Consider the following 70,694-nt stretch of genomic DNA (forward strand, 5'->3'; position numbering starts at 1 on the left):
AAGGATGCGGGGAAGGGAAGGGAGACAAGAAAGTGGGGAGGTAAACACGAGGCAATGCGAGAGAAGTGCCTTGGAGAGCCATACACCCAGCCAAAGCACCCCCACGAGAAAGGAGCCGATTTCAAAGTCACTTGATAGATCTGAAGAAGCACGTGAACCACGCACGGCACCACAGACAATCCAGCTCGGTAGGGGGTTTCTAGGGAGGGCAAGGAAGTCATCAGCCAGCCAGTCCGCTCCTGTCTCCCAGGGTTAAATGTACCTTCATGGCTTTTGACTCTTTCCCAGTTCTGGGTCACATCATTGAGCCCTAAGGCCCACCACCGGGGAAACCACAACTCAGCTCCTTCTGAGCCCAGGGGTGGTAGGGGGAGTTAGGTAGGTGTGGCTGGGGCCACAGTGGGCTCAGGCAGTGACTGGAATATAGGTCAAGTCCGGACGGTACGGTATAGGGCTGGCGTCCTGTGGCCATGCCCGTGGTCTCCCTGGGGGAGGTGTGGCTGAGACGGGACGATGGTGGGGAGTGGGGCCCGACTGCAGCCCCACAGTTGGCCTGGAACTGGAGGCTAGGCCAATCTCGAGGGACAGATCTGGACTGACTCAGTCTCTAAATGTCTTGACTAGTTTGAAAAGCCTTCTGCAGGTGGTTAACATCTCGCAGTTATTAATCTGTGGATATTTTGCAAGTGGGAAGTCCATCCCAGGGGTTATGGGAAACACGAACTGCCCCGTGAGGGCTCAGACCAGCCACGCCCCCTGCTTTGCCTCCCGATGAGCGCGCAGGTGCACGGAAGCCACCCGCTCTTTGAAGCACCCCCCACTCCCTGAGGCCTGTACCCAGTGTCCCAGGGGACAGACAGTCTCTGCCAAGTGCGTGCTTGCCTTTCCTGGAGACCGAAGCACAGACCTGTAGTTTTAAAGCCCTAGAGGACAGAGCCGTGATGCCGTTGCCCTTATTTGGCTCAAAAGCTGGGTGAAATTAATCTTCCTTAAAAAGATCAGGGACCTGGCAATTCCTCAGCTCCACGGAGGCCCGGGAGCTGCGCCACTCTGGTCCCCTGCCAGTAAGGGCTGTGGCTGCAGCTGTCCACTCTTTCCCGGGCCTGCTGCTGCTATGGAGAACCTCTTCAGCCCAGGGCGTCCCCTTCCCAGGACTGTCCACTTATAGTGACTGATCAAGGAGGTGCTTCAGAGTCTGACCATCCTGCCCCCTTCTGCAGGCCGAATAGACCCCAGGGCTCCCCACAGGGCTGGGCAGCTTGGCCTCTCCCTGTGCCCTCTCTAGAGGGTCCTTGGGTGTCCCTCTCTACCTGACCTCTGGCACAGTGAGCCCTGTAGGGCAGCCACCTCCAGAGAACACGATGGGCACCATGCTGTCACAGGTCCTCATCCTGGGACATGCCAGACATGGAAGGGGCGATGACCCTGGCCAGCCCTTGTCAAAGGAGCGAGTTAGTGATGATTAGCAGTTGCTCGGGTGGGGAGGAGGGGCTGTCTGCCGGGAATAGTACTGTCTGAAGTGAATGCTGGTCCATCGTGCTGCTGACCGCACGGAGGTCCAGCCAGAGATGACAGGGCATCCCTGTGGATCGGGCTGTCACAGGCCAGGGAGGCACGACAACAGGTGGGCAGCCACCGGGAAGGCTGTGGAGGCAGAGCTTCAGGTTCTGGACCTGGGACTTAAGTGGTCCTCTGCAGCAATGAATTTGAAATTTAAGAGTAGTCTCTGGCACCACGAGTCCAGAGAGACTTTATGCCAATTAGGAGAAGGCACCGCACGATGGACCCACCCCAGCAGGCACACAGCTTGGAAGGGAGGAAAATGGCACCCCAACCTATAGGCAGAAGCAGCCCTGGCCCAGGGAGCGTGGCTTTGCCAGGGGAACCTGCCTGCCCTGGATTTCAGCTCCCACGCAGCAACTCGGCCAGGAGCCTTGGTTGTGGGCCTGGGATGCAGCCCTGATTCCAGACTTTGCTTGGAATGTTAGCGCACATTTGGCCTTGGAGAGTGTTGGAGCAAACAGACATGGGGCACGTCAGGTGGCAACCTTGGGCCGCCCAGCCCTCAGGGTCCTTCCTTTGCCAACTGTAAACTGGGGCCACACATGCCCACAGCCCTTTCAGAGTGATCTCCCATCCCTGTAGGACGCTCTGAGGTGGGACGTGAGGCCTAGAAAGCTCAGAGACAATGGGCAATTCCTTTAGTTACACGGCAGGTGACAGTGGTCAGTGACAGTGACAGACAGTGACAGACAGCTCTCTGTCTTCCAGAAACCCTATGCCAGTGTGACGGATTTCACAATCAGCATTCCAGAGCAAAGAAGACCAGGCTGGGTCATCCAGTCCAACGATGCCCGTGAGAAATCTCTGCTGTGGGGAGTTTTGTGACTTGCCTGAGATCACATGGCTGCTTAACGAAAGAGGCACATTCAGAACCAGGTTTCTGCCTGCCCGGGCTACTGCCCTCCTGTTCATTTCCCATGCTGCGGTCATGGTGATTCCCTTGCCAGGGACTGTGGAGAAGAGCCTCATGCTGTTTTTCATTGTGGGACGTCTTCTGCATGCCATGCAAGGAAGAATTCTCTATGTACTTTCCACTTCCCTATCTGCATAGTCCCTTAAAATCAGACTCTTTGGCATTGCTCCACCCATCAAACATCCTCTACCTACATAACCATCCATCCATCCATCCATCCATCCATCCATCCATTCCTTCACTCCTCAAACATTCTCCAGATCTTATTCTGGGTGCTGAGGACACAAAGACAAAATGGAGGGCATCTGCCCTCAAATAGCTTACTGTCTAGAGAAGGAGACAGACACATGTATAACCAATGATTGCCCCAGATCAAAGAGGCCCAGGGAATCAGGGAGAGATACCATATGTCTTGGGAATCAGACAAAGGTCCATGGAGATGAGGTTCAGGTTTGCAGGTTGAGGGGCAATCAGACGGGCATCTAACAAAGCGGTCAGGAAGGCTATGCAGCAAAGACGTGGGGGCCAGAAACTGTACCCAGTTTGGGAGCCAAGGTTTGGTGTGGCCTTGAGAGCAACACTGAGGGTCTTGAACTTGGCTCAGAGTACAGCAGAGAGCCACGGAAGGCTTCAGAGTAGGGGTGCCACCAAAGTCTTGAATTTTGGGGCACCTGGGTGGTTCAGTCAGTTAATCGTTGGCCTTGGGCTCAGGTTATGATCCTGGGGATTGAGTCCTGCATCAGGCTTTCTGCTCAGCGGGGAGCCTTGTTTCTCCCTCTGCCTGGTGCTCCCCCTGCTTGTGCTCTCCCTCTCTTTCTCTCTCTGACAAATAAATAAAATAAATAAAATCTTAGAAAACACACACACACACACACACACAGACTTGAATTTTCAAAGATTGGTTTGGTAAGTGGAGGATGAACCAGAGTGCCTGGCCTGGGTGACTGGGAGATAGGGACTCAGGAAGTGGGGTGAGGATGAATTTGACTTTGGACATATGGAATCTATGACCGGAGGCCACTCCACAGAGGACAGCACCATCTGAGTCTCAGCCTTTCTTTCTTCCTGAACCAAAATAATGTCCCTTCTCACTGCTTCTCCAAACTGTGTTTCCATGGGAGAGTAGGGTGGGAGTCTGATGGCGGGAGTTTGATGGCTGTATGAAGCCTGGAGGCTTTTCATAGGTGTAAATATGCAGATATTTGTAGGCACATCCATAGGAATATACATATACATATATATATATATATATGTGTGTGTGTGTGTTTGTGTGTGTGTGTGTATATATATATATGTATATATATATATATATGATGGGTTTTTTTGAGCCTTCTCTTCATCTGCTCTGTCTGCCGTTTCCCTGCATACATGACTGGAAATATTTGGTGTAATTTATAGACAGGCATGAATGCTTTTGTGGATTTTAGATCTGTATACTTTTTGCCCGAAAGTGGTTTTCCTTAAGATTCCTAATTGGGTGGGGACCAGGGAGAAAGACCAGCAGACACAGCAGTTAATGGGACAAGGCTCCAAGGGAAAAGACTCTGCCCTCATTCTCCCAGGCTGCACTCCCTTGGGGGTCAACGTCTTGGGCTCTGGGCACTGCAGCCCTCATGGTCATGTTGCCTGGGACCAGGAGCTTTGCATGGGTAGTAATTCCTCTAGCCACCCCCTCCCCACCAGGTCCACATCAAAGGGACAGTTGTGTCCTCTTGCTGGGCTTTCTTCGTCTAGATCCCTTGCCTACCCCACTTCTTGCTGCCCATGCTGTCCTTCCCTTGACCTTCCAGCCGCCACATGCTTGTTTGCTTTTCCCACTTGCAACCACACCCCTTCCTTCCCAGTTAGCGCGCACCTTGCTCCTGGCCCCTCCCACCAGGTCTAAGCATTCCATCCTGCTTTGGCCTTTGGGGCCCTCAGCGAGTACCCTGAGCCCACATTTTCAGCTTGATCAGCGAGAGCTGTGCTCTTGACCACTAGCAGCCCTGGGCTGGATTGTAGGCAAATTGGTCAGAGATTTTTCCTGGCTACTGGGTTTTACTCTTTGAAGTCTTTCTTGTCTTTCTGGATCCTTCTAGTGGGCTTTCTCTGTTTTCTTCCTGTCCAGGCTCAGGCTCATTCCCATTTAGTCCTCTCCACCTCCCATCACATCCCACCCAGCAAAACCTGATCTAAGATCTGTGGACAATTAGGATGGCTGCCTGGCTCCAAGATATACCAGTGGCCACGTCCATGACATCTCTTTTGTCCCCAGCCCTGTCCAATGGGTCCAAGAAGTAGAAACAGCAGCACAGGACCCAAACAGATCCTCTCTTCTGCTCTGCTTCCTGCCCTCAGTTAAGAAGCATTTTTAAGACACTCTGACTTCTCCAGCTCTGAAAAGCTCCAGATTCCTGGGTCTTCAGCTCTTTGGATAGCAGTCTAGTTTTGCTAAAAGAGCAGAGAAGTCCTCCCTTAGCAAAGTTACATTTTCTCTCTTGCTTTCTGCTTCCAGATGGGTTCCCCTCAGCCCTAGGCTTGTCTCCTTGAAGGACCCCATGGAAGGCTGTAAGAAGCTACTGACCGCCTCAATGTCTATGCTACGGCCTTGGTAAAACATGGTCTGTATCCCAAGGAACGACAGGTCACTGCTAAACACCCGTTTTGCATGTGCAAACCACAAATACCAACATACCAACCCCAAATCCTTTCTACTTGTTAGCTTCCATTCAACCAACTGCAGATCGTAAGTCTCATGTAATGATTACATGATTGTACAAATTGTACATGATTGTACATGAATGTACAAATGATTGTACAAAATTTGGCAATTGTGATGTTGAAATTTGCAACCTTTTAAGCACTAAAAGAGCCTATTGACTCCCTCGACTAAAATGTTAAAAAAAAAATCAAGACCAGTTCTGGCTTCAGGATCAGTTTGATCTAGTGTTTCAATGCTGCAAGGACATTCATGTCTGTCTCTCCATTCCATCTTTGACCGTGTGCACTTCATCTGAAGTCCAGCAGTTCCCAAGGTTGCACGATGAATGCCATCAGATTTCAGAAAACTATTCTTGTAGGTTCAGATCCAGAAGGAAAGGGAGCTCCTCTTGCCTCAGCCATCCAACAAACATCTTTTGCTCTACTTTGATGGGAGCAACTTTGATCCTGTCCACTCCTCATCCCCATGGCCAAGGAAATACTGTGAGAGATTTGAAGCTGGGCCACTCACCTTTCTCTAGAGCATTCATGGGAGTAAGGGAGATATATTTGTCAAGGGGGTGATTTTATTGGATCAGACTGATGGGGATCCCGTTGAAGCTGGAGTGGGAGTCATCCTACCTGGACTCCAAGGCTACTCCATGCTGCAGGGCAGTGGAACAAAACCTGGCGAGGTGAACCCAGTGGGCAACGTTGTGTTAGTGCACTAACAACACACCAGAACAAAATATGGGTGTGAGCATCTTGCCAATACCCAACCTCCTTCTGTTTCCTTTTCCATCTGACTGTTAGCATGTTTTTACAGACAAGGACTTTAGAGCTTATGTATATGTTGCCCTGGAAAGCACAGAAGTTTGAGTCTGATTACTTAGGTCTCATTTCAACTCCAATATTGTAAAAAATGTTTGCAATGATAGCAACTCTTCGCATCAATAGTTCACAATGTGCTTCCTTTATTGTTCAAAATAACCATCTGATGTGAGTCTAGTCAGTATTATTTCTATACTGTAGAAGAGGCAACAGAGACTCAAGGAGGCAAAGTGACTTGTCCAAGTTCACACAGCTAGTCCATGGCAGAGGTGGGACTCAAAGCTTAGTTTATGACTAGAGATCCAACCTGTCTAGAAAGATATGGCCTTCGTGACCTTAGAATGTGGAATGGGTTCACCATCAGGAAGTAGACCAAGGCTTCTTTTCTTCTTCAGAGTTTTGTGTTGTATCACTCCCTATTCCCTTCATGGGATGAGCTCCCCATCTCTAGAGGCATCCAATTGAGACTGAGTGCCTGCTAGCAGGGATACGGTGGGTGAAAAATTGACCTAAATGGTCTGTTTCCTTCCAGTTCTGAAGTACTGGGGCTCCAAGTTTTCTGGAAACTTGGCATCTCCCAGGATCTGACTGTACACCTGGGAAGTCCTATTTGATTGCTAATTATATGAGGAAGTGACTTCTGCTCCCTGCAGGGTTCTGCTTGTGCAGCCCATGGCGTGACTAATGAACAGGAGGCTCCCAAAGACACTGACACCATATACATCGATGACTGGATGCTGACTTGGGGGAAAGGCACTGAGCTCATGACATCATAATTATTTGGTTCTCTTGCACTGAAACATCCCACAAATGACAGTAATTATCAAGTCCTGCCTGACATGACATTTTCTTCAAAACATGAGAAGACATTCCTGAATTTTCTCTTTTTATTCCCATCCACCTTCCCTCCCTTTATCCGTCCCCCCTCCCACTCTGCTTCTCTGTTCCCAGTTCAACCTACGCCACTTTCCTCTTTCCACACCATGACCTTTCTCTCCTCCTCTGACCCATCATGGCCCCTGCCTTCCCATTTTCTGGCCAGGAACAGATCCAGAGCTGGGGACACAGAGAAAAAAGCATCTGTCGAATGCTACACAGGGTGGGACCTTGAGGGGCTCTGAAGGTACATTAACATCAGGGGCTGAGCCCACATGTGTGGTGAGCCCTTTGCCAAATCCATGGGGTATCAGGGGGTGCTGGCTGTCTCCATATCTCAAGTTTCCTTTCCCCTGTGCTGAGCTGGGGTTGGGGTTTCCTATGTGGCAGCTAATCTTCAGGGAAGCCACTGGACTTGGACATACATACCCTCATAGATTTGTTTTAAAATCATTACTTCCTTAAAAAAATTTATAAACTTAATTTTTTAAGGCAGTTGTAGATTTGTAACAAAATTGAGTAGAAAGTATATAATTCTCATTTACCCCCTTTTTAAAAATTTTTTTAAAGATTTTATTTATTTATTTGACAGATAGAGATGACAAGTAGGCAGAGAGGCAGGCAGAGAGAGAGAGGAGGAAGCAGGCTCCCTGCTGAGCAGAGAGCCAGATGTGGGGCTCAATCCCAGGACCCTGGAACCATGACCTGAGCCGAAGGCAGAGGCTTTAACCCACTGAGCCACCCAGGCGCCCCTACCCCATTTTTAAATCAGGTTATTCATTTTCTTATAATTGAGTTTTAAAGAGTTCTTGGTATATTTTGGATAATAGTCCTTTATCAGACGTGTTTTTTGCAAATATATTTCTCTCAATCTGTGGCTTCTCTTCTAATTCTTTTGACATTGTCTTTTTCAGAGCAGAAGTTCTTAGTTTTAGTTAAGTTCAGTTTATTGGTTATTTCTTTCATGGATTGTGTCTTTGGTGTTCTATCTTTTTTTTTTTTTTTAAAGATTTTATTTATTTATTTGACAAAGAGAGATCACAAGTAGATGGAGAGGCAGGCACAGAGAGAGGGGGGGGAAGCAGAATCTCCGCCGAGCAGAGAACCCGATGCGGGACTCGATCCCAGGACCCTGAGATCATGACCTGAGCCGAAGGCAGCGGCTTAACCCACTGAGCCACCCAGGCACCCTTTGGTGTTCTATCTTTAAAGGCACCACTATACCCAAGGCCATCTAGGTTTTCTACTGCGTTATCTTCCAGGAGTTTTATTTTGTGTTTTACAGTTAAATCTGTGATCAATTTTGAGTTAATTTTTGTGAGCAGTGTAAAATCTGTGTCTAGATTCATTTTTTCGCATGTGGATGTCCAGTTGTTCCAGCACTATTTGTTGAAAAGACTAATCTTTGATTTGTATTGCCTTTGTTCTTTGGTCAAACAACAGTTGCCTGTGGTTATGTGAGTGTGTCGCTGGGTTCTCTAATCTATTCCGCTGATATATTTGTTGATGCTTTTTCTACTGCCACACTGTCTTGATTACTGTAACTTTATAGTAAGTCTTAAAGTCAGGTAGTGTCAGTCCTCTGACTTTGTTCTTCTCCTCCAATATTGAGTTGGCTATTGTGAACCTTTTGCCTCTCTATATAAACTCCAGAATGATTTTGCCAATATCTACAAAATAACTTGCTGGGATTTTGATTGGGATTGCATCAGATTTATAGATCAAGTTGGGAAGAACTGATATCTTGACAAAAATGAATCTTCCTATCCATGAACATGGGATAACTTTCCATATATTTAATTCATCAGAGTTTTGTAGTTCTCCTCATACAAAACTTGTTTAAATTTTGTCAGATTTATACCTAAGTATTTCTTTTGGGTAGGGGGCTAAAGTAAATAATAATGTAATATTGTATGTTTGAGTTACTTAAATGACGATTCTTCTGGGTGGGCCTGGTCTAATTAGGTAAGCCTCTTAAAAGAGGAGTTAGATCTTCACTGAGGTCAAAGAGGTTCTGCTGCTGGCCTTAAAGAAGATTAAGCCTCTATGAGTCCTATAGTTGCAAGGAAATTTTACCACATGAGCAGGAAAGAGTAGCTTTAACTTCAGATGAGATCCCAGCTCCAGACAACACTTTGCAGCCTTGTGAGACCTTGATCAGGGGACCCAGCTAAGCCTCCACAACGCTTATGGAAACTATAAGATAATAAAAGTTTGTCATTTTAAATTGCCAAGTTTGTCATAATTCATTACACAGGAACAGAAAACTAATAGGCTATGTACAACACTGACCCCTGGGGAATAGGCAGTTGGGGAAGGCAAATATGGCATTTCCCATTTTCCAAATTTTTACAATGAGTATATATTAAATTTTCAATTAAAAGGAAGATGCTGAAGGACTTGTTTATAAAAGAGTTTTCAGGGAGCCTGGGTGGCTCAGTTGGTTAAGCATCTGACTGGTGATTTCACCTCAGGTCTTGATCTCCTGGGCTCGAGACCACCCCCCCGCTGGCCGTGCCCCTGTGTTGGGCTTTGCACTCAGTGGGAAATCTGTTTGCAATTCTCTCTCTCTCTCTCTCTCCATCATCCTCTCTCCTTCCCCCCACACATGTTCTCTCTCTCAAATAAATAAATCTTTTAAAAAAAGTTTTCTTTTATACTCCCAGTGTGCTTTAAAAGCAAGTTCAAAAGCAAACAGCATCCATCCCTCTCCTGGGGACTGCTCTACTCTGAATTGGTGGTGGCTGAAGCATGAGAGTCCCCCCATTGTCTGTTTTCTAAATGTGCTTTTCTTTTAAGAAAGTCAGAGCAACTGAATCTCAGGCCCAGAGGAGTTACTACCTGCCAGCCTCTAGGGCAGCTGTCCTCGCCCAGCATCGCTGACATCTTTGTACATATCTGGGATGTGCGGTGGCCCTGTCATGTGCACAGTCCTCCCACTCACGACCTGAGCTGGATGAGTCACAGTGAATGGAGCCAGCAAGGCAGAGGTGTGTGGGTGTAAAGGCACATGCCCACAGCGGGACTGGCATCCACGAAGTTCAAGTCCCTACCTCCTTCCCCCCTTTGCCTTCACATGTTCAGCATCTTATAGCTCATGAAGCCCAGGCACACCCATTATTTTACTTGTTCCTTAAAAAATCTTGCACTCAGGAAAGAAAGCTCACTAGTTCCATTTTGCAGATGAAAAGACTGAGGCATAGAAAAGAAAAAAGCAGCTCAGGAGTCTGGACAAAACTGACATTTCCTGATGATTCAGTTCTACATCATTCTCTCCTCCACCCCTGTTCTCGATCCAACACCCCTCCCACCCAACCATCCTCCTGCACTGGACCCTCAAGGACAGCTTATTCAGACAGAAGTCAGTGGATTTCTGGTCAATCAATTCTTTGGGGCCCCAGGGGCAGCTCACTGCATGGAGAGTTGCACAGCCAATAATGAAATGTAAATTTCCAGTGGAGCACAGAAGTGAATCCTAATGAAAGGTATTATTAAATTCAGAAAAACACGAAGAATTTTCAACTGAACAGAACTGATTATTCCATAAAAAGGGAATAGATTACAGCTTGCATCATTTGTTGTCTAGACAAATCACTTAGATACACATGTGCTGGTTTTAATTAGTGCCATGGAAATTGAGCATTCCGTAGCCTAAAATGTTATTGTTCAACAAATAAAAAAATGCATATTTAATAAAGAAAACTATAGCTCAAACAATCATTCCCCATAATGCTTAAATAGACTGTGGGGTTTTTTTCCTGTCCCTATTTAAATGAAAAGCCTACGTGAGTCAAAATTGCTGTTGCTTCTTGTGCCTAATGGAAGGTTTTGTGTTCCCCACCCCCCTTGATATCACAAAATGTACAATTCTAATAGAAGTCATATGCAGGTCTGAATATACCACAGCACGATCCTTTCTAATTTTAGTTATAAAGTCCAGACTTTTTTCCCCTGGTTTGATCCTTCAGCAAATTCTTGATGGATCTAGCCTCCTGCTCAAGTTTCTACACATCAGTGACCCTTGATGAGAAGACAGCCAATGAGTTTTTCTTTTTAACCTATGACATTTCAATCAAACCCTCCACACAATATCCAGAAGGGTCTAGGGGTTGAATGAGGAAGCACCCGTGTCTGCAGCTGTGGAGATGGGGAAGGTCTAGAGCAGACGTGACAGGTGTGAGGGAGCAGGAGGCACATCTCGGTCAGCTTGCACTGCTGTAACAAAACCCTTCTGGCAGCAGGAAGGCCAAGATCAAGGTCCTGTTACTGTTTCTGGTGAGGACTCCCTTCCTGGCTTGTAGGTGGCCGCCTTCTTGCTGTGTCTTCACATAGATTTCCTCTGTGTGTGAAGAGGGAGGAGACCTCTGGTGTCTTTTCTTAAAGGACAGTAATCCTATTAGACTAGGGCCTCACTCTCTTGACCTGCATTCTGTCCTGAAAGGCCCCATCTCCAAATACAGTCACACTGGAGGTTAAGGTTTCAACGCATGAATTTGGGGGGTGGAGGGCACAATTCAGCTCCTGGTAGAGGAGGTGGTACAGGCCTGGGGAGAGCACCTGGTGGGGAGGAATCCAGAAACTTCACCTGCAATTGCCTCTCAGGCCAGGTGTGTGGACAGGGCCCTGGTGGGTGCGGGGGCAGAGAGGGGTTCAGGGTGCGTGAGGCTTGGTTGGGGGAGAAGGGAGGGCAGTCTGTGATCGGGCCTGTCGACAGCCAAGGCTTTGAAGTTTGTTAGGCTTCAGGAAGATTAAGATTAAGGTGCGTTGGGACCTGCAGGTTTGGACAGGTGAGAGCAGGCAGCCTCTGCTCCCCTCTCTGAGATGCTGAGGCTGCCCCCACACAGGCAGGGTTTAGGTGCCTGCCTCACCTCTCCCCTCTTCTAAGTTCTGGCTTCTGGCCAGAGGGAACACCTGTGCTCTGCTAGCATCTTGGACCTAGAGACCCCACCGAGAAGATGGCTCTGGTGGGGGGACTCTACCTGCCTGAGGCTCACCATCCCACACCCCACATGCACTCCTAAGCCTAGCAAACACCCTGAGCAAACGCAACTTCTTCCTACCTCTTCCCAGGATTTCCAAGGGTGAGTTGGGGGATGTGCACCCCTCTGCGCCCCCTGTAGGAAAATTCAGGAACCACCATTCCTTGCACAAACTTCTCAGCTACACTGATGACTGCAAACTAATTATTAGTTACAAAAAAACATATTCTCTACTAGAGTATGAACCCAGCTCCCACACCCGGGGTGGGGTGTGTGTGTGTATGCTTTCCACTGGAGCTCAATAAATATGTGAATAAATGAATGGGGGTTTTAAGGCCCATTAAGCTTACACTAACATGCAATTTGAACGTAATGCTGCCGGTTAACCATGGAACCACTGAGAAGGGCAGTCATGTGAGTGGGGATCAGAACACCCACATGGGGTGTGGAGGAGGGAGCGCGCTCTACTGCGTGGGACAGTGATTTGGCCTGAGCTCCTGGCAAGCCTCAGTTCAAAGCTCAGCCCTGCGGTTACTAGTTGTGTGACCAGAATATGCGACGTGAAGGATGTGGGCTGGGACAGCAGGCTATGGGGGTTCAGACCCCCAACTTTGCCACCTGCCGGCTGAGCGATCTTGGTGCGTTACCTGACGTCTTATTTCCTCCGAGAGTCGCATATGAGAATTTCGCGTGCCAAGTGCAAAGCGCTCAGAAAGCACTTGGCTCATGATGCACTTAAAATAAATATTATTATTACTCAACCTTTCTGAATCTCCCCTCCTTACACTGTAGTAACAGGCTGCAGGCTGATTTTTCCTTATTTTTTCAGAGCGGTTTTAGGTCATAGCAAAATTGAGCAGGAAGTACAGAGACTTTCTGCATACCCCGAGCTCTGCTCCGGCTCAGCTTCCCCCACTGTCAATATCCCGCACCAGAATGGCGCATTTGTTATCTTCGATGAACCTACAGTGACACAGCATTACCGCCCAAAGTCCGTAGTTTACTCTGGAGTTCACGCTGTTGTACCTTCTGTGGGTTTGACAAATGTAAAATGAAACATATCCTCCATTACGATATATCATCAGAATAGTCTCACTGCCCTAAACATCCGCTGGGCTATCCTAGTTACCTCTCCCTCTAGAATATATTTTTTAAAGACTTATGTATTTGTTTGACAGAGAGAGAGCGTGCGCACAGACAGGGGGAGCAGCAGACAGAGGGAGAAGCTGGTTCCCCACTGAGCAGGCAGCTGGAGATATGAGGCTCCATTCCAGGACCCTGGGATCATGACCTGAGCCAAAGGCAGGTGATTAACAGACTGAGCCACCCAGGTGTCCCTAGATTTTTTTTTTTTTTTTTTTTTTAGATTTTACTTATTCATTTGAGAGAGACAGAGAGAGAGAGAGATAGAGAGTACAAGCAAGGGAGAGGCAGAGGGAGAAACAAACTCCCCGCTGAGCTGGGAGCCCCAGGTGGGGCTCCATCTGAGGACCTGGAGATTGTGACCTGAGTCAAAGGCAGACGCTTCACCATCAGAACCACCCAGGCATCCCTAGAATATTTTTTTAAACACAGTCTCCGGGTCACAGATGATGCTCAATAATTTGTAGTATAGATCACGCTGCAAGTAGTGCAAAGGTTCAGGCATATGAGCGGCTGAAAGACAGCTGTGGCCAGGGGCCCGGTAGAGAGGGGAGGGTGTGGGAAGGGCATGCAGGCCTTGGAGGACGCAGGAGCTTGGGACTTCAAGGGCTCTGGAAGCTAGTGGCAGCAGTGGGCTGCAGAGAAATAGGAAGCCGTGGACAGCAAGGATTTTGAGGCAGAATTTCAACCTGCTAGCCCAGCATGGATCCATCCCCCAGGACCGCAGGAACCTCTCTGGATGAAGTGGTGGCCCATCTGGACTCTACTTCCATTGCACTGTGTGACCTTGGGCAAGTCCCTTCTCTCCTACAGGGGCTGGACTGGATGTCCTACCCTGTGAAGGCGAAAAGGTGCCGCGAAAAGGGGATGTAGGGAACCTTCAAGGACAAGGACAGATGAGGGGGGCGGGGGTGGTCTGAGACAAGGAGGGACCAGGGACGCAGGCTGGAGCGGTCTCGGAAGGGGCCTTCTTGGGCCCTTATTCCCGCCAGGCAACAGGCAGCCGTGCTCCTTCCCCATCGGTCTTCTCTAACTTTCCACCCTGAGCCGCCAGCCACTTTAAAGCCTGGGCTCCTGGGCCCCCTGTGACCCTTAGCGTCCCGGGGTGGGTGGGGGCGGTCGCGCGCTGCTGGCGGCGGCGGCGGCGGCAGCTGGGCCGGTCCGCCCAAGGGTTAACCCGTTCCCCGCAGCTGCCGCGCGTGCCTTGCAGAATTTCACCAGAAGAGGGTACAGTTGGAAAAGCTCTTGACGTCAGGCTGGAATTCCTATTGTGTTTAGAAACGGCTTGGGCAAAGCAAGCCCAAGTTCGCTCTCCGCACACCTCGGCGGACTGCGTGGGTCCGGCCGCGCCGCGACTCGGCTCGCGCGGGAGGCGCCCGCAGGGACCCGCGCGGCTCCGGGACCTTCCCGCCGCTGGCCGCGCGCCCCGGGGCGGAGGACCGCCGCCCGCGAGGGGACCCCGGTCCCGTAGGAAGCCGAGCCGAAGCGGCGGGTCGCGCAGCCGCCGGGAGCGGGGTGAGTGCCCGGGGCGAGGCCGGCGGCAGCCAGAGCCCTCCCCCCGCCCGCGCGCCCCGGCGCCCGCATGCCCCGGAGCCCCGCCGCCGCCGCCGGGTGCATGCCTCCCCCGCGGCGCGCCCCTGCCGCCTGCCGCCCGCTCTGAGCGCCGCTCCAGGCAGGCGGGCGCCGGCGGGCTTCCCCGAGGGCGGCGCGCGGCTGGGACCCGCCGGACCCCCGGCTGGCGGCGGCGGCGGCGGCGGGGCGCGGAGCCGAGGAGGCTGAGCCGGCGCTCTCCGGGAGGATGGAGGCGGCCGTGGAGTGCAGCCTCCCGGAGCCGGGCAGCCAGGACTCCCGGGCCGGCGACGACATCGAGATCGTCGTCAACGTGGGGGGCGTGCGGCAGGTGCTGTACGGGGACCTCCTGAGCCAGTACCCGGAGACCCGGCTGGCCGAGCTCATGGGCTGCTTGGCGGGGGGCTACGACACCATCTTCTCCCTGTGCGACGACTACGACCCCGGGAAGCGCGAGTTCTACTTCGACAGGGACCCGGACGCCTTCAAGTGTGTCATCGAGGTGTACTACTTCGGCGAGGTCCACATGAAGAAGGGCATCTGCCCCATCTGCTTTAAGAACGAGATGGACTTCTGGAAGGTGGACCTTAAGTTTCTGGACGACTGCTGCAAGAGCCACCTGAGCGAGAAGCGCGAGGAGCTGGAGGAGATCGCGCGCCGCGTGCAGCTCATCCTGGACGACCTGGGCGTGGACTCGGCCGAGGGCCGCTGGCGGCGCTGCCAGAAGTGCGTGTGGAAGTTTCTGGAGAAGCCCGAGTCGTCGTGCCCGGCGCGCGTGGTGGCCGTGCTGTCCTTCCTGCTCATCCTCATCTCGTCAGTGGTCATGTGCATGGGCACCATCCCCGAGCTGCAGGTGCTGGACGCCGACGGCAACCGCGTGGAGCACCCGACGCTGGAGAACGTGGAGACGGCGTGCATCGGCTGGTTCACGCTGGAGTACCTGCTGCGCCTCTTCTCCTCGCCCAACAAGTTGCACTTCGCGCTGTCCTTCATGAACATCGTGGACGTGCTGGCCATCCTGCCCTTCTACGTGAGCCTCACACTCACACACCTGGGCGCGCGCATGATGGAGCTGACCAATGTGCAGCAGGCGGTCCAGGCCCTGCGGATCATGCGCATCGCGCGCATCTTCAAGCTGGCACGCCACTCGTCCGGCCTGCAGACCCTCACCTACGCGCTCAAGCGCAGCTTCAAGGAGCTGGGGCTGCTGCTCATGTATCTGGCCGTGGGCATCTTTGTCTTCTCCGCCCTGGGCTACACCATGGAGCAGAGCCACCCCGAGACCCTGTTCAAGAGCATCCCCCAGTCCTTCTGGTGGGCCATCATCACCATGACCACCGTGGGCTACGGTGACATCTACCCCAAGACCACTCTGGGCAAGCTCAATGCAGCCATCAGCTTCTTGTGTGGGGTCATAGCCATCGCCCTGCCCATCCACCCCATCATCAACAACTTCGTCAGGTACTACAACAAGCAGCGGGTCCTGGAGACAGCCGCCAAGCACGAGCTGGAGCTGATGGAGCTCAACTCCAGCGGTGCGGGCGAGGGCAAAGTGGGGTGCTCCCGCAGCGACCTGGACAGCCTGCCGCCGGAGCCCGCCGGGGAGGAGGGGCCGAGCTGGAGCAGCCGGCTGAAGATCTCCCACAGCGACACCTTCATCCCTCTCCTGACCGAGGAGAAGCACCATAGGACCCGGCTGCAGAGTTGCAAGTGACCAGGGTCCTCCGGGCACAGACTTGGCCAGTGGACGGAGGGACGGGTGTGACGGGCCTGCCAGTGACTTCCTGGGAGGGGCTGTCCTTTGTCCCCTCAATCGTCTCCTGAACAGAACTCTGAAGGCCCCCTCGGGCACCTCTGGTGAGGCTGGGTAAGACCCCCTTTAAGTTGCCGGCTCTCAGGAGCCTGTTGGGGAAAGAGGGGTGTCCAGGAGTCACGGGCAGTATGGGGTGATGGAGGCCATGGTCTGGCTGATGGCTGGTTCTGTATCTCCTTCAATAAAGCCTCCTGCTCTGTGCACCCCCCTGCGTTGGAGGTTCTGTCCCAGGCTGGCTGTCCCCCACCCTGACCCCAGCTCTCAGTTGTGGTGCAGGCGCACCCAGCACCCAACGAGAAGTAGGTGTGCAGCCCCGGGGGCGGGGGCTATTTTTAGTTGACAGCTTATTACAGAAGGGTTCACACACAGGGTCAGCGCCAAGGAGCCTCGCCACGTTCCAGGCGACTCCTTCATTCTGTTTCCTTCTGAGGAAAGGCTTGCTCCTGGGAGGGGAAGAGTTCACCGAGCTAGAAGCAGCAAGTGGCGGGCACACCACTTCTAAGTCACCTGTGGGAGGCCCTTCTCACAGTTTGTTTCCATTCCTTCCAGCAACCCTCCCAGATAGGTATTCCCATTTGACAGATGAAGAAACTGAGGCCGGGACCACACAGAGCAGGGATTCAGTCCCAGGTGTGAAGATCCCGAAGCCCGTCCTTTCTCTTTGTTTTGAGGTGGCCTTGGGACAGAAGTGTGCTTGGGCCTGCAAGGGAGGGAGGATCTCTAGACAGGAGAAGAGCTGAGCTTCCTCGGGGTGGAAGTGCCTGTCCTCCAGCCCATCCTTTTTTCTAGAACCAGGACCTCTGCTGTATCAGCTGAAAGGACAAACCTGAGTGTGTTCGGGTGGCCCACTTCCAGGCTTGTCTGGGAACCCCCGAGGAAGAGAGACAATTCCCTGGGTTTGAAGCCCAGGGAATGAGGAAGATATCTCTGAGATGTCCTCTGGCTCAAATACTTTTCTCTGGCATTTTTCTCTCTAGCACTTCTCTCTCCCCCACCACTCCCTTCATAGATGTGTGGCCTCAGGCCTGTTGATTAACCTCTCTGATCCTCATTGTGGTCACATTGAAGGGGGTTATTAGAATTATCCCGGATAACCATGGTGCTTAACACAGTGCCTGGCACATAGTAGCTGCTCAGTAAATGGCCGCCATCTCTGTCTGTGTGCTGAGAGGGAGGCGAGACCCACAGCTGTCCACTCTGGCCTCTAGTGTGTGGGCTGGGCTTGTGCAGCGGCAAGGGGAGGGGACAGGGCCCCTGCCGTGCTGTTTGTAGTCAAAGGCTGTCCCCTTGGCACAGAGATGGTCCCGGCAGGCCCTTCTCCCCGACTATCTATCTATCTTCTAGGAGCCCTGGCCCTCTGTTCTTCCTTCCCCGGCTGAGGCAGCTGATGCCCAAGGAAGAGCCATGGTGGGGAAGTAGGGTGGGGACACTCCCCAGTCTCTCCTCTTCCCTGGGTCCTGGTTTTCCTACATGCATCCAGGGGGATGGTTTCTCTGGGATTTCAAAGCCTAAGGTGTGTTGTGTTGAGGACTCTAGGGGGTGGGAGGCTGCCCTGTGCTAAGGGGACTTGGAAGGGAGGTCTGGAGAGTCGGGGCCACCCCCATGGGGAGCAAGGCCCTGAGGCAATATTGTGTGCCTCTCCCCCGAGTTTCATCAGGGAAATACTGGGTCAGGTGACAAAGGGAGGTGGAGGAAGGAGGTGGGGCTGGGGCTGTGGTACTCAGTGGAGGTGGAGGGGCGGAGAGGAGGGGTCTGTTGCTTGGTCTATGTGGGCCTTGGTTCAGTGAGGGGCTCTGAAGCCTAAGTGGTGGGGGGGAAGTTCCTGGTTGGGGAGAAGCTAGGAGGACCCCAGATCAGGAGGCGCCTTCCCTTTGGTTCACCTGGGGGTTAGGGGAGAGTGTCTTTAGAGCTGCAGAAGCATCTTGGAGTCCAGCTCATCTACTGGAAGGAGGAGACCGTGTGCAGAGAGGATGAGTGATTTGTCTGAGAACCTTCATGAATTAGGGTTAGACGGTGTCACAGTGTCAGAGGAGCTCCGAGCGGGACAGGCTGGCTGTGGAGGGGTGACCAGGCGGCTGTGGGAGCCAGGCCGGGGGGCAGCCCTCTCTCCCTGGGGAGTCTTTCCAGGGCACTGTAGAACCGCTGGGAACTGTGCAAAATCCTGGTGGGCAGCTGGCACCTGCAGCCGTTACATGAGAATCCTAGGGTGACACTCAGGCATCAGAATTTTTAAAAACTTTCAAGTGCACACGAGTCATCTGGTGCTCTTGCTAAAATGCTAATATTTTAATCAGTAGATCTGCCTTGGACCCTGAAATGCTGCATTTCCAACAAACTTCCAGGTACAGCCACTACCTTCCAGGAACGTTGGGGCTGGTCCAGAAGCCACACTTGGGAGAGGATCAAGAGGCCAGAACGGGAGCTGGCAGCTGTGGCCGGGGGCCCAAATGTAGTCTGCCATTTGTGCTGTCCATGAGCTAAGAAGGCTTTTTACGCTTTAAAATGGTTAAGAAAACAATCAGAGAAATCATAACGTTTTGTGACATGTGAAAAGAATCTGCAATTCACATCAAGTCTTAGTGGGACAGAGCCACGCCCATTTCTCAGATGGTCTCTGGCTGTTCTCTGCTGCAAGGGCAGGGGTGAGTGGTTGTGAAGCAGATCACATGGTCCTCAGAGCCCAAAATATTTCTTATCTGGCCCTTTACAGTGACAGTGCGCCAACCCGGGTGTGGGAAATGAGATCTCTTAGGCCTTGAAGAATGAGTAGGAGCTCTCCTGGAAGCAGAAAGGGCTGTGCATACCCCAGGAACATCATGAGCAAAGACCCAGCAGCAGGGTAGGGGGGGCCCACTTTCGAAGGGGTGGGACTTGGGTCCCTCTCAGTGTCCCTGGTTGGGTGGGTGGGGTCACAGCAGCCCTCCTTTCTTTCCTTCTGAGAATCCCCAAGTTCTGGCTTCCTGTATCGGGCTCTCGGCAAACCTGGGTTCCTCCTTTGGAAGCCAGTCCCTCCCTCCCTTCCTGACCTCCCCTCTGTGGTATCACCAAATTTCCCGTCTCCTGGGACCAGAGCCTAAACAGCCTTTTCTCTGACTTTGGTGATTCTGGCAAACTTCTTGGGACTCGTTAGATTCTGAGAGAGGAGGAAAGAAAGATAGGTTTCACGGAATCGCAGCACATCCGAGTTAAAAGGAAAATAGGCATCATCTGGTCCAGCTCTCCTCCAATGAACTGATAGGAAAATGTGTTGCCAAATCCCGTGCAGTCGAGCGAGGTGGCGGCGGGGGGAGGGGGGGCGTGCTCATTTAAGGCCTGCAGTCCACAGCTGGATTGAGGGGACCTCTTATTCTCAAAACGTTGGGAGCCCTGTGCCATTTTTGAAAGCAGAATTGTGAGTGCAAGTCCGTGTGTGTGCGTGTGTAAAACCAAATCATGCAGTGAATTAATTATGCTTAGTTTTACAGATAAGGGAACAGGCTGGTGGCTGTGTGCCACTCCTCGGTGGCGAGGGAGAAGCCGTGCCCATGGCCTGCAGCCCGCCGTTACCCACGCCTGGCCACGGTGCTGCTCTCGCAGTCTCCATCAGAACCCAGGCCATCCTCCGCCCCCGCCCCAGTGTGTGCCCTGAACTTCCTAATGGTGCAAGATGCTGTCATCAGATCTCTTGGAAAGCCCTCATTCCAGATGGACTGGGTCTGGTGGTGGTGTTTTTTTAAGGGAAGATTGAGAAGGAAAACACATTTCCTTGAGCAAGCCGCTTTGGACCAGATGCTCGGGCCGTGCACAGTTCAGGATCTGTGCTGGCGAGGGTAGGAGGTGTCTGGAGTATAAAACTTGCCATCTGGGGCTGGGAGGTCCCGCGAGGTACCGTGGAAAACAATGAAACAAAATACCCAGGAAATGGGGGGGGGGGGTCTGTGAAAATGGGACGACCTGAAATTCTTTCACACGCGCTTCCTGAGAACCCGGACAGGCGGGTGAGACAGTCGCCTGGGGTTTCGGGAATGGGTGCAGATTGCTGGATTGAAAGGGGTCCCGCTAACCAGGGAGTTCCGGCGGGGGGTGGGCCAGGGCAGGGAATGCCTGGGATGCAGGGGGGCCCTTGCCTGTCCTTGGCCCAGGCAGGGAAGGGGCTGCCCTCAGCCGGGCCCCCCCGGCCCCCGCCACCCAGCAGGAGGAGGATGAGAGGTCTCCCCGATTGCTTCCCAACATCTCCTGGGAAACAAGGGGCAGGTGTTTGCAGAGACGCCTCCCACCTTCCCACCAGAGACCAGACATCTCCATGCACGGCGTTCATGGGGACATATTCGTCGGCAGATCTGTAAGTGGGTTTCTGCTGTACCCCTGGTCTGAGCTGGAAGCAACCCCCCCAAAGGCTTTTCTCCACTGTCACAGCCTGTGGGCTTCCAAAAGGGAAAGAAAGAGAAACAAAGATTAGGGGGCTGTGCTCCATCATTTCCCTGTTCCTGACGCTGCCACCGTCAGCCAGCCGGACTCAGAGCCAGGGCGGCCGTCGTCGTGATTTTGTTTCTCTCTGTTGACAACCGGCCAGGAAGGAGTGGCCAGTCCTGTTGTGGATGACACCCGTGTGGTCACGCCGCTGAGGGGAGGTTCCTGTGGGAGTCCCTCCCAGGCGCGGCACCCTCCACCCTGCAAAGCGGCATCTCTCCCCACCACCGCCTGCCCTTCTCTCGGGCTCACGGGGAGGGAAAGAGCAGCCTTCAGTGGGCTCCTGGCAGCGGCCAAGAGGCTTCTCCCCAAACACAAGCTTGATGCCTGTTGACAAGAGCTTGGCTGGGAGGACGGGAGCTGTGCTTGCTGCCGTGACAGCCCAGCTCCCGGGGAAGGTGCAGATGGGAATGCACAGGCCAGTTTCTGCGGGCGCACCTGTTGGCTAAGTGGCCAGGAACCGGGCTTTGAAGCCAGGGCCTTGTCCCTGCCATCCTGGACTTGTCTGGCTCCCGCTGGATTTGGAGGAGTGCGGCTGACCTGGCCTTGGAGTGGAGGCCTTTGGGGAGGCCCGGCTGGCTCACAGGTGGGCCAGGGCCTCCAGGAGCACGGGCCGCCTCTAGCACCTGAGTGGGTATGGGAGGTGGGAGCAGAGCCCTCCCTCTCTCTCCCCTACCCCAGAGTAGTCGCAGCACTCAAGGCCCTTCAGGGCAGGCTCCAGAGTATCTCTCCAGCGTCATCTCCCACTGCCCCCACCACCTGCCTCCCCCCACCATTGCAGCAGAGCCGGAGGCTTTTCCAATCCCAAACACTGGCGCTTCTGTACTCTGTCCTTTGAGCAGGGGGATTCCTCTGTCCCTGTGGCCTTTGCAGCTTTCCACTGTCAAGAGCTCTATCCCTACGTCCAGACCAGGCTGAAAGACCCTCTTCCCTGCTCCCAGCTGACGCCACTGCCTACGTGGCCCAGAGAGGGGCAGCAACCGTGCTGGAGAGGCTCCTGAGTCAACCGGGGTGGGGGGCGGCTCACGTGGCTGCCTAACGTCACCAGAGACAGACCCCCTATTCCCGTCTCCATGCACACCTCCCCTCTCTGTCCGCTCCCCATCCACTCCTGGCTACGGGTTTGGGCCAAGCATCAAAAGTGAGGTTTTACTCATTTATCTATTTAAAAAGATTTTATTTATTTATTTGAGAGAGAGAGAGCGAGTAAGAGGGAGAGGTAGAGAGAATCTGAAGCAGACTCCGTACCAAGCACAGAGCCCGATGTGAGGCTCGGATCCCATAACCGAGGGATCATGACATTAGCTGAAACCAAGAGTCAGACATTTCACTGACTGAGCCACCCAGGTGCCCCAAAACTGAGGTTTTAGAAATTCAACTGAGAAGTGGCCCCAATCTGCCCATCACGTACACATGGCATGGCTCTGGGCACTTGGGCAGAGCCCAGGGCTTACCGTCTAAAGACACTGGGCAGACAGTTAATTTCAAACTTTTGTTGACACATCTTCACGTTTTATTTTTAATTTTATTATTATTTTTAAGATTTTATTTATTTATTTGACAGAGAGTGAAAGAGCACAAGCAGGGGGAGCGGTGGAGGGAGAGGGAGAAACAGATTCTCCACTAAGCAGGAATCCTGACTCAGGGCTCGATCCCAGGACCCTGAGATCACAACCTGAGCCCAGGGCCAATGTTTAATTGACTGAGCCACTCAGGTGCCCCCATCTTTACCTTTGAATGTTTACAGCCAGAATGAGGGGTCCACCTGCTTCTCCTTCTCATAGACCTTCAGAGCACGTGATGGAAGTGCCAGGCAGTGTGTGTATGTGTGTGTGCGTGCACGTGTGTGTGTGTTTGTGTGTTCATGTGCAAAAATACCTCAGCTCCTGCATCCTAAACAAAAAGAAGACAGTAAGACTCCTGGTCCCCCCAAGTTCCTTCCTCCCGCTCTAGCTCTCTGCCTTCCCAAGACATGGTTCCCAGCCAACAAAGGCGGGGACTGTAGACAGATTTACTGTCCATCCTCAGGAGCACTGGCCATGTCCTGCTCCTGGACCAGACAGGCATGGAACGTGGGTGACAGGGGACCCCAGATGTCCTCCTCAGCTGGCTGCCCAGAGCACAGGCAGGGAGTGGGCAGGCAGGGACACGTCTCTCCCGATAACCCACTCCGTGCCCAGCATGTGGCACCTTTTCCAGAAAACCACAGCTGGGAAAGCTTAATCCCCTTGTCCAATTTCCCACGAATGATGGCGGGGTGGCTGGGCCAGGACTGAACCCCGCCCTCCCCGGCGAGACAGACACCCTGACTGTCTGCACCTCACACTGCCTTTCCTTGGTGCTGCTGCTTGTGGGACAGTGGGTGACCTGTGCTGTGAGCCCCCGGGGGAAGGTTTGTATCTGGATCACAGGTCTTTCTCCCGGCACCCGGAGCAGTGCCTGGCACCCAGTGGTTGTGGGATAAAATAGGGGATGAATTTATTGTTATGTGCTCTGTGCGTGGTACAGTGCCATGGGTGGCCAGACTTCAGGCCAGACCTAGACCTTCTCTCTTTTATTTTACTTTATTTATTTGAGAGAGTGCACATGCATGCTCGGGGGAGCAGCAGGAAGAGGAGGAGGGAGAAGCAGACACCCGCTGAGTAGGGAGCCTGGCGTGGGGCTCCATCTGAGGACCAGGATCATGACCTGACCTTCTCTGCCTTAGATTCCACAGAGACCTGTCTTGTCTCTTGGCAGTGGGGACAGAGCATCAATTTCTGGTGTAGGGGAGGGGGGTGGTCCCCAACCTGACAATTCTCTGGGGAGCCAGCAGGCTGTCTGCACTGTAACACAACTCTGACACTATGTGCCCGGAGATAGCATCAGATTCCACAGGTTAAGGGCTCGGTCCTACAAGACCGCCTGCGGGTCTGGGACTGGTCGGCAGAAGGGTCCAGCGGCCTCCACGCACTCAGGGTGTCAGTCACAAGTCCAGCTCATCACCGGCCTCCGACCCGCTGGCTGTCAATCAGAGTCTCCCACCGCCCCAGCCTTGGGCTGGATTAATCTGCTACAGAGGCTCACGGAACTCAGAGAAACACTTTACTTATTAGATTACAGGTGTATTTCAAAAGGACAGAATTCAGGACCAGCCAGGTGGAAGAGATGCTGGCGGGAGGGAAAGGGGCTCCTGGGTAAGGGTGCGGAGCTCCTAAGGTCCTCTCTGAGCCTCTCACTTTCCCAAATCTCCACATGTTCACCAACGTGAAAACTCTCAGAACCCTGTCTTTGGGGGTTTTGATGGAACCTTCCGATTGACTAACTCACGGCCATTGGTGCGTGAACTCAGCTTGGGGCCCGGCTCCTCTCCCCGGGGGGTGGAACTGAATGTTCCGGCTTCTGATCACGTGGTTGGCTCCACTAGCCACCCGCCCTGTCCTTAGTGAGGTCCAGAAGTGCCCCTCCAAACCATAACAAAAGAAGCTTCACTGCTCTCATCACTTAGGAAACTCCAAGGGTTTTAGGAGCTCTGCTGGAAATGGGGACGAAGACCAAATAGATATATTTCTTTTTAAAAAAATCACAATATCGCAGCATCTTGCCTCTCTGGCTGTGCCCCGCATCGCCCCTGCCGGGCACAGAGGAGGGCTAAGCGTTTACACCGAATGAGCCAGCGCTCAATTGGGTCCTCGGTAAAGAAGCCAGAAGGTGTTTCGGTCAGGAGGCCCTAACGTGGGAGTTGCGTGAGCGACAGCCCAGTGGGGACGACTCCCCCAAGGCCTTTCTTGGGCCCGGCCCCCTGCCCGGCCAAGGGATGGAGCGGCCCCCAGCCTGCCCCACGCGCGGGGACTGGTGGGTGACGCGAGTTCCACGGCCCAGCCCACAGGCCACGCCGGTCTTGCCGCTCCGAGGGGGCAGCCTCACTTCAACGTGGGGACACTCGCTCCGTGCAGGGAGCCTGTGGGAGGTGGAGTCCCATGTGGGAGACGGGCAGGTGAAGCCCTACTCCTACACCCACGCCCCTCTCCGCTTCGGGTGCTCTGGAGCTGCAGGTCTGGCTATGAAGCCACATTCTTCCCAGAGAATGTTCTGAGGCCGCATTCAGAATACAGGGTGAAGCCCCCGCTACCCTCACTTCCCGAAGCCAGCATTTCCCCCCCACCAGCCCCGGAGGAAACAGCACCTTGGGGGTCCGGTGAGGCTGGGGGACGGGCAGCCAGCAGGTCCCAGCTGCACTCGCTTGTCCCCTGCTCCCAGCCTTGGCCCTGAAATCCATTCTCCGTGCAACAAAGTGATTTGTCAAAACTGCTGATTCCACAAGTTGTCACCTTGCTTAACCTCCTCCTTTCCCCCTCCTCCCACCACCAAACCCAGCCCTTGAGGTGAGGTCCAAATTCCTCGTCATCCCTTTGAGGTCTCTAGGATGAGGCAGTATGGCCTGCCCCTCTCCTTTCCCTCTCTGTTCCATGGGCCAGCCAGCGGGATGCTCTTGGCTACAAGTGACCAGGAAACCTGAATCATGCCGACTTAAACAATAGGGTTGTGCTTTAGGTTAACGGCAGGTGGGCTTCAGGCTTGGCTTGATTCGGGGGCCTGGCTTCCTTCCCCTGCAGTTCTCCCAGCTCTGTCTTCTTCAAGCGCGGGCACTAGCCTCTGATAGCAGGATGGCTGCAGCAGCAATCGGCTCTAGGGGAAGAGACAGCCGGAATAAGGAAAACATTCCCAGAAGCTCCCTGCAGATACCCCCTTATCCTCTTTTCAGTGGCCTCAGCTGGGTCCTGTGCCCATTGTTGGATCCATTCTTGTGGTCACAGAAGCTCATTTGCTGAGGCCTGGGTTAACGCAACCCTCACTGATACAGGAGAGGGTACTGTGATGGGGCTGGAGTAGTCCGGGCCGTATGCATGACACTCAGCTCCCTCGTAGAGCCAGGCACCCAAAGGCACAACTCGCCACTGTGTCCAGTCTGGGCCCACCAGGCCTTGGTGAAATGCTTCCACGCCCTGCAGGTCTAGTTTGGTGACCTGTGGCCAGAGATAAGTCCTCTATTGCCCACACCCCCGAAGTACCCAGTATCGGAGAGAGAGCAGGCAATGGAGGTAAGAAGCTCTCGTGTGTGCTGGGTGGGGGCAGCTGAGCTGTCGTGGGCCTGTAGGATGCTTCATTTGCCGCTGGTCAGGCAGCTACTCAGAAGCCTGCCAGGTTCTGTGCTTCGTGCTTGGGGGAAATGTCCTCAGCCCACTGTCCCCCACTGTCCCTAGTCTGTCCCTGGAAACTCTCCTGTGATTGTGGTCCTCCAAGGCTGTGGGGGTCCCTCCCGTGCTGCCTCGGTCCAGTGGCTACCTGCAGCCTGAGGTGGGGCCCCGGTTCGCTTTTCCATGCCGAGTCTATGTGGGCCACTAAGACAATTACATTAGGTGACAAAGCACCAGCTCTTCCTAGCCCCCCTGGCCTCTTGGTCACGAGTCCCAGGCTTCCTAGGACATGGTCAGGGGACTGTCACTGTGGGGGTGTCAAGTGAGTGGGGTGCACCTTCTGATCTCTTTCAGCAACTTCCAGCTCTTCTCTGCTAGTATAAATCTTAGCTTCAAATTTGTCCCTAACAAACACCCCCGTTGCCTCTTACCAGCCAGAACTGGGTCATCCCTGTGATTAGGGGACGGCTGTGCCCGGGCTAGCATGGGCCTGGGTTCCTAAAACAATCCCTGGTGGAGGAAGGTTGCAGCAAGGAGGACGAGAGGATGCTGAGCAGAGATGGCCGTGGTTACCCATTACCCTGGAATCGTGGCCCACTGCCAAGGCCCCCAGCCCCCTTTCCCCTCACCTCTGGGCAGTCTCTAATGCTCCCTCCCCTTCTGTGGGAACACAAGAGAACACACTGCCCCATCTCTGCCTGATTACCTCCTGCTCGTCTTACAAGGCGCATCCTCTGGGTCACCTCCTCCAAGAAGCCCTCCCTGATAACACAGTCTAGGTGTGCTGTTCATCTCTGAGTTCCTTGGCCTCCCTTTATCGGAGCACCGGACTCATTTTGTCACTGCCGCCATGTCTCCCCTCCTGGCCGTGAGCTCCTTCAGAACAGGAGTTGTGTCTTAGCTCCTCATATCACAGAATTGACAGGAAGCTACTAAGCATTTAAGGGAGATGCGGTTCTGACCAACCCTAAGCCCAGAGCAGCCCAGCCCAGGACGCAGGTGTCTGTAGAGTGAGGTAATGAGCAGGTGGGTGAGCTGAGGCTTTGTGGGGGGACCTGGTGGTTTTGGAGCAGAGAGGGATGGGAGCTAGTGCCCCTCAGATGAGGTCCCGTGAGACAGACAGCTACGCCCCACACCTCTGAGAAGCAAAGAAAAACGGGTTTTGTCAACAGCTTTGCTTTGATGGGGGCTGCTCAGCTCTGGGCAGGGGGCTGCGCTTGACTCCCATGCGCCCAGAGCCTGGGTGGATTCGGGAAGCCCCCATCCGTGGCTCCAGGCCCTGGCTCTGCCCTGTGGGTGCCCGGTCTGAGGGCGTGCACACGCTGCCTGATGGGAATGTGTCCCGGAGAAGAGCACACGCCTGTTCTGATCAGATCTCTGCTATCCCAGCTCCTGCCCCGAGCAAAAGAGGTCCGGTTTCTTGCCAGTTTGGTAGCATCAGAAGACACTCTGTCCATTCTCCATTCCAAGGCCCAAAACATGCATCCAAAACACAGGGCAGAGGTATCACCCCTCTGCCTAACACCGTCTATGGCTCCCCGTTAGTCTGGGAGAAGATCCAGCCTCTTCAGAGCAGGTCCCAGCCTCTGTCATCTGTACCACCCTTCTGTCCTGACCTCGGCATGGTCACAGCCATCTGAAGATCGAGATCAGGCTTCCTCAAGGACAGCACTCTCTGCACTTTGGACAGATTATTCTCGATTGTGGGAGCTGTCCTGTACATTGTAGGATGTTTAACAGCAACTCTAACCTCTACCCCTGGCACTCCCCGACTCCCACCCCCAAATTGTGACAACCAAACATGTCTCCAGACATTGTCAAATGTCCCCTGGGGGCACAGTCACTCAGGCTGAGAACCACTTTGGTAAATGCCCTGTGCCCTTTCCCTCTGTTCTCTTAAGTCGAGGGGCCTGGCTTGGAGCGCTCACCCCCCCCTTGCCGGCTCATCTCCAGTGAGATGCTCCCCCCATTGGTTTGGATGTCACAGAACCTCATCGTCCTGGAGGGCAGGCGCCTGGTGCTGGAACAGGGCCAGCAGGACCTAGCACTTTCGTTTAAGATCTTCCTGTCATCCTGGGCTTGGACAGGCCTGAGGGATCACACATTTTTTATTGTTCTCTGGGAAGACCAGACAGTGGGAGTCCTTGAGGATTGACATCAGCAAATATTTGCTCTGGATTTGGGGTGCCTCCCCCCACGAGCTCTGAGTAGCTGCCTCTGGCTTCTCCACCCACGTTCAGATGCTACCGGGTGTGGTTCCGCTTCTTATAAATCTGGATACGCCTCGCGGCCCACAGTCACCTCAGGCACCCCGACTCCAGGCTCCCTGGAGGGCCTGTGAGGCAGCCTGGGTCCCCAGGCAGGGCAGTCACCCCTTTTCACCATGGGGAAACTGGCCCTCAACGAGGTGACTGACTTGTCCAAGATAATTCGGAGCCTGGGCCCAGACTCAGCCCCAGCCACGGCTCCGAGGGATAGTTCCTTCTTCCAGAAAAGGAAGAAAACCATCCTGGATGGATAAACAAAATACGGGCTCTTCATCCAGTGGGGTATTGCCTGGCCGTCGAAAGGAATGAAGTATTGACACGTGACACGGCATGGAAAAATCTCGAAAACATGATGTGACTTGAGAGAAGCCAGGCACACATGGCCACGGAGTGTGTGAGTGCATTTACATGAAGCAAGTCTGTAGAGACAGAAAGTAGCCTAATGGTCGTGGGGTGCTGAGCTGGAGGGCAAAAGAGAGCATAGGGGGTGACTGCTGAAGGCTCAGGGTTTATCTGGGCGGGGGGGGGATGAAAATGGTCTAAAATCCACTGTGCTGTTAGCTGAAAGTAGTGCGAACATACTAAAAACCACTGAACTGTATGCTTCAAGAGGGTGAATTAGACGGTATGTAAATTATATCCCAATAAAGCTGTTCAAACCCACGCACACAGCCCTAACCTGGAGAACGCAGGTAGGTGTCATGATAGCTGTTGTGTTGTGAAGAGAATTTTTTTTTCAACTGTGGATTTACATGTGGTTTTTAAATGGGATCCTATTCTTGGACTCCAGTGCGTTAAAACGACAGTTCTCGAACATCTGGCATTTATCAGAATCACCTTGATGGTTTGTTAAAAGACCTACTGCTCCCCTTCCTGGCCTGAGTTCTGGCTCAGCAGGTCTGGAGCTGAGCCTGGGCACCTGTATTTCTAGCAACTTCCCAGCGCCCCTGATGCTGCTGGTCCGGGGCCCCCGCTTACAAACCAATTGTCTGGACTCTCATTAGTTCTGAGGAATTTTCACTTGCTTTCTCTTGATTTATAAAGAAGTCTTAAAAGCTATATTATCTGCAGAAGAAGGACGGTTCCATTTCTTTTAAAATGAAGCCCTATTTTATCTTGTTTTTCTGTGTGGTGGGGGATCTCTAGCACGGGGTGGGTTCTGACATCCTTCCCTCGGTGATGTTTGCTGTCTGACTGCTTGACGTCCTTGATCAAGTTAAGAAAGTTTCATTCTTCTCCTTGCTTTTCAAATAATGTTTAAAAGTTAGGAATAAACTTTTTAAATTTCATGGAATGCCTCTTCAGATCTACGGAGATGAGATGCTTTTGTATATTTTATATTTCTTTAATGTATTAACATGGAAATGTAATAATTAAATGCTTTCCTAATGGTTACACACCCTGGCATTCTTGGAATAAAATCTATATGGTCATGAGGCATTTTATCTTAAATTTATAGCCAGATTTCACTTGCTTAAGTTTAATTTAAGACCATTAACTTCATATTGACAAGTGAGGTTGGCCGTTGATTTTCCTGTTTTGTGTCATCTTTTTCCCTGAGAAAGCTGGTATCAGGCCTACGTCAGCCTCATCGAGTGAGCTGGAAAACCTTCTGCCTTATTCAATTCTTTGGAATAGAACATGGTAATGATCACAACATTTTTAGACCCAAACCCTTCCCCTGGTCCACGGAGCTGTGCATCCCCTACCTACTTACCTTCTAGCCTCCACCTCCACTACCAGCTCTTTCTTTTGCTGCATCATCTAGGATCTTGGTCCTCTTTCAGGCTTTTGCTTCCTCCTGCCACAGGGCCTTTGCACACGTTGTTTGCTCCCTCTGCTTTCTCTCCTCTGCTTGCTTACTTAGTTTTTCAATGTCCCCCCGTTGCAGCCTAATTGTAGCGTCTTTCTAGATCACATGCCTCCGAGCTATACTCTTACGGCACCACATGCCTCTCTTGGTACCTTTACCACATTTGCAATTTTACCTTTACTTGTGTGATTTTTATTCCTACAATTAACATCTGTCTTTCTCACTAGACTGCCAGCTCTTTGAGGACAGGGGCTCCGTGTTTGCTTACCTCCAAACTCCCAGAACACAGCACAGGGCCAAGCACATAGTAAGTGTTTAATAAACATGCAGCAAATGAACGAAAGGATTTGTCCCTCATGAGGAAATGAGAAACGTTAGCTTATTTCTGCAACTACCCCTTCCCAGCAACCCCAATCTCTCTCAGTCACAGTTAAAATTTTTTACTTCTTCTGTGGTTACCCTTAGCGCTTCATGTAATAAAATTCTCCTTCTCCACATGGCAGTTTCTTTGGTATCTCCTGACTCCTCCCAACGTAGAAGTGACAGTAGGTTCTCATGTTTCCCTCTGCCTTCCCCCACTCTCTGGCCCCCCAGGCCTCTCGTTTGCGCACCGCCAAGCTTTAAACCAGGTACTCTGTGCTGAGTAATTAGCTCTGTGCTTTGACCTTCAACTGGTTCTGAACAAATTGAAACTGGTAGCCAGCGTTTTCAATATCATGATTATGTGACAAATCTTCATTGCAGACATGGAGAGGAAGATAGGATCTGATGTCAACAGGTGAAGGGGCAGACAAAAATTTTTAACATGTCATGGCTTGATTTGCCTTCCTGTTATCACTGGGATTGTCCAGTTCCTTCTCATAGTACTTGCTGAAGATGAATGTGCTTTTCCTGCTGGAGACATTCTTTCCAGAGCCTCCCACATTCCTGACTGGGTTTGTGCCATTCGCTCTCAAGGTTTGTGACCCAGCGGTTGTCCTGTGATCTTTGTTCACGCTGCATCTTTGGGAACGGAGTAAAATTTTTTTTTCTTGCCTGCTATGTCATCCTCTTTCTTGGGTCCCTTTTTTGTCTTGCTGGAGACATATCCTTGCACGTATCTTTCAGGATAGACATACGGACGGTAAACTTTCTAGTCCATGTCTTTCTGCATTTCAGTCGAGATCGATGGTTGGGCGGGACGACACCTGCCAGGCGGAGTCGCCCAAAGACAGCTGCTTTTTCTTCTTTTACAGGTCATTTGATTTTTCACTGTTGAGGCTTTTAGGATGTTTCTGTGATGTTGGAATTCTGAAGTTCTTTCAGGACACGACATTTCACCTAGAAACTATGCATCTTTTTAAGCTTTTCCTGTTCAACGCTTGGTAGACTTGTAGTTTAGAACTCAAGATGTTCTTCAGCCCAGAGTGATTCACTGCCATTATTGCCTTGTGTTTTCTCCTGCATTTCTGTTTTGTTGTTGTTGTTGTTGTTGTTGTTCAAAGACTCTTATTAGAAGGTAAAGGTCAGGGGCCCCCGGGTGGCTTAGTTGGTTAAGCACCTGCCTTTGGTTGAGGTCACGAACCCAGAGTCTTGGGTTCAAGTCTTGTGTTGGGCTCCCTTCTCAGCGACGAGTCAGCTTCACCCTGTCCCCTGCCTCTGCCCTCTCTCTACTCCTGCTCTATCTCCCTGTCTCAACTAAATAAATAAAATCTTTAGAAAAATGTGAGGATCAATTCTACACAAGTCCGACTAGTGACTGTTCTTTATGTCTGGCACAGGTAGTTCTGTTTTCTTTGCCTTTCTGCCCCCGTTAGAAGATTTTCTTGGTTTTCTCATCTATATTATTGATTCAGTGCTCAGCTGAACCCATTTTCTCGTTCTTCTAACCATCTGAATATTTTTTAGAATTATGACTCTTCATTTCCAGGAATTCTTTCTTTTCCAATGGCTCCTGCTCAGTATTGGCTATGGTCCTGTCTGACACAGTTCTCGTGTGCAGACGTTCAGGAAGTAGAAGTGGAGATCGCTTTTGTGGAGCCTGAGCTTGGAGGAGTGTGGTGTGAGCAGAAGTGGGGCTTTCAGGGTCTGAGCCATGTCTCCGTGGAAGAGGCAGGGCTCTGGGCCCAGAGAGATCTCAGCTCAAATTCCTCCCTGGGCACGGACGAGTGGTGTGATCTTAACTTCCGCAGCCTTAGCTTGCCTGTCTGTAAACGGGAAACACTTTCTACCCGGATGAAAGGGCCGATGTGGGCAAAGCTCCCGGTGGGCCCCTGGATTTGCACGTCAGTTGTGAATGAGTCTTCGTCCGTTAATCCGGCACAAAACCCTACACGCTTCCCGCACCTTTTCACCAGGGTGGAAAATTGCCTTTTGTTTGTCTTCACCCCAGACCTGTCTGTCTTTTTGACTATATATGTGTATGTATGTATTTTAGTCGTTTCTGGGCAGCTTCTCATGCATATTCAAACCCAAGCAGTTAGGATTGAGAATGATTCAAATGTTTGTTGCCCCGTGTAATTGATCTTAATATAGCCACAATCACCGAAGGCCGTGGGGCTCTGCCAGCCTCCTCCACGCCCCCACAACCTGTCTGGGCCAAAGAAGATCAACAAACCGGATACACTTCCGCCCTCGGGCCTGACAAGGACTAATTGGCAGGAATGGAGGAGCCCTTTTCATCCCCGCACCCGACCAAACTGATTTTCATTTTTCTTTTAATGCAGCATGATTCTTTGTCCATCACCCTTTCCGTAGACAACCCAAGTGGGGAGGAGTGTCAGGGAGATGGTGCATGTCCCTAAGCTCTGGGCTGAGCCAGCTCCTTCCACAGAGCCCCTGGGTTCAGATCTCATGTTGCAGGCTCTGTGGCTGCCCTGGAGGGGCATGGAAAGGGGGTGCTATAGGTCACGTGATGGAAAGGGAGCTGCCTCTCTTCCCAGTGCGAGGGTTGGGACAAGTCATCCAACTGCTCCGGTGGTACCCTGGCCTGGGAGGGGGTTCAGTGTCTGGGAAGTGCTGGGGTCACATCCTGGCTGACCAAGCTGTCTACGTATGTGAGCAGGGACGCGTGGCCCCCTACAGAATGGGGGTGGTTGCAAGAATACTGAGTCTCAGGGTGCCTGGGTGGCTCAGTGGGTTAAAGCCTCTGCCTTTGGCTCAGGTCATGATCCCAGGGTCCTGGGATCGAGCCCTGCATTAGGCTCTCTGTTCGACAGGGAGCCTGCTTTCCCCTCTCTCTCTGCCTGCCTCTCTGCCTACTTGTGAACTCTGTCAAATAAATAAATAAAATCTTAAAAAAAAAAAAAGAGTACTGAGCCTCATGAAGTAAAGCACTGACAGGTGCCTGTGCACATGCGGGCAGGACGGGCTGGTGCGGACACTGGGCGCTCCGTGGGCATGGACCAGCAGTGGGGGCTCAACGATGTCCGCAGAATGAGTGAAGCCTAATCGGAGGCCAGAAAGCGGACACCAAGATGTCATCATAATTGAACCCACAAACGGGGACCCTGATGCTGATGAGCAGGGTGTCCTGTGGGGCTGGGAAGGGCTTGATGAAAGCTTCCACCCCTTCCACTCCTCAACCCCTCACCCTTCCCCTTGTCTCTCCCACCTTCTCTTACAGGGGAGCCCTCCCCCCTTGACCATGACTTCCTGGACAGGGAGGCCCCCTGGCGCTCGGCTCTGCCCCTTTTGGCTCCGGGGCCTGGGGGTTTGGGTTTAGACTGAGACACCGGAGCCCAGCAGAGACAAGTTCTTGGGGAAGGTGCCCTTGTGCATGTCTATTCTCTAGGAGAGAGACCGCTGATAGTCGCTCAGCACAAAGCGCCTGGGCAAGTCCTGTCCCAGAAGGAGCAGAACCCACTGTTAGACCCATGGGAGCACCTGTGTCCCGTTTCCCACAGGGAGAAGCCCAAATTTCCTCCTGGCATTCCAGGTCTCCGGTGCTCTCACCCCTGCCCCCATCCCCCCGTTTCCTCCCTACCATCAACAGGCTTCCTCCTTCAGTCCTCCAGGAATCGGCCCAAATCCCACCTTCAAATCCAGTCCCGTTTCTCTGGGGTCCTGAGCCCCTGGTTCCCACGCTCCACAGCTCTCTCCTCCCGCCGGGATGGTCAACTCTCTGGGAATGGAGACCGCGCTCAGGTCAGCTGCATAAAGGGGAGGCTTAGGTCAGCGTCTCGTACTTGAACCTGTGCCGGGACCTTCCCAGAGTGTGTTAAAACACCAGAGCTGGTGGGGCTGAGAATTTGCATTTGAACAGGTTTTCAGGTGATCATGACGCTGCTGATTCAGCCCCAACCTTGGAGAACCACTGGCTTAGGGCTGTGGCAGCTCCGGCCACCCCGGCTCTGGGACCCTCTGATGGGCAGCTTTGACCTTGGGCAAACACTCACTTATAGACCTGAGCCCAGAGACTAGAGAGTAGCCGCTTAGCCTTCTGGCTTCCCCTTGAGAGGACAGTGACTCCAAGGAGGACGGGGACTGTGACATCATAAGAAATATATATTTGATCTCTGTCCCCAGTTCTTGACATAGTGCTCCTAAAACCCCCATAATTTCTTGAGTGAGGGTGTCTACACAGACCTCCCAAATCTCTTGGGCTGCAAGCGGCTCGCCCGGCGCCATGTTGCTGTGTGGGACTTTGTGTGTTCTGGATGTTTCATGCCCAGCCCCAGGGCCTCTGGGCTCAGAGCTCAGGAGCTCAGGAGGGGTTTGTGGAATGAATAAACATGAGGCAATTCTGTTTCTGCCAGGGGCTCTGCTTAGGCTGTGACTAGACAGCTGGTGGAAAAACAAGGCCTGTGTTGGGGAGAGTTGGCGGTTGGGGCTCAGTTTGGGATGGGCCCGGACTGTCAGGGTCTGTAGTCATTGGAAGGGATAGCAACACTGGCACTGAGGGATGGGAAGGACTGTTCTGGAGAACCTCCATCAGGCCTGCTTGCCAAGCCTCTTTGGGGCTGGAAGATTTAGGGTTATCCTTGGATTGAGACTCCAGTCAGGTGGGGGGCCCCAACCCCATCAGTCATCTTAGCTGACACGTGACATGGAACCTGGCGGGGGCCACCAAGTGGAAGTATGATATGACTTCAAGAAATTTACCTCCTGGGTGCAAGGAGGTGAGCTCTTGGGGGTGCGGGATTCCTCAGTGCTATTCCCATCTTCCCCACACCAGTGACCCAAGTTGTACGGGCAGATGCCTGCCATCTAGAACAAGTGTAGCTTTAGCCCTCTGTTCTCTTGTGGGATAGAAGCGTGGGATTTCTTGGGGCTGTAGCTTCCTCGGACACACATGGGGAATTGCTTCGTGGCTTCCAGCCTTAATCACTCACTGTCCATGGGATCACCAGTGGGTCGTGGTCATCCATGAGATTCCTGCACAACCAACACAAAGCTGCCTGGGTCCAGGGCTTTGAGACGAATAATGCCCAAGCCCTGGCCTCAGGAAGGAGAGAGAGACATCACAAATGTAGGGTGTCCCTCCATTCCAAGGGAGGATGTCAAGCTGAGAACAAGACCCTGGATCCTCTAGAGGCTCAGAGGCCTAAGTGAAAGTTCGGGACCCTGGGCTGGTGATAAATCTCGTGACTTCTGGGTGTGGGAGAGTTCTGGAAGTCATCTCGGTGTGCAGACTGGGCTTTCCAAGACATCTTCTTAGATTATGCAGTGAATATGACATATCGTCTGAAATAAAGACAGTCCCAGAAACTGCTGGCCTTCTGATCTGTGTGCACACAAAATTTCCTGATTCTGAACAAAGGTGGGGGACTGAGCACTTGGTCCTCGGAACCAGCCATCTCTGGACCATTGGATGAAACACGGTCTGGTGGAAAGAACAAGGCCTTCGGAGTCAGCAGACCTTGGTTCACTCTTACTTACTGATTCTGTTACATCCGAGGGATTGCTGAATTTCTCTGCACTTGGAAGTAAGGGCGCTCCTGGGGCCGGTGTGAGAGGTAACAGGGCCTAGTGTCCGAGCCAGTGGAGGTGGCCGCTTCGCTCCTCCCTCTCGCCCCTTCCCTGACCTCTTTGCCTCCTGGACTATACCACAGGCCCTCCAGAGATGTCTACGGACCCTGCTCACCCACCACCTGACAGATGATAATCGAGGATCTAAAGGCTCTACTATGTGGAGGTGACCCCAGGACATTGGCTTTTCTTTAGGGCTGTCGGCACCAGCCTCAGGGACTCTGGGGCTGAGAGGGAAGCCGAACGGAGAACCTGCTGGGACAAGAAGCTGTGGGCACTGCTTGGATCCAAAAACAGGTACCAGAATGCAGGGACCAGCTTCCCAGGATCCAGGGTTTGGGGTCTCTGGAGTCCTAAGCACCACAGAAAGAAAGCAGCCAGAGAGAGCTCCTGCCTTCTCCGCGTCCAGAAAGGTGAAGCACTGACATGAAATTTAAGGCTCTGCTTCAGAGACATAGGAGGAAATGACAGGACATGACACAGGGGAGGAGACAGGTGGAGATGCTGAGCAGACGTGGGCCTCCTGCTGCCTGTGCCGGGGCCCGGGGCCCTGCCTCCGATACTAGAGCTAACATGAGCTCTGGGCAGTTGTCATAAGTGGCATACGTCAGCAGTCCACGGGCTGCCCTCCTGACATCAACCCTCCCGAGGAAGTTTGTTTGTTTTTAAAGATTTATTTATTTATTTTAGAGACGGGGAGAGAAAGAGAGCACAAGTGGGAGGGGAAGAGAGAGGATCTCAAGCAGACTCTGAACCAAGCATGGGGCCTGATGTGGGTCTCGATCTCACAACCCTGAGTTGCCCAACCGATGACACCCCCAGGCACCCCCGAAGAAGTATTATTTTGACCACCCTTGCTTCGCAGATGGGGACCCAGGTGCAAAGAGGAGTCCTACAGCTTATTGGGGGTGAGCAGGACACAGGCCCTCCGGGTCTGACCCCGGGCCTGCGCAGGAGCCACCGTGCCTGCCGTCCTCCCAGGTTAAGGGTCTGTGGGCCTTCCCACCAGGCCTCATGGCTGGGCAGGGCCCACCGGCTTGAGCTCCATCTGGGCCCAGAGCTCAGTCTACTCTCTGTTTTCATGCACCTAAGGACACCGAGATTCCGAGGACCACGGGGTCCCAATCAGAACAGGGTGTGCGTGGTCTCAGGGCCCAGCAAAACCCCGGGGTCTGCAGACAAAACCAGACAGGAAAGCAGTCAGCCCTTCGTACATCGAGGAACTTCGAGGACATGGAAATATTTCCAAGCTTTAAAAAAAAATTCCTAAATCCATATTTATGATTGGTAATAGCAACGAGAAAAGAATATCCACACCAACTGTTAGAAACAGATCAATAGGCACTGATTTGGGGGAGGAAACATGCGCATCTTACAAACACCAGCCATCCGCATTTGGTTTGAGCACTTGACAAGAAAAGCGTGTGATTTCTGTACTTCTTTCCTGCGACCCCCCAGCCCTGTGCTCCGTTCTAAACACACCAGAGAGCCAAGGAGAGCAGCGGTTGTTTGAATAAAAATGATACAGGCTGGTCGCCCGCAGGCAGGTGGGAACCACTGCCTTCTGGAGCCGGCCCGTGTGTCTCTTCCGTCCGCCTCTGGAGCTGATGTGCCATTGCGAGCCCGCTGCCCTGGTGTCTCTCCAGCCTAAGGAAGTGAGGGCTCCAGGGGAGGGCTCTGGACAGCTCATGCAGACAGAATTTACTAAGTTTTTCTCTTTATTGGAAACATGGTACATGCTTATTATAAGCATGAAGTTAAAATAATTTACACAGGTCCGCATTAAACAAATAAATCCCACCGCCCAGAGACAGTGAGGCATGAAGCCCGTTGGGGCAAATGTCCTTCGGATCCCTCTCCAGGCACAGACACTCTTCCCCAAAGGGTGCCTGGAGGGTGAGAAGGGACGGGGCCACAGCTCTGCAGCTGTCTCTCATCGACGGGGCGGGGGTGGTGGAGAAGGAGGGACAGCACGCTGGCATTTAAACAAGATGCCCCTTTCGCTGCTAGGTGAAGGTTTCATGCAAAAGGAAATCCCAAAATGGCCCCAAAGGGAGGGAACTGCCCTGTTAGAAGGCTGGGGGGCAGCTCTGGCCCCTCTCTTGCCCCCCTCCCCGCTCTGCCCGCAGGGGCTCCCCTGGGGAGGACAGGACCGAGGAGGCCGTTCGGCAGGTGCACGGAGCTGGATGGGCCCCGGAGACGCCCCGCACTGACCCTCCGCGTCCCAGGAGGGGTTTCTCAGAACACTGCGGCTGCGACATCAAGCCTCCAATCAGGCAGAGTAAGTCCTTAAGGATAGTTTTCTCTAGTGATTATACTGGCTGTTGAGTAAACCTTATTAGTAGTTAGTTTGCCAAAGATAGCAGCCCCTTGGAGATCAGAAGAAATGGTAATTGCTACAGGCAGCCGGTCCGGCTCTTTTGCTGCAAAAGTCAACACCGCCCCCCGGGGATTTCTCTGGAGTGATTTACATCCTGGAGCCTCAGGCCCGGGCTCTGCAGCTCACCAAGGATGTCAGTCTCCTTGAGACTCAGTTTACCCCTGCACGGCACTTCACATCCAACCTTGCAGACCCGCGCCCTTGCCAACTAGCTGGGGGGCAGAGGGGGTCCTGGGGTGCATCATGGATCTGGGGATGGACGGCCAGAGCCCCGCCAGCAGGAGCCTGGGGAGGCCGGGGGAGCGCAGGCGAGAGAGGGGGAGGACCATGTCGTGAAGGACCTGGGACCTCACACCAGGATGAGAACAGACAGGATCAGATCATTGGTAGGGAGGAAAACTTTCAAGATAGGGTGACAGTGGGCTACAAGGCAGCAGGAACGCAGGAGGGGAGACTGGTGCAGGGGCCATGGCAGTGACTATGTGGGGGTGGGGGTGTCAGAGATCTGCCGGGGGAAAGACAAGTGGCAGATCTCCGCAGACCATCCCGTGGCATTCAGCCATGGGCGGATAATGGGGAGTTGTTCAGAGTTTGGTTTCCGTGTGATTTGGGATAAACTGGGACCTCTCTGCCCCACAACTATCATGCCTTCCATCCCGCGGTGACCGGACATCGCAACTGTGGCAACACGTGGTCTTCCCAGAGGGAGGGGAGACTGAGCAGGGGAGAGTCCTAGGGGCATCTGTGCTTAGGGGCTGGAGCGGGGCACGGCTCAGGAGACCAGGAGGGGCATCAGAGCTGGGTGAGCTGGACCAGGAGAGGGCGAGGTCATAGGCAGGTGCAGAAGGAGCACCAGAGACATGATGATGTGAGAACTTGTCGGGGTGCCCGTGGTGAGGGTGGTGGGGACCTTCGCCAGAGCACGAGGTGGACATGGAGCGCGGCTGAGGAGTGAGCGGAGGTGGAAAAGGGAAGGCGGGAGCCCAACCGCTCTCCTGAGAGCAGGGAGAGCCCTGGGCATGAGTGCAGCAGGCAGGGAAGTGGCAGTCATCCTGAGCACAGGGAAAGGGTGCGGGGAAGCCTGTCCTGGAAGTGATGAACCGGGACCAGATGCACCATGGCGGATGAGAGACAGTCTGTTCTCAGGCCTGAGGTCCACCCCCTGTTGGACTCTGGGCAGCTTCCCGCTGCTTTCTGGGCTCTGGCTTCCTGAGCTGGCGTGATGGTTCCACCTTCCTAACCCCCTTCAGTGTGATGATTCCTGGGCTGAGGGCCTGGGCCAGAGGGGTCTGCCGGGCAGGCTCTCTCTTAGCCCTTGTACGTCTCCTCCAGGGAGTTGCAACAGTCCCCACTGTGCAGGTCAGCCAACTGGCACTCGGGTCAAACATGCCCAGGGCTACACGAGAGTAAGTGGCAATGCCAGGCTTCGACCCAGGCCCTCCCAGCCCAGCTGATGCCCTTGGCCCTCCATGTAAGCATCGCTGGGACAGGTATGGGACAGGCAGAGGGGGCCAGTCGGTGGCTGGCTGGCTGGCTGGCTGGTTGGATGGTTGGATGGACAGATGGCTGGGTGGGCGTATGGGTACATGGGTGGATGGAGAAAGAAACTAATTTGCTAATAAATGCATCTCATCTCTTCTGGCCTGCTTTCTTCAGGGTAATTTTTTTCCTCTTTTGGGTAAAGGCTCAGACTTCCAGTTATCTTCCCCCTGCAGCCTGTTCCTCCTCTGAGATGTGGGTGCAACTCCTCTATGTAGAGGAGTGAGTGTGCATGAGTGTGTGTGTGCGTGTGTGTGCCTGCGTGTGTGGGCACGAGAGGGCGAGCATGTGAGTGTATGCCAGTGTAGGTGTATCTGTGTGCACGGGTGTGAGTGCCGTCTCTGGGGCCCTCACGGAGATGGGCTGGGTCCCTGGCTCTCCCTGCTGCTGTCCCCAGATGAGTCTTGCTCGGGGGCTGGCTTTGAGCCTGGCCTTTTGACCTCCTAAGGTCCGTGATGCCACACGGACAGGATTCTGGCCCCGTCTTGCCCCAGGAGCATCTCCACTCTGCCCACAGGCCTTTTTGCGTCCACCAGCCTCCTTGGCATCTGGGCGTCCCCTCCCCAGGAAGCCTGGGAACTTCCAGATCCCCTGCAGTGTGCAAGGTGTTTGCTTCGTCATTGCACACCAGGACGTCTCCCTCCCCAGGGCCACACACTGGCTCCTGCACACCAGGAGGAAGGTGGGTCCTCTCTTGGACCAGCGGTCTGCTCACGCCGGTTCCCCCCACCTTCCTGGATGTTGGTACACGCCCCAGACCTGGGCCACCATAGGGTGGGGACGATGGGGCACAACTCGTGGCCCCTTTCCCTCCTCCGTGCTCCGCCCCACAGTGCTCCAGGTCAGAGGGCAGGTGTCCATTCCCAGGACCCCAGGGTGGTACATCTGGAGTTACCACTCTTCTCCCCCAGCCACGGGCCAGGTTTAGTCTTTGATGTGTTGGGAAGAGGTTAGGATTTCTTTCTGGACAAATCCTGGTTTTCAGGGAGACTGTCTTGCTTGCTACAGACTCAAAATCCTACTCTGGATGTCAGAACTGGACGTTGCCTTCCTCTCTCTCTAGTTTCTGTCTCAGCAACCCAAACCATCCCCGAGGAAAACTGGGGATCCTATCACTGCACCCGAAGTGTAAAGTCAAAACCCACTATTTTGGGAAGTCCTTCTCACTGTTACTCTGGCTCAGGGATCTGCAGGCTGAAATGTCTGATTCAGACCTCCAAAGTTGGAAGGGAAAGGTGGAGGTGATCGACACTCAATTAACAGTCCCCATGGCCAAGTGCGTTCCCTCCACCTCCCTAAATCTCCCCCGCCCCCCTGCAGCCTGGGATTCTACAGGCAGGGAACAAGGCTCAGAGACGGAAGGCAGCTTAGCCAAGACCACACAACCAGAGCGAGTGGAAGAGGCAGGACTCCAACCCAGAACTCCTGATCCCAAGCCTGGGCTCCTTCCAGCTGCCATGGTGACGTCGTTGCTCTGCGGGCCCAGATGCCTGGGGCTTGCAGCCCGGCACCGGGAGTATCCGAGGGACAGTGCTGGGCACCGACGCGTCCCCACCCGCCCAACTTCCGAGCTGTTTGGAAGGGAGGTAAGGACATGGTCCCCAGTCCCCACCCTCCGAGGAGCGGCCTCTGGTTCAGAGGAGCAGGTGACACCCACACAAGAGCGAGAACCAGGAGGTGAGATAAAGGAGGAAGCGGGACACCCGCAAAAGTGGGTTAGGAGGTGCTCAGGCAAGGGGAGCTCTGGAGCAGAGAGAGCGGTCACCCCTTCCAGGAGCGGCCGGTCCCCAGGGGTGGCTGCGGCAAGGGCGGGGAAGCTGGCTGCCAGCCCTGAGGTGGAGGGACCAGCTGAGAAGTAAGAGGAGTGAGAAGGAGGAGCCCGGCTGGCTGCTGGCCTTTTCTCTCCGCACAGCGGTACCGATGGCAGGAAAAGGTTCACACGGCAGACCAGTCTGTATTTTCGTGGGCAGTCGGGGAACGTTCATCTGCTGCATGCGATTCTGTGGGGATCGTGGGTACAAATCCAGATGGCCTCCAACTGTTACTCCGTGTCGCAGAGATGCTCCTCAAGGCAGGCTACAGATGGGTCGGACCGTGCTGCGGGAGGGTCTCAGGGACCCTCTCATCCACCCCCTCCTTTCCTGGGGCCTTGACGACAGAAGTCACTGCGACACCTGGGACACGGGGGTTCTGACCCCAACCTGGCCCGTTCCCCTCTGCCCTGCGCGGCCCCTGGGTGACCGCTGATGAACTACCCAGAATATAGTTTTTAAAGATAGATTTTTCTGATTAGAAAAGTAATTTGCATTTAATAAAAATGCAAAAAAAGCGTAAGGAAGAAAGAAGAGCCAGCTAGACAAGTGCTACTCACAGAGGTTCAGCCTCGGGCATCTCGATGTAATACTCTCCTGCCTACTTCATCTAAACGCCCGAAACACGTGTCATAGATCCGTGTGCATAAAGTAAATTCATAACCGATCACATAGTGTAACATCGTTTTGGAGTCTGTATCATTATGGGTCAAAAAGTTCTTCAGAAACATAACTTAGCGACCGCCCGACAACAGCCCATCCTATGAAAGCCACCGCCACGCCTCCGGGCAGGGCCAGGTTTCTCCCCCAGAAATATTGCAGTGTGCCAGGAATGCGCAGTGCTGTTCCCTCCAGGGGCTGAGGATCTGACCTGCCTTCGAGGTCAGACACTTGGAGAATGTGCCAGAAGCGGGACTGGCACGGTGAGGGAAGAATCCTGGAAGGCCCCGGGCACCTGGCTGAGTCCTCTCCCCATCCTAGACCTGAAAGGGAGCACCTGTTTTCCCCAGCATGGCCCATCTCCAGCACTGAAAAGCACTGTTAATGCAAAAGGCAAAAATGGCATCTCTTTTATTGTCTGAAAGCTCATTAAATGCAAACCCCACCAAGCCACAGAAAGCTATCTCCCGGCTTCTGAGCCCTTAACCAATTTCTCATACTAAGCAATCTGGAAGCTGGGCTTCCAAGCAGCCTCTCACAGTCGGCCTGTGGGAACCAGGCCTGGCGAGAGGGACCGTGGCAATGACACTGCCCAGGGTCTGTCTCCTACATGCAGCAGTTGCAGTGCGCCAAGACTGGAAGTTATCCCAGCGGAGTTCCAGCACATTCCCAGGGAGCCTAGGCCTAAGAGCTCAGGGCCGAGTGACCGGCCTTCCCTCCTGCCTTGAGGAGGCAGCTGGCATGACTTCATCAGGACCCACCAGTGTCTTTTGCTCAGCCCAGAAGGTTAGGACCTATTATGAAACAAACCCCCAAACCATGGGGTGTCAGAGTTGGAGGACTCTGACGTGGAGGCCCAGAGGGGGAAGTAACTTTTTGGAGGTCACACAGCGGGGTATTAGCCCAGATCTTTGCCTTTTATCTAGAGCCTCTACAGCTCTGTAGATCTTTTCGGAATGCTCCATGCTCGTTATTAGATTTTATTCTTGAAAGAATCCTATGAAGTAGGCAGAGCTGAGAGTATGGGTGTGAAATTTCTCTGGCAATGATACCGTCTGGTGATGGTGAGAATATCAGTGACTAGAACTAACATTTCCTTGCTCTGTGCCTGGGTGTCTACTTGGGTGCTTTATAAGAATTTTCTCATTTAATTCTGTAACAACCCTAAAGACATTTGCTTCTTCATCTATTACCGGAGAAGAAGCAGTTTCAGAAGTTACTCCGACACTAACTGCCACCACTTACAGGATGATCTCAGACCATTCAGGAGATCTGGGGCGTAGTTGCTGTCCGAGAGCTGCTCCAATGCTCGCCAGTGCCTGCCACCACAAGGAAGGTTCTAGAAACGAAGCTAGCCGTCTTTCCGATGCCCACCATGAATAGCCATTCAGCCCTGGTCAGGACAGCCCAGCCTCCAGAAATGGGGTGAAGAGGAGATGGGGAGGGTGTGGCAGGGACGTCGGGGACTTGTGGTCAAGACGAGGTGCCACAGGCAGAAAGATGGCATTCCGTCTTTGTCGTCTTGGACTGGGAAGAGATGGCCAGCCAAGGTCTGCCTTCCTCTCTCCTGCCACCTGCCATTTCCAAAACAATTCCTGCTGAATGACGCATTCTTCCTCCCAACTCCAGCTGCAAGACTCCTCGTCCTCTCCCATATGCCTCAAGGTCACACTGGAGAATCTGTTTGGAACAGAGTTCTAGTCCCGTTCACAGCCCCCCACACCTCCACCTTCAGCGTCTCTGGACAAACTCACCTGGGGAGAAAAGACGCCTTGGGTCTGGACCTCTGGCTCAGTGGGAGCCTCCTGGCTCATAGCTCCCATGCCCCCTCCTTCCCAGCCTCAGCTACTCACCATGAACATGACTTACTGGGCCTCAGTTTCCCCAGAGAGAATCCCTATCTTTCACTTCAACTGTGCAGCCACGGCCCGCAGAATGGCAAATGGGCTCCCGGGACCTACCAGCCTCTCGCCAGCTGGCTGGCTGCCCTCCCGCCCTGGTCCTTGGGCTCACCTCTCTTGTACCAGGGGCTTTCCCGTTCATCGTGTAACACCTCTGCAGAATGTCTTCCTCGTGGTTCATTCTTGGCAAATGACTTGGGCGCCAGCTCTGATCAGTCACTCTCTGTGCTGTGCCCATTGTGCCTTATACGTTCCTCCAGGGCAGCTTGGACGTGTACACCTCTGGCCTCTTGTTCAGGCCAGGAGCTTCTCAAGACCACAGTCCCAGTCTGCTTTGACTCCTGTGGTGCACTCATGGGGACGGTGAGCCAACAGTGGCTGAATACAGGATCTGGGGAACTGGGAACTGCTTGTCTTTCTGTCCGTCTCTCTCTGCGTATAAATGATTTTTCTGAGTGGATAAGGAGAAGAACTTTGAAAGCCTGCTTAGCCCCCTTGTATGACCAGAGTCACCCTTCCTCCTCTTTCTGGCTGTTTCTCAGCTGGGCCCCTTGCACGTGTGTTGGGGGGCTTCTATAGAAAGCCTTCCCTGGCGGTTGGTCATCTCCCCATGCTGACTCGGGTGCCCTCAGCCATTCACCCCTACCCCCTGCTTCGCTGTCTGGCCAGCCTGTGAGCTCCTCATCTCTAGCCATGGCTGGATCCAGGCCCAAGTTTCGTAGGGCTTATTGACTGAATGAAGGGCTGAGAGAGAAGGACTGGTTCTCTCAGGTTGAAATGCAGAAGCTGCATGTCGTGAGAGGCCGTGTCCCCTGAAAGAGGAATTCTCTGCCCCGTCGGTCATGCCAGGCTTTGACAACACCCGACAAGCTGCCGCGGCTCTCACGCTGCTGACCTCTCTGGGCCACGAGGGTTTCTGCTGCAGCTCCCCCATGCCAAGCCCCTCCACTCCCCTCTCCCATCCAAGGTGACCCCTGTGGGGTCTCAGTCCACTTCCGGGATATGCAGAGGCCACCCTCGCCCTTCGGCCCCACTGTGAAATCACACACAGTAAAAGCAGTTAACTGGCAGTTTCCCCGAGGACTGCAAACAGTTTCCCCGAGGACTGCGGACGTGATTTCACGTCGGGAATGTGTCCTTGGCTCCATTTGGCAAGAAGATTGCAAAGTGGATTTGAAACTTCCCGACTCCAGGGGAGGAATAGACACAAAATCACCAAACAGATGGCCTCCCCGGTCCTTTCTCACTTCCCCGCCAGAATCCCATTTCTGTCACCTTGCAACGATACAGAATTTATAGACATCTTCCTCTCCTACAAAGGAAAATCAAGTCTGAGAAACACAGAGTCCTTAATATGACACTTCTCTCTCCCAAGGGTCCCCTCTGTGTCCTGCAGAGCACTTAGTCCACATCGGCTGCTGGGGCCAGACGGGCCCCTTCCTCCAGGCAGGGGTCTGCACAGGAGGTGGGGAATTTTCCTCCTCCCTGCCCCTCTGAGGGCACCGCGAGGGCTGTGAGGTCACCGGTCTTGGGGGTTCCAGAGTGAGAACTGGAGATGAATTTCAGTGGTGAGTTATGAGCTCTTGTTTACTCTGGTGTCTCCTCTTCATAAAATGAAATAGTAATACTTTCAGGGCTGTTTGAGGATTAAACCCCCAAATTACCCAAAGTATGGGTCTAAGGCATAGATACTATGTAATAAACTCTGCTTCTCCTTCCCTCTCATGCCCCACCTGGGTGTATATCCTAACAGGGACTGTGGCTCACATCGGGGCTGGGACCAGGGGCCGGGGCCAGGGGATTTTTGAGAATTAGAAGGATCCATTGTGTAAACTGAAGCTGGTTTTCAAACAGCAGCAGAAAACCAGGTGTACAGCCAGAGCAGAGAATGCCTGACAGCCGAGGCGGGAAGTGGGGAGAGGGGAGGAAAGACATAGAACTCCAAATATGCTATTTTCACTTCAAATAAGTGGTAAAACAAAATAAATAAAAGAAACTCATACCATAGAACTAAATACAGCTGAACTGGACTAAACATTATGTGTTAAAAAAATTTTTTTAATACCAGGAGAAAATATTGTTTAATATCTACATATCCTAGGGGGCACCTGGGTAGCTCAGTCAGTTAAGTGGCTGCCTTCAGCTCAGGTCATGATCCTGGGGTCCTAGGATCGAGCCCCACCTCGGGAGCCTGCTTCCCCCCCTCCCTGCTTGTGCTATCAAATAAATAAATACAATCTTTTTTCTAAAAAATTATACTCTTCTAAAAAATAATATCTACATATCCTAGAGGTGAGAAAAGACTTTCCAAACATGATGCCAAAGGTAGAAACCATCAAAAAGAAAAATCAGTAGTTCTGATCATAGGACAAGAATACTTCTCAAACCAGCCATAAATCCAACCAAAGGCAACCCACAACCTTGGAAAATATATTTATAATGTATAAGGGTAGAAAGAGGTCCAACAACCAGAATATACGAGTAGCTGGTGAAAATCAGTAGAAAAGAAATACACCAGTAAGAAATGCGGAAAGAGCATGGAAAAGATCTCACAAAGAGGAAATATGGTTGGTCAATATATGAATAAATGTTCAATGATGTGTTAATCAAAGAAAGGCTAAATTGTTATTGTTTTGCCCCATTCTTTGGTTGGCAGTATTTGGTGAGTGAAGATGCAGATAAATTTGCATTCTCATATCCTACTCTTGAATATATAAATGGATAAACTTTTTATAGAGGCATCTTGGTGATATATTTTTAAAATCTCAGTTTTCTCCTAGGCTTTGACCCAATACTTTTATCTCCAGGAGTTTATCCCCAGGAAATAATCATGATTCTGTAGAGAGGCTTAGGTACAAGTACAATTGTGGCAGCCTTGTTGACCCAGGCAAAAATGTAGACAAAATAGAGGGCTGACATGACACTATCTTTAATATTATGTGATCATTAAAATAATGTAGTGGAGAGATAATATGTAGGAGAATATGTGTATATATATCAGTGAATAATATATACACCTTTCCATTTACATGTGCATATATATATGTACTTAAGTAACATACGGGTGAATAGTCAGCGACACAGAGAAGGTTATTATGTATTGTTAGCTGAGAAAAAAGAGCAGGTTCAAAGCCAGTAAGTGTTCATTATATGCTCTGATTCGTTTTCTGAGTACATATATGAGTACAGAGTAATACTGTATATACGTGGACAGCATATGTTGATCGCAAGAGAATAATTTTCATATTGTACTATTTGGTTCTCAGCGTCTTCTGCTTTTCTCTGCGATGAATATTTATTACTTTGCAACAAGACAAAATTTTTATTTTAAGAAATTTTTTATTTCAAGAAAAGAATGCTCCACTTTGACTACTGCTGGTTACATTGTCCTAAACTTGTGGCCGAAATTAAGTTCATGAGGGTGATCGATGCAAAGTGAGTGCCAGCTCATGGCTGAGGACACCTGTTCCAGAAGGAGTTTAAAGAGAACATCTGGAGACAAAAATCTCCACTCTGGGAAAAAAAAATGAGTGAAATGGGAACATATGTTAAAATAAAGGACATATTCAAGTCGTTTAAATATAGAGCCAAGATTAAACAATTTTGGGCACATTATGATATGAGTATTATAACTTAAAAATAAACTGTACAAGATACAAAAATAATAATATTATATATACATTGAGTGTAAGAAAGTTAAAGAATGCAAACTCATCATCTGTATCAGTCAGGTGAGATGCTATTTAAAGTTTAAATACGCTATTGTAATTATTTGTCTAATTTAAAATTTTTCATGACTTTAGTGCAGGTTTTCTCAATCTTGACACCATTGATATTTTGAGCCAAGTGATTCTTTGTTGAGAAGGCTGTCCTGTGCATTGCAGGATGTGACCACACCCCTGTCCCCTGCCCACTAGACACCGGTCGTATCTCCTCTTATACCCGTGTTGTGACAATCAGAAAGTCTCCGGATAATGCCAGACGTCTCTAGAGAGATGGCCCGCTTAAGAACCCCTGCCTCAGAGGAATCTTTAAAGAATCTTTTCTTGTAATTGGAAAAATAAAAGATCTAAAATTTGTAAAAAATAATAAAGGGCCAAAGATGGCCCCCGAAGTTCCATCTAGATAGAAAATAGGTTCTCTGTATTCTATTGCCGGTTGTGGCTTTGCTGGCTGCAGTCACCGTCCAGATGGGCAATCACGGAGTAAGTGTCCGGGGGCCAGGGGCAGGGCTGGGTGAGTCAGGTGGGAGCTGCAGGAGGGCTGCGAAGCTGGGAAATCCGTACCAGTGACACGGGAAGCCAGTGCCAGGAAGGTGAGCCGTGGGCTCAAGAGAGAGGGTGACCCTCACAGTGAGAGCTTGGGTTGTGTGCACAACATCTTGCTGCCTCCCTAGAGAGGGATGGGCTTGGCTTCCTTCCCATAACTTTGTTGTTCCCCCAGCCCTGGGAGATCCCCTTCCAGGAGACAATGGCCTCAGTCCAGGGGCTCACTGAAGCAAAGCTGGGTGGGAAAGATCGTTTGCATCTGGAGGTGGAAAATGGGTTGAGCGCTTGGTCATTGTCCCCTGGGTCCAGGGGGTAGTTGGTAGAAGCCCTAAAAGCAGCAGCATGGGGGGCCCGAGAAGGGCAGACGTGAGCAGCTGTGCAGCTGTGTGACCTCGGAGCTGGGGCATCCTGGCCCTAGGTCCAAGGCCCCATGCTCTCAGGACTGGCGCCTGCACCTGCCCTACCTGCACCCAGGCCCCGTGTTCCCCCAACACTCCACCTTGAGATTCTTAATAACTTCTGCACAAGGGTCCTTGTTTTCTCATGGTGTCCTGGGCCAGCTGTGAATTATGTGAACTATGCCCATTGTGAATTAGGGACCCAGTCCCTGTTTTCTTGATTGTTACTAGGGTAACGTTCATACACAAGAGTCACCCTTTCAACCATTTTAAACTATACGGGTCAAGAGCTTTTAGGATAATCCCACTGTTATGCCATCATTATGACTACTTATTTCCAGAACGTTTTCATCCCCCCCCAAAAGAAACCCCACTCCATTAGGCTTTCAGTTTTCCATTTCTCCCCGTCCCCAGCTCTAATCTATTGTCCATCTCTGTGGCTCTGCCTGTTCTGGACATTTCCTATAAACGGGGTCATCGGACATGTGGCCTTTTGTGTCTGGCTTCTTTCCCTTGTGGTTTCCGAGTCCATCGGCATCGTACGGGGGGGGGGGGGGGGGGGGGGCGGGGCAGCGCGGCCTTCGTACATCTGCTGGAAGTCCTCCATTTCCTTACTCCGGCACCTTGGAGGTCCACTTGGGCTGTTCTGAATTGTTGGCTGTTCTAAGTCAGTCCTGCGGGAGGAGCACCTGTGGACAAGTGTTGGCGTGGCATATGTTTCCACTGCCACCTCGGAGTGGATTACGCTGGCTTCCCTCTTTGAGGGAGCGCCAGACCGTTTGCCAGCAGCTGCCCCACTTACCTTCCCGCCGGCGCGTGAGAAGGTCCCGATGCCTCCATGTCCTCGTCACCACTTTCTTCTCGTGGATTTGACTGTGACCTTCCTAACAGGTGTGACTTGCTGCTAGGTAATGCCTGGCAGCTTCGACTTGCGTCTCACTGACGACCAAGGGTGCTACGTGTCTTCCACTCACGGGCCGTTTGCAGCTCTCTTTGTCTCCTGGCTCTTGGTCTTTTCATAGTTGACTTGGTCCCTGCATTTGGATCTCCTTGAGTTTCCATCTCCCTTACTCTGCCCCCCGCCCCCAAATCCTCGGACAGTCTGTCTCTTCCCTCAGGAACAAGTCTTCTTTTCTTTTACCCAAAAAAGATCACAGATACTTAATTTTTACAGTTTCCTCCCCCTTTCCTCGAAGCCCCTCTAAAGGGGCTAGTCTCTCCTTTGTTTGGTTTTCATCGCCACCCCCCCAAGCTCCCCACCGCCTGATATTTTGGGCAGGGTCATCCTGGCTCACACGATATTTGGGACTATTTTTAAATTCACTCGTGAAATCTTAGATGATTAGCATAATTCTGAGGCTTCCTGCCCATTTGGGAGGAAAGCAAGCCATTTGCCTCCCTCAGCCATGGCTTCGTGAAAAAGCTCATCAACGAGGGGCCATTAGCAGGCGCTTCCATGGCGGCAACCACCAGACAGGAGGTGACTCTTCGCTTCTTAAGTCTGACATGGTGGAAGTTGCACTTTGATGGTTTGCAAAGGACTGAAGTGTTCCGATGGCGGTCCGGGCTACATGATGTTTCTGACAAAGCTGGAGAACAGTGGTTTCTCCTGACACAGTCTTACAGGAAGGGTTTGTTGTTGTTGTTGTTGTTTGTTTGTTTGTTTGTTTTTGACATGAGTACCCAAGATCCCCAAGGTGCTGAGACGAAGACCACCAGCCCTCTCCCTCTGTTGGGGTCCAGCAGCATTTTCATTCAAATCGAACACACCGCACTGGGTAGTCCCTTGTTCTTTCTGCCTTTTTTTTGGTATAAAAAATTGAATGTATCTTCCAGCTGGGGTAGATTTTGGAAAAGAGGAAATAAAATCAAGGAACTCATATCACGGTTCAGACTGGGACCAAGCTCCAAAGTCCCAAAGTGGTGGGAATGGCCGCGTGGCTGCTCAGGTCCCCAGCGGCCTGGGCCTTGGAAGCCCCTTGAGCTGCCCCCTTTGGGGAATGGGTTCCCTCCGTGGTCCTCAGGTGAGCACCAGGCCCTCATCCCCTCTCCTGAGACCTTGCACTTGGGCCAGAATGAGAGAAGGCACAACCTGGGGAGCCCGGCCCAGGGTCCTGAGAAACCTCGGTCTTGATACTGAATTTGGATGACTTTTATAAAAAGATAAAGAGAAAAAAGCTGTCATCTCTCTGTTGGTTTATTATTTTTCCTAAGGATTTTATTTATTTATTTGACAGAATGAGAGAGAGAGAGATCACAAGTAGGCAGAGAGGCAGGCAGAGAGAGAGAGAGGAGGAAGCAGGCTCCCCACTGAGCAGAGAGCCCGATGCGGGGCTCGATCCCAGGACCCTGAGATCATGACCTGAGCCGAAGGCAGCGGCTTAACCCGCTGAGCCTCCCAGGGGCCCCTCTCTGCAGGTTTATTGAGAGAGGAAGGGAAGAAGGGAATATGGTTTGCCCCTGACTGGGTGGGGCTAGGTGCTGTGCCCAGGGGTCCCATCTAGTGATTGCCTGGACCCCAGTGTCACCTGACACTTCTCCATACGTCCTGCACCTGCTGCTCCTTCTTGCCAGCCCAGACAGCTGCAAGGGGCAGATCTCTCCTGCCAGCCACAGGAGGCTGCCTCACCTGCGCCAGGGCTGGGGGTGAAGAAGCTGGGGTCCGGGATTCCAGCAGCTCCGTCAGAGGAGGCAGATGCCTACAGAAACAACCGTGGGCCAGGCAGATGGCCACGAGGGCTAAAATAGAGGCTCATAGACTGTGGGATCTGAGAGAGAGAGACGGACCGCGACGGGGAGCTGGGGGAGGGCCTCTCTAAAGATGTTTTGGAGGAGGCGGGATTGGGGCCGGCCCCTGAAGAAGAACAATGGAAACTAACAGTCGTGGAGACTAGTAACAATCGTTACCATTTGTGCCCGGAACTATTCTAAGCATTTAACACCTCTCACATCAGAGGAGGCTGTTAGTATTAGCGATCATTTCACAGAGGAGGAAACGTGGGCACGGAGATGGGACAGCATTTGACAAAAGGACTTGAACACGGCAGAGCCGAGTTTTGACTCTGGCAGCCTGACTCCAGGATGAGGCCGGGCAGAAAGGCCTTCTGGACTCTAGCAGTCGAAGCCGAAACAAGGGAACTGCAAAGCACGCAGAAGACACTGGAATGGGGGCGGGGCGGGGGGGGGGGGGCATTGGGTGTGTGCTGTGAGCTGACCGCTGGACAGAGAAGGGCCTAGAGTACTAAAGTGGGAGGTCCAGACACTGTCACGTGCAGGGGACACGGGCAGAGTTGTGGTTTCTAAAAATCGTCATAGGCTGGGGACACATGGCATGGAGGGAGGACAAGAGAGGGAGAAAGTCCAGCCCGCTGAGTCACACATTTCAGAATTCCTGTCTGAGGTGTTGTACATCTAGACATGGAAATCACAAGCGACTTACACATCACACGGTGCCTTCACTAGCATCTTTGACGGGATGCCCAGAGTCAGCCATTGGGTGCCCACAGCTCAGCCGCCCCAGGCGTGCTCGCAGGTGCCCCTGGGCTGCTGGGAGCTGTGTGTCATCTTGCTCTTGTGCCTAGGATACCTCTGGGGCCAGTTTTTCCTAAATGACAGCTCCCAAGACCCTTAAGCTTTCCTCTGCTCTTCCCAAGAAATCTGGAGGAAAGTCCTACAGTCACAACAGGACATGACTGTCCCCATCTGTCTCCCACTGCAATGCCCACTGCTCAAAATGGGGGTAAAGCCCTCAGCAGGCTCCCCCCTTTGCCCGTGTCCCTCTTATCCCTTTTTTAAAAAGAGAAAAATCTAGAACACCAGATTTTGACCACAGGTCAGATCTCTCCAGGCAGTTTATGACCTCATCCATGGGCCAAAATATCCTTCCGTCCATCAATGGCCAACTCACACCTAAGATGACAAGTGTAGAAAACAGGCCTGAGAGGTTCTTCCTAGGACAGTTGAACGCAGAAAGGGGAGCCTATAACACAGTTTCCGCTTGAGTTTCCAGCCTCCTGTCAGCCTGGGGATGGGGACAGAGAGGGGGCTCTCCCCAGGGCAACCCGACCAAAGCAGGAGGATGTCTCAGGGGGGACCCTGCTTCAAACCCCTGCCCGTCCACAGGAGCCGGACGCACGTGCCAGGCTCCACCTGATCTGATCGGCCTCAGGGTCCAGAGAGGCAGGGAGAGCTGTGTCCTGCCACCGTCGGGGAGGGCCTTGGCCACCACCTCTGCCACCTCTGGCCGCCACCATGCCACTTAGAGCAGGGCGGGGGGTGGGGGTCGAGAGTGGAGACTCACGGAGAGAAGGAGGCAGTGCCCTCCTCCCTGGTGGGCTCCTCCTAGAAGTCATGGCCCCGGTACTGTGTGTACCCGTGATGCCACTACAAGCAGTAGCTGTGAGTTCCTGGGGGAGACTTGGGCAGGAGCCAGAGAGTTCTTGTGCTTTCCATCCCCGGACTGGCTCGCAGTGGGAGACATGAGCTCTGTCCGCCTCCATGGGCTGCAGGCTGCCCCAGTCCCCTTCAACCGAAGCCGTTGTCGGTTGTCCCCCAGCCGTTCATTCATTCAGCAACCACTGGTGCGCCTGGCATATGTCTGTTGCTTTGGTGGAAAGACAGAGAAAGAAAGAAGGAAAGAGAAAGAAAAAAGGAGGGAGGAAGGGAGGGAAGGTAAGGAGACCTGTTGGCCAAGCACACAGGTAAGGCACTCACCTGTGTGACCCCAAAGTCTGCTGGGCAGGGGACAGACAGGTGCGGGCACGCGTGGGCTCTGAGAGAAGTGGCCTGGGCTCAGCGACCTGCCAGCTCAGGGAAGCAGGCACTGGCCTTCTAGGCACTGAGGGCCAGCTGTCCCGCCAGCAAGTGACAGGCACTTGGGGCCACCCGATGTGAGGGAGGCGTTAAACGTAAGGCCCATGGAGTGTGGTGGTGGGCCAGTGCTCCCCAGGACCCCAGGCCCCACCTTCTATACCCTTCTCCTTGTTCACGGGACCCCTGGCCCCTCACACTCAGGGGCCCGGTGTCCTGCTCTGGCTTAGTCGGCTGAGACTCGCCCTCAGCCTGGAGCTTGTGAGGCGGGGAGGCCGGCCGTCCGCTCCCTGTGTGTCCGGCTCTCGGGCCCCTGACGTTTCTGGAATGAATCCATCCTGAGCTGTGACCCACTCACACAGCTTCAGGGGAGCCCCTCGTCCCTGACCGGGGGGAGGCGGGCACTAAGTGGGCTCAGAACAAATGATGAAGGGCCGATGGGGGAATTTCTGGAAGCAGGGGCTTTTGGAAGGGTGGGGGCTGGGCCCGCCTTCCCGAGGCGGCTCTGAAGTCACCTCACACGGGCTGTTTCCTGCTTCGCGGCTGCGTGGGACCAGCCCTTGGAATAGATTTCCAGCTGGTCCTGTTCTAGACTGAAGTCAATTTAAGCCGAGTTAAAATATCAGAAAGGATATGCCTGAAGGATTACGTGCCTCCTTCTGCCTCCCAGGATGGGAGGTTCAGAGTGAGAGGAGATACCCAGAAAAGGCTGAGTAGGGGACCCACGTGTGCTCAGAGGCCACTTCCTTCATCATCCTCCTCGGGGACCCCCGTGCCTTGTCCCCCCATAAGCCTCATCACTGCGTGGCATCCCATTTCCCGCCTTCTGGATGGAGAAACTGAAGCTCACGGAGATTAAAGGCCTCAGCCAGGGCCTCTAAGCCAACTGAGGACAGAGTTGGGCTTCAAACCCGAGCTCGGGGGTGTCTTTGCCTCCCACCAGGCCCCAGTCCGCATTAGGCAGCAGCTTCTCCAAGCATAATAAAAATTGTTTAAAAAGTAACTTGAGAACGTTTGGCTACTGTTTCCTCATGCCATTAATCACTTGGGTGTGTTTACAGGGGGGATAAAATGCACCTTTTTAAGGATTCGCTATCATTCTAGGAATAAGTAGGGTTTATAAACACCCTGGCAATGTTCCTCTTGGTTTTCTGATAGTGGCTTTCATTCATCATTTACTGTAGATCTAAGCTTTGGGTACAAACGATAAGTTGTCAGCAAAGCCCCGATGGGCACCCTCTCATTTGTCCAGCGCGGGTAGCTATGCTGGCTGTGCTGGGAATTCCAGGTCATTTTGTCCCCAGGCAAAGGGTCTGTCCTTGGAGGGTATCAGGCACAGATAGAAAGTGGCCTTTGGCCCAGAACCGCTGCCATGTGTTTCCAAGGTCTTTGCGCTCAGGACGTCAGCAACCATTTTGCCCTTGGCTTTGTGCTTCCTCCTCAAACTTCCTGGTGACCAGGTTATAAATTCACCAGACTCTGGGTGATTTCCACCCCTCTAGTGGTTCAGGATTAATTTCTTAAAAAACATATTTCTATGAAAGCATGACTTTCACAAAAATAGAAAATGAACAGAGAGCAAAAAAAAAAAGTTTTTTTTTTAACCAATGAGAGATCCAGTAAGATGAAGAAACCAAGTTTAAAGCAAAAGCCCAAGAAGAGATATCTATGCATATGTATGTATGTGTATATCTGTGCATATACACATATTCAGGGATGCAGAGATAAATTTGCTATTAGAAGCAAGACTGACTTTTTCCAGAGGGGTTGGTAATCAATTGCAATTTGACAAGACAAAATTATTTACATTTCTACAAACAGAAATAATTTGCATCGCCATCTGCTCTCCACAGTTAACTTTAGTCTTTAAAACTGAATAATAATCAGACTATTAAAGACAGTAAATTGGATAATATGGGAATATCCCCTCCACAATGTCTAGCAACCCGCTAAAAGGGGCATCCAGTCATTTTTGGCACATTTTGGAGTTTCACACTTTTTTCTTGCCAGGTCCCATGTCCCGAGACCAAGGACCGTGGCCAGAGTGGCAGAGGGCTGTGACATGTGACAGATGCACAGCCCTGCCCCCACCGTTCTGTCCAGAAGGCAGGACATATAGCCTGACCACAGCTATGCAGAGCCTGTCTGAGGATCCTGGGGTCTTTCCCAGAGATGGCGAAATGGCTCATTTGGAATCCGACTGCCATTTTGTCCCCACGTTGTCCGCTGTGGGAGCTTATAGTGTGACATCTCATCTAATTGTCCTCTCTGAACCTTCTATTTCCCACACTTCCTGAGTGCAAAGCCCTGTTTTTAAGCCATTTACATGTATGCCTAAGTCTCTAACGATTTCTTCCGGTCCAGGTTTCTATTTATCTAGCGATTTCTGAAGTCCTCATGGTACTGACTGTGTATCATTCGTTCATTTGCTCAGCGCATGCTTACATGGACAAGCCCAGCTCCGTGAGAGCACGCCAAGCAGGGGCCAGGCATGGCTGGGGGCCCCAAGAAGGGGCTCTGTGGGTGTGTTCACGCCACTGACAGCCAGGCATACGTGACTATTAAATTCTGACATCTTTCCTGTTTTACCAAATTTCAGGCTCGTAAGCTGGGTCTCTACACATGTTTTTTTCATTTTGTGCTTATGAAGTTATATCGGTCAGGGTAGAAGAACGAGATGGATTGTATTGAGCAATCTGTTAAGTTGGTATATAACCTTTAAGTGTTTAGACACATAGTCTGAGGACCTTCGCTGGTTCCCGGCCCCCATACTAGGAGCGCGGTTGGGGGAACTGCATAGAACACCCTCCCCACCCGCTTTCCACCAGCTGTCCCCCTGCAGGTCCTGCATGGCCTTGGATGTAGGATGTGAAGGCCACCGTGAGAGTGGAACAAAGGCCAGGATCGCTGTACCCAGGCCAGTTCTGCTGGTCATTTCCAACACCAGCAACACAAGCCCCCATGTTCCGAGCTCTGCTCATCTCTGGGTGAGCTCAGCCGGCCGACACGTGGCTTTGCATCTCTTCTAGCCCTTAGTCCCAGAAAAGCCGACCTTGACCCCCCCCCCAAATGTATCCTTGCTATTGTTAAAGGCTCTTGTTTTCCTTCATGGGGAATGGAGGGAGAGGCCCCATTCCAATGTATTAGGTTCAAAAGTCCAAGACAACATGTACACGGCCTCAACCCCACTCAGAGCCCCCTCTGGTGAGGGGCAGGAAGCACAGGGCCTGCCCTTGGCCTCCCTGGGCCTCAGACTCTAGGGCGAACGTGCCAGGATGAAGGGTGGGATTGGCTACTGAGGTTGCAGGGACAACCTTGGTGACAGAGCAGAGCCGCTTGTACGGGGACTCTGACGGGCATTTAAAGGACAGCACCAGAGTCCCTCACCTCTGCGGGAGGACCTCAGGAATGACGCACTCTCGGTTCCTCCAAATGAGTGTGCAGCTGGGTACAGCGGCTCTGCCCTGGACGATTAGCTATCCAGTTGTCCCTCGGTGATGCTTAGACGCTCCAAGCAGATTCACCCAGTGCTCTTTCCCCGTGTCTCACAGGTCTCATTACCACCTTCTGCAGGAGGCAGCAGGGAGGAGTCCTTGACTGCTGGGTCCACAGTCCCTGCTTCAGACGGGAGCCACTGCCCCTGTGCCCGGCGGAGGGCCACAGGCCCCTTAGAGGGGAGAAATACGACATGGAGGGGTCCTATATGCCACAAGGCAATGACCGTGCCAGACCTGGGGTTCAGGTGGATGACACTGAGGCGCAGGGTGGGAAGGGTGGCCTCCAGCGGGGGCACTGAGGGGAATTCAGGGGAGACGGCTGGGGTGTTCTGGGTGGAAGGATCACCAGCACTCTCCTGGGGCACCCCCATCTCCCTGTAGAGTTGCTGGGTTCAGTGAGGCTGACAACACCCAGCATTTGGGAACCGGCTCCTGCCTGGGGTGGATCCTGGTTTCCCGGCTCACAAGACGGTCCAGGAGCCCAGGGTTGAACAGATGCGGCCACTGGTCTCTCTCCAGGCTCCCAGGGTGTAAAGACAGGACAGAGCTTCCTGAAATCCCACAGGAGCTGCTTTGCTGGCTCTCTGGGTGGCTTTAGCTCTTTTCAGGAGGGGATGACAGCACAAGAACGACCTGGGGCTGAGAGCGCAGAAGTCAGACACGCGTGCACAGGACTAAGTTCCCCTTCGCACCACAGCCTCACAGCGGGGCTCTTCTTAAAAAAGACCTGGGGTGCCTGGGTGACTCAGTCTGTTAATCTGCCTTTGGCTCAGGTCATGATCCAGCCGTGCAGGAGCCTGCTTCCCCCTCTCCCTCTGCCTGCCACTCCCCCGGCATGTGCTCTCTGGTTCTCCCTCTCTCTGTGAAATGAATAAATTTTAAAAATCTTTAAAAAAAAAAAACCTCATTATATTCTGTTTAAATTGTTTTGGAATATCCAGTCTGCTGGACCAGGCACGCCTACTCAGTAAGTGATACTACTCCGAGGAGGGCAAAAATGGGTTCTCAGGGTGAAAATTAATTACTCTTTTTATGTGTAAGCCACAGAGAGCCACGCAGAGCGTGACCCCGTGTGCTGCATGTCTGTGCTGTTAACGATTCGGGGGGAGGAGGGAACAGGAAATCCAGGGCTCGGAGGGCCATTAGGGACGATAATGAGGATGATTCTGAGCGACGCTAGGCTCGATGGAAAGGTCCCTGCTGACCCCATGACCCCCTTTTTAAAGAAGTAGCTTTAGAAGTGAGTTTGGGTGCTGTGCCGATCAGAAAGGACACATAAGGGGCGCCTGGGTGGCTCAGTGGGTTAAGCCGCTGCCTTCGGCTCAGGTCATGATCTCAGGGTCCTGGGATCGAGTCCCACATCAGGCTCTCTGCTCAGCAAGAAGCCTGCTTCCCTCTCTCTCTCTCTCTCTGCCTGCCTCTCCGTCTACTTGTGATCTCTCTCTGTCAAATAAATAAATAAAATCTTAAAAAAAAAAAAAAGGACACATAATTTATGCATGTATTCAATTGTTCAACAAATAGCAAGGAACCCCCTTACCTGTCGGGGGGCGCTGTTCTAGGTCCTGGGAATAAAGCACAACAAAGAGTAGTACTTGTGCTCGGTGGGGGGGGGGGTCTTCCCGGGGGTAGGGCAGCAGACAAGAAACAAAAGCTTCTCTTTTCTGGGGAAAAGAGAAGCAAGAGGTAAAGCATGTGGGTTGGCGGGTGCAGTTAAGGCAGGGAAGTCAGGCAAGGTCTCACGGCACAGGTAAGGCTGCGGTAAAGGCCTGCCCCCGAGGAAGCTGCTGCAGGAGCTTGGGGGCCATGGTTGTGGTCAGGGACAGCACTCCGGGTAGAGGAAACTGCCCTGTGCCCGATGTTTCGAAGGGGCAGAGAGGTGACGGGGGAGGGGAGAAGAGTAGGTGGCGAGGGCAGAGGGATGCGTGGCTTTCAAATCACGCTGGCCTTGGTGGCCACAGCGAGGTCGTGGGCTGTCACTCTGAGTGAGGTGAATGGAAGCCAGTGTCAGTTTTGAGCAGGGGGAGGCACACTCTAACACATTTTAAAAGGTTCTCCCAGCCGTAGCACTGAGAACCTACTGCAGGTGACAAAGGGGGAAGCAGGAGGGAGGAGGGTGGCTGCACTCAGGGGGGCCTGTGTCCGAATGGACACTTGAAGGTGCATCTGGCCAGATTTGTTCACAAGCTGGGTGTGGTTCTGGAGAAACAGAAGAGCCACTGGAACTCTAAGTAACGACCTAACCACACACAGCTTCAGGAACTGGAAGAGAAGGTATTGGGGAGAAAAGCATTCTCCACCCTTCTGGGAAAAGATGACCATGTCAGGGTACACAGCGGCATGCAACTCCCAGGGCTCCAGTTCAAGATGGCCTACAGCCCATTTGTAAAAATCCTCACAGCGCCAACTGCCCCCCCACCCCCATAACCCCGTGAAGTGGCAGCAAGGAGGTTTACAAGGGAGTGAGCTAATAAACTGTTGAGAAATGACAGGGGCACAGCAGCAGTCCCGAAACCATGGTGCCTCTCTGGAAGTTCAAAGGGCATGTGCTCAAACTGACAGACCGGTCAGTGAAGAGAGCCCTGCTCAGAGCTGGTGAGAGAGAGATTAAGGGAGGGAGCTAGTTTCAGGGCAGAAACACCAACAGTCCGAGAAGGAAAGGAACAGGATGAGAGAAAGGATGGAAAATAAGAAGATTCAGTGCCCCTGCCCCCACAGTATGAGCACGGACACAGACACTCTCCATAAAAGTCATGGCTTCCTTGACATGGTATCTACTGGGGTTGAGTAAAACCTGCCAGTCAGAACCACCCTCCCATGGGAAGGAGTGAGCATTCGTGCTCAGAGAGAAGCTGATGGGGCAGAGGAACCAGCACAGCTGCTCCCTGTTAGAATCTCCTTAGACCATCACTGGAAGTACGAACTGAATTAAGACAACACAGGCCAGACACCTGCGCAAAATAGCACGGAGGAGAAGGCGTCAAGATGAGCAAAAGGCCCCTGAGAAAATAATTTAGGAATGAAAAAACAACTTTTAAAATAACTATAATTAGTATCCTCAGGGGAAAAAAATGTATTGCCTTAATAAACCTCTCCACTATCAAGAGAGAACTCAGAGAGCAAGAGTTTGTTGAAATAAAAAAGACGTTATTGCAAAAGTTATAAAACAACAACAAAAGAAAGGCCGTAAGACAAAGTCAAGAAACATCTTCCTGAACAGAGAGCAAAGAAGGAGAGGAACGAAGTATAAGAACTAAGAGACGCACAGGGTCTCAGATGGCATGACGGAAGTGGAGGGGCCCCCCAAACTCGGAGAGTGCAATGAATACAGATGAATGTAAAACTCAAACCCGGATCTACCCTTATGAAAATTGAGAGCACCAAGCGTAAAGAGAGGGTCCTAAAAACTGACAGAGAGCAATTATTTTTTGATTGGTTGTTATTGGTATTATCATTATTTTGATAACTACTTGTTTGGCAGAAGACAGCTCATCAGCAACATTGAACATGGGAAGACAATGGAACGGAGCCTTCGAAGCTCAGGCAGAAAATTATTCTAATCCTGGAATTCTATACACAGCCTGTTGAACAATCAGGTGGAAGAAAAGAGTAGAAGCTTTTTTAGAAACACGAGGGCTTATATGATTTACATACTCTTCACCTTTCTGAAAAAATTACCCAAGTACGCACTGTGAAAAGATGAAAAAGGCACACAGCTGCTTTGGGTTCTATTCACACGTAATTAGGACCAGGCACGCTATGTCTGTATAAAGATTCTGGGTTAAAGTTGTGTCAGCAGGAGCTGGGATGCAAACAGGTTGTCTGCCCAGAAGTCACAATGTTCAGATCTGGCACTGATATCTGGGAGAGATTATTGTAATTCCTGACTGCCCCCCCCCCCCCGACCGCCAGGCCTGGGAACCCTGCACTTTGGTTGGCAGTCTCTCATACGGTTGCAGGCAAGATGTTGGCCCACGTGCAGTCAACTGAAGGTTTGTCTCAGGCTGGGGATCTGCTTCCAAGGTGGCTCACTATGTGGCCGGAAAATTGGTGGTGGCTATTGGTGGAAGGCATCAGTTCCTCTTCACCTGGGTCTCTCCATACGGCTGCTTGAGTGCCTTCGTGACATCCCAGAGCAAGTGATCCAAGAGAAGCCTGGGAAGTCACTAACTGTGACTTCTGCAGTATTCTACCAGTCACCCAAGCCAGCGTGATTCACCGTGGGAGAAGACTACACAAGGGCATGGCGTCAGGAAGTGGAGATTGTTGGCGGTGGCCATCTTGTAGTTGGGCTACCGCAGCCTGCCCTTTGGCTCCTGGTGATTCAGGTTCTTCCCACATACAAAATATATTCATCCCTCTCAAAGACCCTCAAGGTCTCACCTCATTATCTATTTAGTTTCTTTGTGATGTCAATATTCTTTTTCCAAGTATTAAAGTCTACATTAAAGTCTTTAGTAACAATAAATTACCACAAAACTAAGAAGCTTAAAACAACCATAAGCATTTATTTTCTTTTATGGTTTCTGTGTGTCGGGAGATCAGAAGTAGCTAGGGTAGGTGGTTCTGCTTCCGGGTCTCTCAGGAGATGCATTTCGGCATCGGCCTAGGATGCTGTCATCTGAAGGCTTGTCTGGGCTGGAGGAGTGGCTTCTGAGTGGCTCTCTTATATGACCGAAAAGTTGATGCTGGCTGCCAGCGGAAGGCCGAAGTTCTCTTCCAGTGGGCTCCTTAACGGTGCTACTTGGGTGTCCTCACAACATGGCAGCCTGCCTGTCCTGGAGCAAGTGATCCAAGAGAAGTCAAGGAAGAGCCAGCAATGTCATTTGTAAGTTAGTCTCGAAAATAACCCACTGTCACTTCCGTGGTATTTTCCTGGTCCCATGGGTCTGCTATGATTCAGTGAGAGAGTGGTCTATGCAAGGGCATGCATACCAGGGAGGGAAGATTGTCTCGAGCCATCTGGCAATGCCAAAGCAATAATTAAAGAAGATGCAATTTTGAACAACTGAGAGAATGTAAGAAAAGGGAATTTATTTAGAATAATTCCTTTCCAGCATCACAGCTCTCTAGTGACAGAGGCTTTATTTCCTTCTCTATTAACTGGTGGTACCCTGAATATAATTTGCATAGTCATTATATCGCACACACTGTCTGTTTGACTTTGATGTTCAAATGTAGGAAAATCTGGAAGACTTGAAAAACTTGAAATACAAGACAATCAATTTGAACAAAAATGGTATGAAAGCAATGGTACAGCAGAAATCAGGGGTGTGTGTGCAGTGAGCAGAGGTGGAAAGCAGTACAGGGACGTGAATTCTCCATCACACATGGTGGCGGGGTTGGGGGGTGGGAAGAAGACACTTCCTACTGTTGACGAATTCATGAATAAAAGTTTACGTGTAGTATGTATACTTCTATAGGGAGCCATTAGGTTCTTAGGTAACCTCAGAAAAACTATAGATACCACTTTTTAAATAGATTTTATTTTTATTTGACAGAGAGAGAGAGAGAGAGAGAAAGCCCAAGCAGTGGGAATGGGAGAGGGAGAAGCAGGCTCTTCACTGAGCAAAGAGCCCGATGTGGGGTTTGATCCCAGGACACTGGGATCATCACCTGAGCCGAAGGCAGACACTTAACTGACTGAGCCACCCAGGTACCCCCATAGATACTACTTTTAAAATTGCAAGGAGATGGGACACCTGGCTGGTTCAGTCAGTAGAATGTGTGACTCTTGATCTCAGAGTTGTGAGTTCGAACCCCACATTGGGTGTAGAGATTACTTTAAATCCTTAAAAAAAATAAAATAATACAATAAAAATAAAATAGCAAAGAGAAGTTGGGGGAAAGAAGTGAAGGCTAGTGAAAGTGATCGAGGTTTTAGTCTTCGTGGGTGGGGGTCAGCATCTATTGCTTCAAATTATTAAGCAAGAGGAAAGGACTAAACATTTTATTAAGGCCAAACAAAGCAGAATCAGGCAAATGGTTTTTTCACCTTCGAAACACATACTATATACTCTACATAAACTGCTTGAAATTTTAGTTCCATGTACATTTATTGCTTCGTAAAAGAATAGACATTTTATAATCTCACTCTGGCTTTAGACAGCCAACATTTGACGAATCTGAACTGGAGTTAAAAGACACAAAGAGAGGAAAAAGTCCAGTTTTCCCAGTGCACAGAGGGACTAAGAATTTAGAGACAAAAGATGTCATGAATTTATGGGTAATATGGATTAGAGAACCATCAGGTGGATTAAATAAAATATCTAATGGAAAGCATTAAACTCAGTATCTGACACGGCCTGACTGTTGTTATGAATATCACGCTATTAATACCAAAAATATAATATGTTGGGGGTGTCTGGGTGGCTCAGTGGATTAAGGCTTTGCCTTCAGCTCAGGTCATGATCTCAGGGTCCTGGGATCCAGCCCTGCATCGGGCTCTCTGCTCAGCATGGAGCCTGCTACCCCCATTCCCCCGCCCACCTCTCTGCCTACTTGTGTTCTCTCTCTCTCTGTCAAATAAATAAATAAAATCTTTAAAAATATATATAATATGTTGATTAGAAAGGGAAAGGGCCTTTTGATGTTAAGTCGTAAGGAAGTAATAAATTCAGATATATTCATTGATCAGTTCAAGAAAAACACTGCTGCAAGGACAGGGGGCACGCCCACACCAGTGAAAGTCTATGAGCCATTGCAAATGATCTTGAAAGAGATCGTTTTACTCTTATGGAAGGATATTAAGTGAAAACACTGTTTCAAAACAGTATATACCATATGATGCTAGTCTTCACAGACGAAGCATTAGATAAATGAGTGCTAATAAATATTTGCTGAATGCGTAGACGACCCTTATGGCTCTATATACGTTTACACACACACACACACATGCCTGCACTCACACATATGCACACACGTGCACGCTCTCACACACACACACACTCACACACACACACACACACACAGCCACACATGCATGTGTGTATGCACACACATGCACACACCATCCACCAAAATATTAACACTGCTTATCACCAAGTAGAAAAATTCGGAGCGGTTTCTTTCTTCCTTTTTAAAGTTGCATCCTCTAAATAATCCTTAAAAATGTTGAATTACCTTTGCAGAATGAAGCAAACAAAGGAAAATAGAGAAAGGAACCATAGGAAGTTGTTTGAGGATGTATCAGAAACTCAGAGAAACTGCCCCATTATGACTTTTCTTTTTATTACAAAGAGCATTTTGGCAGAAAATGAATAATTTTTCGAGGAAGGTAGTTCTGTGCTTTGACCCATCTTCTCTCCGTCATTTCCAAACGACAAGCATGAGACTTGTTGGCTCAGTGTCTGAAAAGAAATAACCAAACTTGGAAAGGTTGGCCTCACACCCTAAAATCGATGGCAAAGCCACTGCGCTGGGTGTGTTTTTTTGGGGGGTGGGGGCTGGTGCCACCTTCCCTGTCCACCCAGGAAGACCCAAAGCCTGCCGTCCTGTATCACGGAGCAGGAAACACAAATCTACCCTGCTCGCTGGACTGCCTTATCTTTTCTGGACCTAATGTATCCATTTTTGCAAATTCAATCCCTACTCAGAGTTGAAGGAATTCTTTAAAATATTAAATGTGAGCTCAAGCTTTTCTTTCCTGTGATTCGCTAAAAAGCTTCAAGTTGCTTTGTAACCGTGTTCCCAAACGACAGCTGTTCCCAAACTGATTGTTTGCTGAAGACAATCAACCCCTTTGTAACAAACTAGTAACATTTATCTTTTGAAAATTGGGGGGGGGGGTTCAGCTCTTGTCCTTTCCATAGCATTAAGGTGTTGGTCATTTTGGGACAGAATTTGCCATTTCAATGGCTTTAGAACTTCTCTGCAAAGGAAAAGCATTATTTGAAAATTATTTTTTTCCTAAAAAGAAAGGGGATTATCCATTGTCTCCTTAGGGAGATGAGAAAGAAGAGGAGAAATGGGCAAGTTTCTAGGCCTTTCTCTGCCCTTCAAATTCTCCCGCCTGCCCTCCCCCTACACCTGTTCCAGCCAGACAGGATATCTATTTTGAATGTGAATCAGAGCTGAGCTCCATTACGTGCCAATTTCCCATAATTTCTAAGTAATATTTCTTCTTTAAAAATGTTTCTTGAAACATAGCATGGCTGCCAAGGCGGCACTGACTCGCGTGAAATTCTTCAGAAGAAGAGATACAGCTACAAGAACAGGAAATGAGCACGTGTGTGTGTGTGTGTTTTAATTAAACTGAATTGAAAGCAAAATGGAAGTGGCTTTCCCCAGGAGAAAAGCCAGGAGCTGGAAAGACCCTGGGAGGCTTTCTCGGATCTCAGGGAGACGGGAAATCTCCCGGCGGGGAAGGATAGTGAGGATGATCACCTGTGCTGAGCGCCTGCTGTCCAGCTGGTGTGCTCCAAACATTTTTCACACGCCACCTCATTTGCGGGTCTCTAAGGGGTTAGAATGCAGGCACAGCAGGAGGGAGGGAGAGAGGGATCTACAAGGTTGGAGACTGTGGTCAGAGTGGACCCTGGGTTTCCGGATTTTCAAGGTGGCACGTGTCTGAGTGGTGGTAAGTTCCAGCACTGACCAGACTCTGTAACTAGTGACCTGTCCCCGTGGGGCTCCTAAGAGTCCCAGGAGACCCCACACTGTGGCAGGGCTGTATCTGATTGTGAGTCAGTCTGAGATCTCATTATTCATCACTGTGTTTTTTTTTTGTTTTTTTGTTTTTTTTTTCTGACTCCACTGATTTCTTTCAAGGGCCTCCTCCAAAGGTCCTTTAAGTAACCTGTTTTGATTTTCCCTTCTCTCAGCCATTGGAATACCTTAAGGATGTTCATTCCTTTTTTGGGCAAAACAATTACTGCTCAAACAGACTCATTTTCTCTTGCCAGTTACCTTGAAGTTATCATTTCCACTTAAATAGACTCTGAACTAAAAATAGGTGTACCGAAGTGGGTTTCCACCTGTCTCATCTTGCTTCCTGACACCTGTGGTCCCATCCTTTTCAAAGCAAAATAAAGCTGTGTGCAGACACACAGACACCCACCAGCAAATGCAAGCTCATTTAAGGAATGGTCAGGGGATAACAGACACTTTGATCTCTCAGCCTCTCTGTCTCCCCATATTTTTCAAAAAGCTAGGGAACAGAATAGCAGAAATGCCAAACCCCTTTTTTGGCTGTAGCTCTGAAGAAAGAAGGATCCGATCTGAAAAGTGGTCGGCCTATAAGATAAAGATGTGGGCTGGATATGCTGCCTGTTTAAATGTCAAGGTTTTTGTTGAATAGGCATTGAGTTGGAACAGAAGGTCAAAGCTGACAGACTAAACTCATACTCAGAAAAGCTGCTCGAAGTTCCTTTTTCTCCCACTACCTCCCCTCCCAGATGGAAGGTTGCTCACGTCACCCCAGCCCCAGCACAGCAATTAATGGCTCATGAGCCCAAGCCAAAAAATAAAAAATAAGCCAGATTAAGGAGCTTCTTGGTAAAATGTAATAGCGGCTTAAAGTCCTCCTTAAGCCTCAAACGATTGGTGACAACCAATTTTTTTTTTTAATAGAGGAAGTTTTCGTGTAGGCAAATAATCAGAGAGAGTATCAGGTCCTATGAGGCCCCAGGCTCCTTCTCTTCGTACAGTGCAATCGCTTGACGCCCAGTACAGGCTGTTTCAACCCAGGTGCTGGGACCGACTCAGCCTCTGACTGGGGAATCGAGCAGCATCAGATCAGCATCAGACAAGTTATCCGTGACCGCGTCTGCTCCACCTGCCACACACCCTCGGGGACTGGACACGATGCTTGGTGCTGGCGAGGCTTAGGGTCAATAATGAATGGCAGAGCCTCTGCCTTCCAGAATCTTCCCGCAGCCTGGGTGAGGGGCAGGGAACCAGACAGCTAGAGCGCAGGGAGGTGGGCTCTGACCAGGTGGCAAAAGGGGCTTGGGGAGCCCAGAGGATGAAGGGCAAGTCTCCCTTTGACTTTGGACCAAATCCTGGGATGTGGGGCTCCTGTCAGGCTTCTTTGACTGGGGGTTTTGTATTCTTCCCAGAGGCAGTTTCTATTGTATGCTTCACACATCTGAGTGTTCTCAAAGGTGGGTGCCCGACAGGGGCTCCCAACCTGCCCCCTTCTCATCTTTAGGTGCCCTGCTCTCTACATCACTGGTCTCACCCTGGGGCAGGACGCGGGTGTTAAGAGTTTGTAAAGCTTTCCAGGTGATTCTGGTGTGTGGCCAAGATTGAGAGCCTCTGCTGGTGATTCATCCCTGACCAACCCACTGATCTACTCCTCCCCCAGCTTCTGGCCTGGCGTCCACCTGCTGGCTTGTGTCCCACCTGGGAGGTCATAGCCCTCAGAGGAGGCGGGGGGTCTCAGGGCTTCCGGTTGGGGCCCATCCCAGGCCGTGGCTCCCGGCATCCACTCTGATGGCTGGAAGCATTCGGAGAACAGTGGCACTTGTCAAGGGTGGTGGACGGATGCTGCTGTTCCTTCTATTCCTGGTGCCTGCCAGGGGTTTGGGAAGTCTCTCATATCTATTTGTTTGGAATTTCTGCACAGATTAGACACAGGGAAGAAAGCCAGAGAAAGGGCAGGGCTGTTACGCTGACAGCACCCACCATGCACCCCCAAGTGGGCACAAAAGAAAGTTCCAGCATCCTTCTCTCTGTGATGTGGAAGTCAGCTGCAGGAGCTTAGGGCATGAGCGACATTTCCTTCGTGTGGGCTGGCAAGGTGCCCCCCATGCATCTTCCAGTTCTCACTCATACTAACTGAGCCACAAAGAAAATAACTGGATGTTTAAGTCCATCCAACCGGCAGGTGGAGACACCAAGATTTGAACCCAGACAGGACACCAAGATCTGAATTCTTTCCACGGTATCTAGGTGAAGCTGGCATTTATCATGGCAGCTCAAGGAAAGGGACGTGGCCCTCGAGGCAGAGGTCTGTCCCCACACATTTGCCCTTCCAACAGGTCTCAAGCACCTCCCGGGGACCGGGATCTGGCCAGATGCCTCAGTCAGGCCCCAGCTGGGAGGAAGGAGACAGACAACGGCACTGGGGCATGTGGGTGCTGGGGTCGTGACACCATTCAATCCTGAAGGTACCCGGGGGGTTAAGTTTTCCACCCCGCCTCCTGTTGAGGCTGGGCATATGGGCTTGGTGGCCTGCACGTGGGCCCCAGGCCCTTGGGGGATCATGTTCAGACAGGCAGTTTGGTATCCACAGAGCACGGGATCTTTCCAGCAAGAACGTCAGGCGAGCCTCCCTCCTGGCCTCTTGGATCAGGCGGCCTCGGTTTCCACATTGGAGGTTTATTTTGTGCCATCCGCTTTCCACCTGATGATCGACTTTGTTGCTTTGTCATTGGAGTGATGTGTTTCCTAAGCCAGGACCCACTTCTGGGTAAAATAATCTGAAATACAAATGTGGAGGCTTCTTGTCATTTCTCCGTAGCTGCTGAGTGAGGGGACAGCTCAGCACGGAAACTTACCAGTGATTTCACAGCTATTATTGGCCTGGTGAGATTTTCCAGCCATTTTATCAACAAAGGCTGAATTCCAGGACGTTGTTCTTCTTTCTGTAGGGTAGTGCCTTCCAACAGAGGAGAAGCTCAGATAGCCCTGGGGCTTTCGATAGACTCCACCTAAAGGGACGTCTGGCTTAGGGTACATGTATCTCAGAGACTCGGCCTGACTTCAAGTCCCATGATCTTTCTACGGGGTGGCCTCTCACACAGGATGCTTCTTATAAACAGACCAGTGTCGGGGAGCCTGGGTGGCTCAGTGGGTTAAACCTCTGCCTTCGGCTCAGGTCATGATCTCAGGGTGCTGGGACCGAGCCCCGCATCAGGATCTCTGCTCAGCAGGGAGCCTGCTTCCTCCTCTCTCTCTGCCTGCCTCTCTGCCTACTTGTGATCTCTGTCTGTCAAATAACTAAATAAAATCTTTAAAAAAAAAATAGACCAGTGGAAGCCAGCACCAGGCTGGGGCTCCCACTCTCTGCACGTCCCAGCTGGGGGCCCAGGCACGGCCAGGTGTGCTGAATGCCAGCGCTCCTTCCTTCCCGCCACCGCCACCGCCACCGAGCTGAGAGCTACGTTCCCACCTCCCCGGGCTCCTCCCCGCCGGCTTCCCACTTGGCTGATGCTCCACACCAGCTGGTGTCTTAGATGTTTTCTCTTTCAAGACAAGGAGCCAGACTGAAGGCTGTCCGAGGAGCCTGCCCAGTGCCGGGAGTCCGAGAATCAGAGGAATACGACCAGCCTCCCTCCCAGGAGAGGACTCCTCCGGAAGCCGTCTGCCCCACCTTGGGGCCTCCTGTGGAGGAGCCAGTACTCCGGCTGGGAGCCTTTCCCCTCAGCAGCCTTTCTGAGCTGGGCTCTCAGGCCAAAATGTGCACTTTTAGTTCCCAAAACAGAGAAATTCACTTTGAAAGGCAGAGCAAGCCAGGCCGGGGTGGGGTTTTCTGCCCGGCCTGTTGACATGAATCCACGTCTCAAAGGCCATGCTGATTGGACAGCTGACAGGGGCCAGAAACAGCAACCACCCAGTGACCAAGAAAAGGATGGGCCACCAGGCATCCAGGGACTGCTTCCCGCCCAAGGACTTCCTTCCATTTGCAGGCTCTGATCATCTTGGCAGGCTAACCCCGGAGGGTGCTGATGGGGGTGCTTGTGTCTAGGCACCAGGGCTGGGGAGCCCTAGAAACTCTTCAAGGCCAGACGGGGACTGATTCTCATGATTGTCCTGTGGTGGTATTTGTCACAGTTTGCTAGGACATGGGATGGCAGTCCAGGGCTCCCTGTGAGGAGGGATTTGCACATTATCCGGCCATGGGACAATGGCCTCCCTGCCTGCCCAAGTTTAGTCAAAGACTTTCAGTTCCTGTCACTGGCCCCCAAGGTCTCCATGGTTCCCTTGGGCAACAGCATGACCGTGGAAGCTTGGAGGTCTATGTGAGCTCTCTAGTACTGGTCCGAGCCTGGCACTCTTTGTGTATGTGTATTGCTTCTCCTTTTCTTATGAGGACACTGGTCATATTGGATTAAGTCCCATTCTCCTCCAGTATGATTTCTTACCTTAACTCATTACATCTACAGAGACTCTATTTCCAAGCAAGTTTGCATTCTGAGCTTTCAGGAAGGACATAAATCTGGGGGGAGTGTTTTTCAACCTAGTACATTTATACTTTATTTTTATCTCGTTCGTTTTTAGTTTATATTTTTATATATATTACTAATGCAGTACTACTATATATATGTATTTTAATATGTAACTGCACATATATTGGCAGGGCATCCTCAAAAAAGATTATTCCTGACATTTGGAGACCATCTGTCCCTGTCACAATCATCCACGTGAAGAAACTCAGGTGGGTTTAGGACGAGACGGGTTGTCCAG

General features: G+C 51.9%; 1 protein-coding gene across 1 annotated transcript; it reads left to right on the forward strand.

Annotated features, from left to right (window-relative positions):
- Positions 1-14,667: 14,667 nt before the first annotated feature.
- KCNF1 (potassium voltage-gated channel modifier subfamily F member 1) lies at positions 14,668-16,591 on the forward strand. The gene has a single exon (XM_047747173.1). The coding sequence runs from the start codon at positions 14,783-14,785 to the stop codon at positions 16,265-16,267; it is 1,485 nt and encodes a 494-aa protein (XP_047603129.1). The 5' UTR covers positions 14,668-14,782; the 3' UTR covers positions 16,268-16,591.
- Positions 16,592-70,694: the final 54,103 nt, after the last annotated feature.

Source organism: Lutra lutra, chromosome 9 (genome assembly GCF_902655055.1).
Source record: "Lutra lutra chromosome 9, mLutLut1.2, whole genome shotgun sequence".
NCBI lineage: Eukaryota > Metazoa > Chordata > Mammalia > Carnivora > Mustelidae > Lutra > Lutra lutra.

Bases quoted from the DNA above. Each gene is read 5' to 3' on its own strand.
- KCNF1 (XM_047747173.1), top strand. From the start codon at position 14,783: ATGGAGGCGGCCGTGGAGTGCAGCCTCCCGGAGCCGGGCAGCCAGGAC.